Source organism: Rosa chinensis, chromosome 4, assembly GCF_002994745.2.
Source record: "Rosa chinensis cultivar Old Blush chromosome 4, RchiOBHm-V2, whole genome shotgun sequence".
Classification (NCBI taxonomy): Eukaryota; Viridiplantae; Streptophyta; class Magnoliopsida; order Rosales; family Rosaceae; genus Rosa; species Rosa chinensis.
The window spans coordinates 26,672,402-26,744,490 of NC_037091.1; the positions used below are offsets into that span (position 1 = coordinate 26,672,402).

General features: G+C 37.0%; 2 protein-coding genes, 1 long non-coding RNA gene and 1 other non-coding gene across 5 annotated transcripts; 3 read left to right on the forward strand and 1 right to left on the reverse strand.

Moving 5' to 3' along the window:
- The first annotated feature begins 1,419 nt into the window (after nt 1-1,419).
- Nucleotides 1,420-1,544, forward strand: LOC112201215. Its single transcript, XR_002936671.1, has one exon. It is a non-coding gene; the product is annotated as a small nucleolar RNA snoR86 (small nucleolar RNA).
- Nucleotides 1,545-16,308: 14,764 nt separating this feature from the next.
- LOC112199049 lies at nt 16,309-17,535 on the forward strand. Its single transcript, XM_024340114.1, has 2 exons — nt 16,309-16,888; nt 17,000-17,535. The coding sequence occupies exons 1-2, from the start codon at nt 16,309-16,311 to the stop codon at nt 17,533-17,535; spliced, it is 1,116 nt and encodes a 371-aa protein (XP_024195882.1).
- A 10,515-nt stretch (nt 17,536-28,050) lies between these two features.
- Nucleotides 28,051-32,512, reverse strand: LOC112197825 (stearoyl-[acyl-carrier-protein] 9-desaturase, chloroplastic). The gene is made up of 3 exons (XM_024338708.2): nt 32,238-32,512; nt 29,370-29,874; nt 28,051-28,959 (listed from the first exon to the last, which is right to left on the reverse strand). The coding sequence occupies exons 1-3, from the start codon at nt 32,351-32,353 to the stop codon at nt 28,399-28,401; spliced, it is 1,182 nt and encodes a 393-aa protein (XP_024194476.1). The 5' UTR covers nt 32,354-32,512; the 3' UTR covers nt 28,051-28,398.
- Nucleotides 32,513-37,972: 5,460 nt separating this feature from the next.
- On the forward strand, nt 37,973-39,720 carry LOC121052518. 2 transcript variants are annotated; one of them, XR_005809308.1, is made up of 5 exons: nt 37,973-38,217; nt 38,402-38,465; nt 38,572-38,763; nt 38,875-38,923; nt 39,528-39,720. It is a non-coding gene; the product is annotated as an uncharacterized LOC121052518 (long non-coding RNA). The 2 variants fall into 2 exon arrangements; XR_005809307.1 differs by having other exon boundaries at nt 38,572-38,923.
- Nucleotides 39,721-72,089: the final 32,369 nt, after the last annotated feature.

Genomic DNA, 72,089 nt, shown 5'->3' on the forward strand with positions numbered 1-72,089 from the left:
GTAACCTCTATCAATTCAAATAAAATGGAAAAACCGACCGTTGGATGAGATTATTATAACAAATTATATGTGTGGTAAGAAATTTAGCTAATTTCACCATATTTTCGAATATGATCAAATCGGTCAACCGTAGTCATGACATGTAAAATACATATGCACATATTCTATATAGAAGTATGAGAACGTCCAATTTCACCATAAGCCAAATTACAACAAATTCATACTCACACAAAGACACACACACACACACAGAGATATAATGATGATGTGGCACACTGAATATTTCCAAATATATGTGCTGGGCCTTCTAGATTCCCGTCAAAGCTGAACTGCCTTCACTTAAATTGCCATAACTCCTTCTAGAAAAGTCGACATCGCAAATCGTAAAATTTTTTAGAAACTAGACACATGGGGCTTTCAGTGCATATAGGGTACAACTTCTAATTCTATTAGAGCAGCTCCCAATAATTCAGCGAAGTTCGGTTCTAGACATGAACTTGTAAAAGATGTTGCAGATTCCCATCAAAGAAGAATTGCCTTCACTTAAATTGTCATAACTCCTTCTAGAAAAGTCAGAATAGCAAACCGTAAAATTTCTCAGAAATTAGAAACATGGGGCTTTCCGTGCATATAGGGCACAACTCTTAGTTCCATCCGAGCAGTTCCCAGTAATTCAGCGAATTTAGGTGTTCTGCACAACAGTTTCCATGTTGCAGATTCTCGTTCAAGCTGAACTTTCTTCACTTAAATTGCCATAACTCCTTCTAGAAAAGTCGGAATTGCAAACTGTAAAATTCCTCAGAAACTAGACACATGGGGCTTTCCGTGTATATAGGGTACAACTCCTAATTCTGTTTAAGCAATTTCCAGTAATTCAGCGAAGTTAGGTATTTTGCACAACAGTTTCTGTGTTATTTATATAATATTTTTTGTTTGCGGGCTTTTACGGGTCTGGCCTAGCTGGCTTTTGGCGGGCAGGATTTTTGAGGGTTTTTGAGGGGCCAGGCTTTTGGCCTTCAAGGTCGGCAGGCCTCCATCGGCCCACTTGATCCGCGGATTTTTTGATGAGGCCTAAATTAGAGTAAAATCAGTAAATGGTCAAAATCTCATGATATTATATAGATTCAAAGGATGGCCAGATTCGGAGATTCCCAAATATTCGGTGGACAGCTTCGTCATTTCACTGAGTCATCGATTAGGGTTTCAGCCTTGTGGGCCTATAAATACCAAGTCTAAAAGCTTCAGATTTCAAGCGGAGATTCCATGGTTCTCTTTTCTCATCAGTCTCCTTCTCTAGGTCTTTTTGGTTCTCGTATCCTATAGTCGTTTTGGTTTGTATCCGTTTTCAAAATGTTCTTGTTGTTGTGTTGGTTTTGAGAACTTGTTAGATTTGATTTGATAGAGAAAAGCCAATTTGCAGAGCAAAGGCGTCTAATTAATGGCGCAAATTGCATTGAAGGTTGGCAATAACTAACCATGAAGCGATTCTCCGTGCCTTCCAAATCTCTTAATTTTGAGTTTGGCCTCGAACAAGTCGCTATATTTCTTCCTTCCCATCTCTCTCCCTCTTTTTCTTTTTGTTGTAGTTTCAGGATCTGTCAAAACCTCTGTTCTTCAGATCTAAAATTCCTCTGAACTCTGATGTTGCGGGGAAATGACTGTTTTCTCATGTATAAATTTGTTGGGTTTTCGTTTTTCTGGTTGTTGTTCTCTTTAACTATAGAGTAAGATGGAAAAGGATTAGATCAACACGAAAATAACCATGTAACATTAGTTTGTTCATTCTTGTGGTTATGAGAACTTACGGAACTCCACATTTCCTGTTAAAAAAGAAAAAGGTCACTCTAGATTAGATTAATTTATTTTCAAATTTGATTGGTGATTTTAATGAAGATGCGATCGATGATGGGGCTGGAAAGAATAGGACTTAAAAAAATTGCTGATTTAGCTGGAACTATCAGAAAGAAACAATGCATGTCTGAAGAAACAATGGAAGTAATAATAAAAATTATTCTGGGTGGAAGTTTGATGAGATAGTGAACGACATTACTAGTCAATTTGATGGATTATGGCATGGGTGTCGAACAAAAAAAAAAAAAACCGAAAGTTCGAATCCGCTGTAGAGTTTAAAGGTATGATTTGGGGAAGAGGAGATATTATTTTATCATTTGGGTAGAGTATACAATGAGAACCTAGGCATTAGAAATTGCGAGTGAATACAAATGAACTCATGATACAGAGGATTGATATTCCTCAAAATTTTTAGAGGGCAGTTTATCAGAAATAGGAGTAAAAACAGAGATTAGATAGGGGTACTTTCATCCTTGCTCTCACACAACCGCTTTAAAACAAAGTTTTGGCTTAAAATCCAATCAATCCTTTGTGTATATGACTCAAGGAGATGACCATGGTCGTTATCTAGCACGTAGACAGCTCTGGCTTCCCATTCGTACCGCCTTACATGGTGGTTTTTGTTGAAGTAATTTTTGCAATGGTCATTCGTCGGTGGTTGTTGACGTTGGGTAGGCCGTAGGCCATCTCTTGGAGGTCCTCTGGTCTACATTCTTAGGTACTAGGTAGGACTCAGCTCAGCGCCAGTATTGCTGGGTTCCATTGTTGGTGCTGGGATTGCTAAAAGCCTACAAGTTGGTATTGGGCCAAGGATTTTGTAACTGGCCTTCGGCTTTTATCTTTGATTTTTATACTTAAATGGATGGAGGGCATGTGGAATCTTCTTCTCAATGGAGATGTCATAGGTTAGCATGTAGATCTTAAGCCCTTCAGTATTTTCTTGGGATGTTTTTGTGCTTGTATATTTTGAGCTTTACAGATAGAAAGATGATGCTATTTTTTGACAGCTTCACAAAGGTGAGTTGCTATGTGTATGCTCATTGAATTATTAATAAATTGACATTTCTTTATATAAAAAAAAAAAAAATTAGAGGTCAAAATTTTACTATTGAAGAATAGTTTCTAATCCTACTTTCTTTGTAGTGGGACTGTGGGAGCATTTCTCTAATACTAGACCCCTCTGATTCTCGTCGAACTATTAATGAATTAACATTTCTTCTAAAAAAATAAAGACCAAATTTATATCTTTTAACCACTTTTTATGAATTGTCTGTAATACTTATCAAAGCAAGTGTGGAGCATTTCTTTGATATTATGATCCCCTTTATCTTGGGATGCTTCCTTTCTATGACATAAAGTTGTTTGCATATATGATGGTATAGAAATAAATTTATAGTGCAGCTCTATGTTGCCTTCAAAGTGTTGTTTGCAGTTGCTACTAGAACCATATAATTTTGGCATGCAAACCCCCCTAGTGCCTCTATGTCATGTTTCAAGAAATTAACAAGCATATCCAAATTTTATCAAGCAGTACATTTTAATAGTATTAATGGTTCTATTCAAACTCTGTAGATGATCATGACCTCTATCGTTTAACAACAAGGTCTTGTTTCCAATCTAATTTAATCACATTTGAAAGGAATTTAATTTCGTTGCGGATGTTGCACACTCATGTAGTTGTTTTAGTTTGGGACAAGTGTTTGGTCCATAATTACTTAGCAATTATTCCCCTAATCTTGTACTTTTGTTTAACATTTGTGTTTATTTATATATATTTATTATGTTTTCCTTATCATGTTAGGAAATGATGGAGAAGCATGGAAAAACACTAAAAAGTCAACATTAGCACATTTTCCTACTCTGGTTAGGAGAAAGTGAGCTAGACAAGGAAGGAGGGGCGACAGCCTAACTAAACGAACTCCAAATAAGTTGAAACTTTCCAGATCCATTCTTAATATCCTAAGGGTCATTTCATATGAAGAGTTCAAGAGATATTTTGGAGTGGAAGACCTTCAAACAATCAGTTCAAGTTTCTGACTAAAGACGAAACTTCAAAACCGGACCTGTACAGATTCCGACAGCATTTCAGAACAAACCACGAAGAACTAAGCTCTGAAATTTTATCAAAATGATCTACACTCATGGTGGAAAATTTGGTATGAAGAAGTCAAAGGCTAATTCGGAAGTCTTGGCAGAGATCTAAGTGAAGAAAGAAAGGAGAAGAAAGTGCTCAAACGGATGAAAAAGAAGTCAACGGAGGTCAACGACGAATTCCAGACATTTCCGGCCAAGTTGGCGACCAAAAATATGTGTGGAAGACAAGGAAGAACTGACTAGGGTTACAAAATTTTGGTGGAAAGACTTTAGGTCTAGGTTATTTTGAAATTCAAAATGTGAATGATGACAAGTGATCCCATTCTTACACCTTACATCTTTGTCTCCCATTTATTACCTTGTTCCCTTACACAAAGACCCTTCCACCCTTATTTTTTCTCTTCTACCAAAATATCTATGGGCTTTCTAGGTCATTTCTATGTAGAGTTAAAAACTAGATCCACATTTTGTGCTTACACATTTGTCTATCATATCTAGCCCTTCATTTCATTCGATCTCCACCCTCCATTCATCACTTTTGGCCTATAAAAACACCCTCCCCTCATTTGGACGTTTTTCATATTCTCTTCTCACATCTCTTCACACAATTATCTTAGTTTCCTTGCTTTAGCTCATAGTTTCTCATAGTTTCTTAGCTTTGTGTAGAGATAGGTGTATAGCTTCTTGGGTTCTTGGTTTTTCCTTACCAAAACCAAAGTATCTATACACTTTTGATCAATCACAACTCCAGTTTCATATATCCAAGCCTTGTTCATCATAGTTCTAAGAGACTTGTGAAATTGTATGGTGTTTTTGGTTTCCTTCTCTTATTAGAAACTAAAAATACCATACTAGGAAGCATTTCTCACTTTGTTTTGTATCTTGGAGGGTAGAAAGTGTTCTTAGAGGTACGGTTTGGTTCTTTTTGGAACCAAACCCATGGGTATTCCTTTCTTTCTATACTCTTTTCTCTCTTTACTTGATGCTTTACAAGTTTATGGCTTTAATTTATGTAACTATGGGTTGTGAGTAGAATAAATTTGGGGCTAGGGTTTAGCTCTAGTCAAACTCATGTATAAAACAATATTTATCTCATTGATCAAAGTCTTTATTTTTTATTAGCTTAGTTTATTTTATTTTTGAGCAACCTAGTTTACTTTATAAATAACTAAAACCAACCAAGCCGTTCACTACCATAATTGTTAATACTATCCTTGCAATCTTTAGCTTCCAAAGGGCTAAGGTTGTGAACTTATAAAAAGTTAGATTGCATGTTTTTCTAGGCTTTCTTGCGGAAACTAGCTAGGTTTGAGTTTCCCCCAACCCTTTGGGTACGATTCTCCGCACTTCCCTATATTAAAACTTGGCCTCCAATGCTTGGGAGTAAGTAACATCACACACAACTTTGCACATATTTTCATACTCGTGATGCACGCAACAAGTTTTTGGCGCCGTTGCCGGGGATTGAGGTAAAATTTAATCGCTATCTAATAGGTTACCGTGGGACTAGAGAATCCGTGCAGTTTATCTTTACTTTGTTTTGCTAGTTTTTGTGGTAGTTTTCATATTTTTGAATTTGTTTAAGTACTTTGGGTAAGTAATTGGTAAATTATGGTAAGAGAGACTAAATTGAGCATGTCAAATTAAAATAAATAAATAAATAAATAAATATATAGTCTTGCCTATTTACTATTTGCTTATTACTTATTGCAAGTTCACCTTTTTGTATGTTGAAATTGGTTGTTAAAAGTAAAAAGTTGTAATTGCGGTAAAATTGGACTAATTGGAGCATATTGTACTTCTGAAAGTAAGTCTTAACTACTCATTCTTTTTACTTAAAACTTGTGCCAATTTTGCTTTTTGCTTGTAAGTTTAAGATTTCTTTGAATTTGTCAAGGTATTTTAATTTCACTTCTTTAAGGTTTGAATTTAATTAGAACTTGTGGAGTAGGATTTTATCTTTGTACCGTCGAGTTTATTCACTCTCCACAACTAGACTCATCCTATTGAATTAATTCATGAGGAGCTACTGAAATGTTAAGTGTTAGACAACACCCAAAGATAAATTCCTGTTCCCCTTTTAAGTAAATTGGATCGGGATTTCACCTTTATTAGTTCATCACTTTTCACAAGTAGGCTCACCTTAAGAGGGCGATGTCTAGGTAAGAGGCTAGGGATTTATCTCAGGTGTTGTGCCGTGTACTAAGTGAGCCTCGCTCTACCAAAGCCACATCTACTCTTACCTGGTCGTACTTCGAAAAGAGTTACCGTAAGTTTAAGTGTTGAAATTTGCGCTTAAGTTTGGAACTACACCAAGCGTTGTGCTTAGCTTAGAATTACGCCAAGCATAGTTTGGAATTACATCAAATTTGTTACACCTAATTTGGAACCACGCCAAATTTGAAATCCTTCTCCATTTACTTTTATACTTACAACTTCTAGTTAAATTCTTATCCTCTTAGAAGAGCAATTAAAGTTCTTTTGATAAAGGAATGGAGGTTGAAAATAAACAAGTTTTTGAGTAAATTGCACATATTTGGGCAAAAAGCGTAAATAGTTAAGCAAGCTCTAACAATTGCAATTTGCAAAAGTTAGAAAGATTTATGCGATCACTCATTTTGAGTGTGCTGATTTGTATTGTTTCTTGTATTCTTACTTATTAATACTTTTGACTTGTGTGATTCATAGGTGTATATGTCTTTGTCCCCTCAATTTGCAAGTGGTTTACATACCGTTTTAGAGCCTAACGATTAAGAGACACAGCAAGGGCAATCACTTAAGCTCACGGCCCCTTCTTCATCTACTATCTATTCTAATCTGTTGATTCAATCATCTGAGGAAGATTCAAGTAGTTCAAGTCACAATTAGGAGAAAGGGAGTTCGGTTCTAGTTGTTAACAATCTAGCCACGTTGGAGAGATTATTCAAGCTAGACCAAGAAGCAAGGGTTGCAAATCTAAGCCTTGGACAGAGAAAGTACAATATTGTGATAGCCAACGAAGAGGAAAGAGAGGAAAGGGGAGAACAAAGGCCAATAAGGAATTGTGCCTTACCATCATTGCCCACACATTCAAGATGCATTATCTTGCCACCGTGTGCCTCTTCATTTGAGATAAAGCCAAGCTTCTTGCAAACACTTCCAACCTTTTATGGATTGCCAAACAATGACCCATATCACCATCTACTAGAGTTTGAGGAGGCTTTTGCAAACATTGAGCTCAATGGAATGACGGAGGATGTTTTGAAGCTTAGGTTGTTTCCATGTTCCTTGAAGGAGAAAGCAAAGATGTGGCTCAACAAGTTGTCTTCTAATAGTATCCACTCTTGGGAAGATATGCAAAGGAAGTTTATCACTAAGTACTTTCCACCCGAAAAAGTAAATGAGAGGAGGACCGCTTTGATGACTTTTAGAGAAGATCAAGATGAGTTATTTCACGAAGCATGGGAGAGGTTCAAGAAGTTTGAGCTTGGTTGCCCTAACTATGGTCAAAGTCAAGACATGTTGATGAGCCTTTTCTATCAAGGGTTGTCTTCATAAACTAGAAGGCTTGCGACCTTGTGGGTTATTATTCCATAATTGAGATCTCTTAGCTAGTTTCTCCAACACTTGATGTGCTTCTCTTGAGGTCATATCCATGAAGTCACCGCCACTTGCATTATCAACATTCCTTCTAGTTTTTGAAGACAACCCTTGAAAGAAAAGACTCATCAACATGTCTTGACTTTGACCATGGTTAGGGAAACCAAGCTCAAGGTCTTTGAACATCTCCCACGCTTCGTGAAATAACTCATCTTGATCTTCTCTAGAAGTCATCAAAGCGGTCCTCCTCTCATTTGCTTTTCCGGGTGGAAAGTAATTAGTGATAAAATCCCTTATTGGCCTTTGCTCTCCCTTTTCCTCTCTTTCCTCTTTGTTGGCCATCACAATATGGTACTTTCTCGGTCCAAGGCTTGGATTTGCAACCCTTGCTTCTTAGTCTAGCTTGAATAATCTCTCCAAGGTGGCTAGATTGTTAACAAATAGAACCGGACTCCCTTTCTCTGAATTGTCACTTGAACTACTTGAATCTTCCTCAGATAATTGAATCAACGGATTAGAATAGATAGTAGAAGAAGGAGCCATGAGCTTAAGTGATTACCCTTGCGGTGTCTCTTGATTGTTAGGCTAAAAAACGGCATGTAAACCACTTGCAAATTGAGGGGACAAAGACATATACACCTATGATTCACACAAGTCAAAAGTGTTAGTAAATAAGAATACAAGAAACCATACAAATCAGCTCACTTAAAAAGAGTAATCGTAGAAATCTTTCTAACTTTTGCAAATTGCAATTGTTAGACCTTGTTTAACTATTTACGCTTTTTACCCAAATGTGCAATTTGCTCAAAGATGTTTATTTTCAACCTCCCTTCCTTTATCGAAAGAACTTTAATTGCGCTTCTAAGAGGATAAGAATTTAGCTAGAACTTGTAAGTCGAAAAGCAAATGGGAGAAGGATTTCAAATTTGGTGTAGTTCCAAACTAAGTTTAACAAATTTGGCGTAATTCCAAACCATGCTTGGCATAGTTCCAAGTAAGCGCAACGTTTGGCGTAGTAACAAATTTAAGCGCAAAGTTCAACACTTCAACTTTCGACAACTCTTTTTCCAGTACGACCAGGTAAGAATAGGTACGACTTTGGTAGAGCAAGGCTCACTTAGTACATGGCACAACAGCCGGGATAAACCCCTAGCCTCTTACCTAGACATCACCTTCTTAAGGTGAGCATACTTGTGAAAAGTGATGAACTAATAGGTTACAAATGTGAAATCCCGATCCAGTTTACTTAAAAGGGGAATAGGAATTGATCTTTGGGTGTTGTCTAACACTCAACATTTTGGTAACTCCTCATGAATTAATTCAATCGGATGAGCCTAGTTGTGGAGAGTGAATAAACTCGACGGTACAAAGATAAAATCGTACTCCACAAGTTCTAATTAAATTCAGACCTTAAAGAAGTGAAATTAAAATACCTTGACAAATTCAAAGAAATTTTTAACTTACAAGCCAAAAGCAAAATTGGCACAAGTTTTAAGTAAAAATAATGAGTAGTTAAGACTAACTTTCACAAGTATAATATGCTCCCATTAGTCCAATTTTACCGCAATTACAACTTTTTACTTTCAACATACTAAAAGGTGAACTTGCAATAAGTAATAAGCAAATAGTAAATAGGCAAGACAATATATTTATTTATTTTTTATTTTTTTAATTTGACATGCTCAATTTAGCATCTCTTACCATAATTTACCAATTACTTACCCAAATTACTTAAACAAATTCAAAAATAAGAAAACTACCACAAAAACTAGCAAAATAAAGTAAAGATAAACTGCACGGATTCTCTAGTGCCACGGTAACTTATTAGTTAGGGATTGAGTTTTACCTCCATCCCCCACAACGGCGCCAAAAACTTGTTGGGTGCATCACGAGTATGAAAATATGTGCGAAGTTGTGTGTGATGTTACCTCCTCCCAAGTATAGGAGGCCAAGTTTTAATATCAGGAAGTGAAAAGTATCGTACCCAAAGGATTGGGAGAAACTCAAACCTAGCTAGATTTCGGCAAGAAAGCCTAGAAAAACATGAAATCTAACTTTTTATAAGTTCACAACCTTAGCCCTTTGGAAGCAAAATATTGCAAGGATGGTATTGACAATTATGGTAGTGAACGGCTTGGTTAGTTTTAGTTTTTTATAAAGTAAACTAAGTTGCACAAAAATAAACTAAGCTAATAAAAAAATAAAGACTTTGATCAATGAGATAAATAGGAGCATAGGTTTTTGCACCTAGCCTCCCTCATGCATATAATGTAACTCATTTTCAAATACCAACATCTTTGATAAATTCCCCCTCGGTTTTCACTAGAGAAACCAAGCTACCAACTAATTATGCAACCTGACCATGTCGCTAAAGCAAAGCTAGATTACATAACCTTACTCACATCTACATTCTTTAAAACATAAGAGGGCATTGATGCCACAAGCGTAAGGCCTCTCGACTCTTAAACTCATGGAACCAAGCATTAATTTTAAGGTGAGAAACCCAAGCAATCTAGTTCTTCCCGTAAGAATAAGCTAAACCACCATCCTATTAGCTACACATGCTTCTCGGTTACAAAAGATTGTCAAGTTTAAGTTTCCGATTTCAGTAATTCCTACAACATGCTTCTAGGTGACAAATCCAAAAACACATGTAAGATAACATTAAAATAAAATAGCTAAAGAATTCAAAATATGCATATTCATCAAAAACATGGTATCACATTGTTTTATACATGAATTTTGGCTAGGGCTAAACCCTAGCCCCAAATTTATTCTACTCATAACCCATAGTTACATAAATTAAACCCATAAACTTGTAAAGAATCAAGTAAAGAGATAGAAGAGTAGAAAAAGAGAGGAATACCCAAGGGTTTGGTTCCAAAAAGAACCAAACCATACCTCTAAGAACACTTTCTACCCTCCGAGATACAAAACAAAGTGAGAAATGCTTCCTAGTATGGTATTTTTAGTTTCTAATAAGAGAAGGAAACCAAAAACACCATACCATTCCATAAGTCTCTTAGAACTATGATGAACAAGGCTTGGATATATGAAACTAGAGTTGTGATTGATCAAAAGTGTATGGATACTTTGGTTTTGGTAAGGAAAAACCAAGAACCCACGAAGCTATACACCTATCTCTACACAAAGCTAAGAAACTATGAACTAAAGCAAAGAAACTAAGAGAATTGTGTGAAGAGATGTGAGAAGAGAAGATGAAAAAAATCCAAATAAGGGGAGGGTTTTTTATAGGTCAAAAGTGATGGATGGAGGGTGGAGATCTAAGGAAATGATATGATAGACAAATGTGTAAGCACAAAATGTGAATCTAGTCTTTAAATCCACATAGAAATGACCTAAAAAGCTCATAGATATTTTTGTAGAGGAGAAAAAGTAAGGGTAGAAGGGTCATTGTGTAAAGGAATAAGGTAATAAATAGGAGACAAATATGTAAGGTGTAATAATGAGACCATTTGTCATCTTTCACAGTTTGAATTTCAAAATAACCTAGACCTAAAGTCTTCCCACCTAAAGTCTCTAACCCCAGTCAGCTCTTCCTTGTCCTCCACACATGTTCTTGGTTGGCCAACTTGGGCGGAAATGTCTGGAATCTGGTGTTGACCTCCGTTGACTTCTTTTTCGTCAGTTTGAACACTTTCTTGTCCTTTCTTTCTTCACTTACATCTCCGCCAAGACTTCCGAATTGGCCTTTGACTTCTTCATACCAAATTTTTTCCCATGAGTGTAGATCATTATGATAAAATTTCAGAGCTTAGTTCATCGTGGTTTGGCCGAAAATGCTGCCAGAATCTGTACAGGTCCGGTTTTACAGTTTTCCTCTTTTAGTCAGAAACTTGGACAGATCGTTTCATGGCTTTTCACTCCAAAATAGCTCTTGAACTCTTCATAAAAAATGATCCTTAGGATGTTAAGAATGGATCTAAAAAGTTTAAACTCATTTGGAGTTCGTTTGGTCAGGTTGCCGCCCCTCCTTCTTTGTCTACCTCACTTTCTCCTAACCAGAGTAGGAAAATGTGCTAAGTTTGACTTTTTAGTGTTTTTCCATGCTTTTCCATCATTTCCTAGCATGATAAGGAAAACATAATAAATATATATAAATAAACACAAAGGTTAAGCAAAAGTATAAAATTAGGGGAATAATGACTAGGTAATTATGGATATAACAAAATACCTCACACTTACACTTTGCTTGTCCTCAAGCAAAAACATAAACGAAACTAGCATGAACAAACTAACAGGCTCACTTGCATCCTTGATGAGTTTAATCATTTTCTCTCAGAGAACCATGACTTAGTAAATTGACTTTCCATTAAGCAAGCTTAGAAACTAGATTTTCGAAATGCAAAGCTAATAATTGGATTTGGAAAGTCATGCTCAACAAATTCTGTGCATATGTCATGTGTGCCACCATAAATGATTAATGTGGGATTAACTTGAACCACACTTGTCTATCCATCAACTCACATGGATATCACTCATTTTCACTCAAGTTTTTAATGATTAGTATTTGCATTCAAAAGCAATTCAATTGACATGATTTCCATATGCTTGCTCTTCCATCTTTTCTCCACATGATCATTGCATGAGTTCTCTTGGATCACAAGGTCTTTTAGTTAGGTTATAATGGGGCTTAAGGCGGGGGTTTAAGAAATGAAGGGAAAGGAAATTACAAATTCTAAGCCTCCTAGTAAGCAATTTTCTTGTTGAGTTCCTTTTTCTCTAAGACTCTAGGTGCTTTGTAAAACCTTTTTTTTTCTTTTCACAAACCTAGAAACTAAAGGACTACTAAAAATTATTATTCACCCTTTTGTACAACCCACATTGTTTTTGTAATTTTTTTTTTCACACGATTTTTGCACAACACATTTTTTTTTTCATTTTCTATTTTCTTTTCTTTGGTGACCCTTGTGCATATTGACTTTGAAAAATTCTTTTGATATTTTGAACATGTTTCTAGGGTCACCCTTTTTCTTTTCTTGGCTACACACACAAATATTCTACCCCACCTCACACTTATTCTTTTGTAATATCCTCAAACCCATTTACAAGCACCAAATTAATAAGAGGACTCACTTTGCTTACCACTTTGATTTGAAAGGGTAGGAAGAGTGTTTAAGTTTTAAAAAAGTAGACATTTGTGGTGGTGAAGAAATGAAAGGCTAACACTTTTTTTTTAAAGGCTCAAATTGGCTTACTAATGGATTTTCATTTTAAGGACAAAAGTTATTTGGCCATGGTGGATTCATAATGTCTTAATCTTCACCAATAACAACTTATGTTTTGATATAAAGTTTCGAAAGATTTGGAGCAAGTTCTAAATTACATGCACAATGAAAGAATTAGTGCATTTGAAACTTGTATGCACTCTCTTAGGCTCAAAAGCTTACATAATTAGGCATAGATAGTTTCAACAAATTTAGTCCTTATCTTTTCCACATGAATGCATCTAAATGACATAGGCAATATGAGTTTAAATGCATGTGAGCACAAAATGCCAAATATTTTTATTAAATAAGCATTGATCTTCAATCGCTAAACATGCTCAAAGTCAATCAAACCAATTAGACATAAGTTCAATTTCATCATCGGGGTTTATTTCATATTTGGACCAAGCAATCAAACAAACACATATATTTTTGAATTTTTATGTTTTTTTTTTCAATAAGAAAAAGAAAATAAATGAAGGGATAAGGAATTTAATTACTTAGCCTTACCACCTCACACTTAAATCACACGTTGTCCTCAATGTGCCATTATGAACAATTGTGAAATATGTGCAAAGCTTAGGACTAAATAAAAAACTTCTTAATGCTAATCAGCACAATTTATTAACAATTAACAATGGCCAAACAAGCACTTCACACTTAAAACATCATATAATCCTTAATGTATAATAAAGCTATTAAGATCCTATCAATGTTTTGGGGAGCATGCATCATTAAATGCCAAGACTAGCATCAAAACAATTAAACTAATTACAAGGCAAGAAAGAAAAGGTAGCCATCTAACACTTAAACTTTGGACAAAGTTTTCAATAAAAGCTAAATCTTTTGTGTTTTATCCTTTGATTAAGTGTAAAATGACTATCCAAAACTCCCAAAACCACAACATACTAACACTTAAACAATTAAACAAAAAAAATAATGCTAGGAAAGACAAAAGTGAGAGATTAGAAAACAAAAACTCTTTGAAGATCCTCCATTTAGCTCCATAATGCAAATAGGTGATAACCACACAAGGCCAAGTGAGGCACTTGCCATCCATTAAACTCCATGCACATAGAACCAAAGGAATCTCACAGTTAGGCTTTGACACATTTTGCTAGATCTTGGCTTCATTGCTCTTCCACAAACTCTCAAGCTCTTCCTCTTTTCTTCATTCTTTTGGAATCCGCCAAATTGGGTTTAAGTTTAAGGACATTAACAAGGTCTTAGTGCTTCCTCAAATAGATGGAGGGTCTTTAAAGCAATTGACTTCCTCGTATGCATCCTTACATGCACTCCTTAAGTAAGGCTTGACTCTATGACCATTCACCTTAAAGGTCGTTCCATCAGCCAAGTTTTTCAAAGTTACAGCCCCATGAGTAAATACCTCCACAAGCTCAAATGGTCCACTCCATCTTGACCTCAACTTGCCCAGAAACTGTTTCAACTTAGAGTTGAAGAGTAGCACAAGTTGCCCCTCTTCTATGTGCTTTATCTTGAGTCTTTGATCATGGAAGGCTTGGTTAGATCAATGTGTTAATAAATTGAGTTGACTAGCATTAAGAAGTTTTTTATTTGGTCATAAGCTTTGCACATATTTCACATTTTTTCATAACGGCGCATTGAGGACAATGTCTGATTTAAGTGTGAGTTGGTAAGGCTAAGTAATTAAATTCCTTATCATTTCATTTATTTTTTTTTTCTTATTGAAAAAAAAAACATAAAAATTGAAAATTTTGAAAAATTGAAAAATCTGTGTGTTTGTTTGCTTGCGTGGTCTAAGTATGAAACAAACCCAAATGATGAAACCGAACTTATGTCTAATTGGTTTGATTGATTTTGAGCATGTTTAGCGATTGAAGATCAATGCTTATTTAATAACTGGATTTGGCGTTTTGTGCTCACATGTATTTAAACTCGTATTGCCTATGTCATTTAGATGCATTCATGTGGGAAAAATAAGGACTAAATTTGTTGAAACTTGTATGCACTCTCTCAGGCTCAAAAGCTCACATAATTAGGCATAGATAGTTTCAACAAATTTAGTTTTTCCCACATGGATGCATATGAAACAAATCCCGATGATGAAACCGAACTTATGTCTAATTGGTTTGATTGATTTTGAGATGTTTAGCGATTCAAGATCAATGCTTATTTAATAAATGGATTTGACATTTTGTGCTCACATGCATTTAAACTCATATTGCCTATGTCAACAAGTCTCTTTAAATGCTACCCATATTTTCTCCTACACCAATTACTTTATGTACTTTTTGTTTTTTGTTTTTTTATTTTATTGAAAATGGTTGCTATTGGCTGCCCTCAAGTCTTGATTACTGAAACCATAGAATACAAGAGGGGACATACAACATAAACCTCAAATTACAATAAGCAGAGGTAGAGCCAGGATTTGATGTCAAGTGGGGCACTCACAAAATATTAAAACTCCATAAAAGAAAAGAAAATTTTCATTGACAAATAAAAGAAAGAAAAAAACACCCAAAATGATATCTTGTATTCTCTGAAACAATTTGTAAATAACTATATTAAAAGCAATTTCAAAACTAGTGTAAATGTCCAAAACATAATATATATTAATAATATTATACACAAAACATAAATGTTGAGGCCAGAAAGGCAAAACAAAAAAACAGAAATGCTATTCGTGCATGGTAGCTCGAACCCCTGACCCAAATGTTGCCAATTAATCAAGCTTCCACTATGCCAGACTAATCACATTGCATATGCAAAACAAAAAAACAGAAATGCTATTCGTGCATGGTGGCTCGAACCCCTGACCCAAATGTTGCCAATTAATCAAGCTTCCACTATGCCAGACTAATCACATTGCATATGAACAAACTAGAAAATATATAAATTTTGTTGGGTCACGAGATCCAGTAGGCCCCAACGTGGCTCTGCCACTGACAATAAGAGCAAATGCACCCATGAACCAAGGGCAATTGCTGATTTGCCAATAAAATTGGTACTACCAATCCACTATTCATCTCAAATTAGCAATTGCCTCCAGTTTATACAATGCACTAGTAAAAGGCAATTTGCCTGCCAATCCACTATTCACACTTCAAATTTGAATAATTCATTAAATTAATAATTTAATTAACTAATTAATTAATAATTAAATTAATCATCCAATGTTAATGTAATAAAAAATTAATGAATAAATTTAAAAACAAATAAAATTGTATATCTAGTATAAATATCTATGACAATTGATAAGATTACCGACCAATCTTCATTTGCCATGTGTCGACTTTAGATACATTTATCTTACAAAAAATTATATAATTTCTGATAAGATAATCGCCCAATCATCATTGGACACGTGTCAACGTTATCTTCTGAAAATATATTTAGGATATGTGATAAGATTTTCAACCTATATATACGTGACACGTGTACTTATCCTAACTTTTTATCTTTCAATATTGTTAATAAATAAGCTTTAGACTCCATTCTCTGCTCACACATTCCTCTCATTCTACACCTACATCTCTTTCCAAATCTATCATACATCTCTTTTCTTCTCTTTCCGATGGAAGAATTGAACAAATGGTTGTTAGAAAGGGAACGTGAAAATATGGAAGAGCTCGAGCGGATTCAAGCAACAAACTCTCAAGCGGCTGCGATGGTGGCGCAATATCAATTGCAGGATGCACCTAGAGGGCGTGGTTCACGACCTGGCCGTGCCCCAAATGTCGAAAGATATAGAGAAGTTCGAGGTCATTTTCTCCTGGATGATTACTTTGTCAAACGTCCAGTGTACGACGAAGCAGATTTTCGAAGGCGGTACAGAATGCAAAAACATGTCTTCCAACGGATAATGGAGGACCTATGCAACTTCGATAGTTTTTGGGGGCAAAAAGCAGATGCCACTGGAAAAATGGGATTGCTTCCGGAACAAAAAATGACAGGTGCCCTGAGAATGCTTGCGTCCGGTGCAGTTGCAGATCAATGTGATGAGATCACTAGGATGGGGGCTTCTACAGCGCTGGAATGTCTCAAGAAATTTTGTAGACAAGTCGAGTTTCTTTATGGTGGGTGGTTTCTTCGTCCTCCAAAGCCCGCTGATCTATATAGGCTTCTCAACAGAGGACAACGCCGTGGGTTTCCAGGCATGATTGGGAGCATCGACTGCATGCATTGGGAGTGGAAGAATTGCCCAACTAGTTAGGCTGGAGCTTTCTCGGGTCGAAAAGGTAAACCAACTATTATTCTTGAAGCAGTGGCGTCTTACGACACGCGTATATGGCACGCCTTCTTTGGAACTCCTGGTGCTCAAAATGACCTAAATGTTCTGGGTGCGTCTAATGTGTTCGAGCGTGTCATAGGTGGAACTGCTCCTCTGGTTGAGTTTGAAGTCAATAACAAAAGGTACACCAATGGTTACTATCTTGCTGATGGAATATATCCCAGGTGGTCCACTTTTGTCAAAACATTATCAAACCCTAGAACAGATGAGGAGAAACACTTTTGTAAAAAACAAGAGGCTTATCGCAAAGATGTGGAGAGGTGCTTTGGTATCCTTCAATCTCGATGGGCCATACTGCGTCACGGTGCTAGGTTGTTTAAACTGGAGGATCTTCGAGCCATCATGATAAGTTGTATCATTCTTCATAACATGATTGTGGATGATGAGTTTGTTGAGGAAGAATTTATGGAGTCTCAAGAAGCTGATCTAATGAATCCAGCAATGGCAACCGTCTATGACCGGCCTGTGCATCCCGATACTGGAGCACCTATTCCATTTAGATTTGAATAAATGGTGGTTTGTAATTTTAATCAATGTTTTCTATGTTTGTGTGCTTTCCTGATATGTTTGGTTTTATTTGTATTTTTAATCGATGTTTATGTATGTTTGAGAATAAAATTTGTTTAACATTAATAAAACTATTGTCATTTGGAGTTACATACTTCTTATTATTGTTATGTTCATTCATCAATTTATTCAAAGCATAAAAATTTTATTTCATAAAATTAAAATTACATAAGTGAAAATAAGATTACATAAAAAAAATTATAAAATAAAACTTGATTTCCTAGACAACATTTTTGTATCGAATAATAAAATGTTGCTTACATAATAAAATTAATCGAATTGAGGTATGTAGCAACCGCTGCTACCACCATCGGACATTGTTTTCGCTACGATATCACCCTTTTACTTTTTCCACCAAGCCTTTGATTGTGGTGTCATGGAATTAGTATACATGGCCATAATTCTTGCTTCTTCTTTCGCCTCTTCAAATTCAAATACCTTCTTTGTGTGAGCAGCCATTTCTTCGTTTCTTTTCTTCACTAGCTCAACAGAAGCTTGAGTTGATTCTGCCATGGCTTATATAGCAAGAGCCATACTTTCTGCTACATCTTGCGCCTTCTTTCCCTTCTTCTTTGCTTCCTTGGCTCTCTTTTGTCCCATTGGTCTCGGCATAGAGGTTGATGGTGTCTCCAAAACTATTTCATCATCCAAGTCAATTGGTGACTCGCTTTCGGAGACACTAGTTGTCGAATATGATGCCGGTGGTTAAGAATTAGATGGTGGATCCACAAAATAAGGGTGATACTTAACTTTCTCCCAACATTCAAATTTATCAAACTTCTTGGGATGTTTTTTCATGAAGATATCGTGAGTTTGATTTTCCTAAACAAGAAGAATGAAGCAATAAAAATCAACCAAAAAATCAATATAACATTTGTATGGGGAAAATTTAACTTAAAAACATAAATAATAATAATAATAATAATAATAATAATAATAATAATAATATAACAAAATAGGATCGGGAGAAAAATGAATACCTCATCCATTTTATTGGTTCCGCTCATTATACGATTACGAGAAGTCATTTGTGCATTGTGCCAATCTTTGAGAATTCTTTTCAATGTTCGAAACTGAGATTGGAGAGCTTGAGGAGTTCGGCTTGTTGGTGGACCTTGCCAATTTTGCACATAATCAGCATGAACATTTTCCCATAACTTTGAGGAAGTTATGTGTTTGCCCGTGATCGGACATACCGTCTTACGCGCCCATGAATCGCACAATTGAATTTGCTCCTCGACTTGCCAATTAGTACCCGAATCTCCCATTGTTGGATGGTAATTGAAGAAAATGAAGAGAAGATTGATGGAGAAAGAAGATAGAGAGGTATAAGTTTTGAAAATTTTGGTGTGAGAAATTAAGGTGAGGGAGTAGGTATTTATAGAATTAAAAAAAAAAAAAACATTTATGATTTTTTTTTACCTTCCAGATTATTTTTAAAAGTGAAAAAATAAGTTACCGTTGTCAATTAATTGCAGCCATTGGATCGAATGATCCAACAGCTGCAATTAATTGACCGTTGCAAAAGAGGATCAGTTAAAAAAAAAAAAGATAGAGCCGTTGGCAGCAGGCCATGTCAGTGGGGAGCCCACCACCAACGGTCGGGCGATTCGCTTGCTGAGAATCAGTCACCCAATTGCCTGGGCAGCTGGGGCCCTCCAATTGCCTGGGCAGCTGGGGCCCTCCAATTGCCCGAGCAATCCACTCCCGCTGCATCACCTCATTTCACGTTTCTATCCAATTGGTCAACCAATTGGTACTTGGCTGCATGTGCTCTAAGCATCAAGAGAACATCCTGAAATAATATCAGGAGTCTCCATGCATTCTAACATGCACAAATTAGCAAATAGTACTATACTTGCTACTCCATTTGTTTTAACATAGCGGTGACATACCGGAAAGATAACTCTATTATAAAGAAGCATCATTACAAATAACACAGTTGTCCTACTATGTTTTTGCAAGGAACCAATTTTAACGACACTCTATTACATGCTGCCATTAGAAGGTTGCATCCACTTGATCTTGCAAATGGTTCGCCACCTCGCAGGCTAGATAAAGCACTTAGAATGCATACACAGGGACATGTCTTGACTAACCCTATAGTATATATATGCATGAACTTATTACTCACTTAACGGGCAACTAAAGTAAAATATAAAAATAAAGAAAAATGTTTAAATAGACCCCAGCCCAGGCATGGCCCAAGAAATCAGCCCAAGCTCAACCCCTTGCTAAGATACCCATGAGATCATAGCCTACTAACATGATCCGGCCAAATTCCTACACAACCACTACCAACCTAGCACTACTTCTGCGACACCACTAGTAATGTCAGGTTGCCCTCATCTTCTCGCCATCACCTCCTCCAAACCTAGCAAAGACATCACCCACCACAATTGTCTCGACCTCCTTCGCCGACCCATCATCACTAGGTGACCAAAGAGACTTGTCTAGACCCGGGCCACTTATTCATGTCGGTCCAGCCATCGCTACAACCCACTTTGATCCAAACTACTAGTATCAGTCAATACAATACGCAAACTCGGCTAGCAAGAATGCAACCATCACCCACCATCCGCCTTGATCTCCTCTTCCATCTTCCTCTGATCCCCTTGTCCTAGATGATACGGCTAAAATAGCCTCACAATTTAACCCTGCAAAATGTAGTTGTCAGTATATGATAAGCAGGGATCGTTCAGTTCGGGGATTGTAGGGTACACCTACACAAAAAGATCAATTAACAAATAAAAGAATAAAATGGGGGTTTTAAAATTTGGATCCTAATCTACTTAAAATAAAAACAAAACAAATAAAACTATATACAATGATCAACTTCCTTAACCTAGACCAATACCACTCGGAAATTACTAAGCGTAAAAACAGAAAATCCATTTCAACATGCTACAAAAATGTTCCCATCTTAAATGCCTAGATAAGAGCCCAAATGAAAAGCCTTAGCAGATCAATCCATTTATCTGATTCGTTCTAATATAGGCTTGGATCGGAAAAGTCCTTACCAAGCCTAATACTACTAATTTTTGAAAACACTCAGCGTAGTAGTATTATCTAACCTTCTAATCAACTCACACGTGCAAATTAACCATTACACATAGAATTTAACCCGTAATTTCCAGAATCGTTTAATCATTAAAGCATGATTTTTACTACTCGTTAGAACTAATTACTACTTGTTTAACTCAGCGTCTTAACAAATAACAATTACTCCTGACAAATTAAGAAAACACACAAGAACTCTCACCGTTATTCTAGCATGCAAACTTATGAACCTAACTCTGAAAATTACCTAAACACGTAAAAGGGCACAAGATTGTGACATGCATCATAAAAGAATTCTCGAAATTAACTCAATAATAAACTGAAAATCTCAAAAATATTAATAAAAATATTCTGAAAATTTCATGTCTCCAATTACACAACTCGCAAATCCAAACACACAAAACCTAAACAAAAATTGTAAGTAGAGTCATAGTGACACGTTGAAGCTTTCCTCAGCGGCTTAGCAACGAGGTGATAAACTCGTCTCTGCTATGGTGGTGGAGCGTCCTTGACTCAGCGCCTAAGAGCTTCGTAGATTGATGAATGGATGGTAGTCACGGTCTTGTAGGTGATGGAGGTTTGAGAAGTGAATTGGGCAGAGTCTTGAAATAATTTTTGGCCAGGAAGTGATAGGCAAGGAAGTGATCGCCCAAGAAGCGATCAGCCAGGAAGTGATCGGCTGGGAAACTATATTAGCTGGGAAGTGATGCAAATTCTATTCTGGACATTGCCTATTTATAGGGGAGCATTGGTTGACTTTTTTCGAACGTACCATTCATCATTGGACAGATGGGATTGCATCATAATTCCTTTAATTTTCCAACTGAAACGTCTCCTTTATGGCCTTAATTCCTCTCATAATTGGGCAATTCATTTAATTTCCAAACTGAAACGTCTTTCTCTTATTTATTCCCCAACTGAAAACGTCTTTCTCTTTATTTCCCTTCTTCATTGCTTGGTCAACCTGATTTAATAAAGGGCACAAAATTAAATTCTTTTAGAGAAAATAAAAAGAACTAAAACAATTTAATTTCAGAAAAATACTCCCATAAATTCTCTCTTAAGGCCCACAGATTAGCATGACGGTGAGGAATCTTGATCCAGCTAGGATTCTTCATGAATTTTGTGTTTTTTGCCTATTTCACGCCAAACACTCTACAAGACTCTTAAAATGATTCGATGACTCAAAACACGAAACTTAAGGGAGAAACAAGGCTAAAATGGGGCATATACTCATTAATATCGTCGCACATTGTGCTCCTATCACTAGATCAAACACGTCCAGTTTGAATGACAGAACCCACGTCGGATTTCACCTTGAAATTCAAATGGGCCTGTGTTAGGTCCATAATTACCTAGTAATTATTCCCTTAATCTTGTATTTTTTTTCTTAACCTTTGTGTTTATTTATTTATATTTATTATGTTTTCCTTATCATGTTAGAAAATGATGGAGAAGGTTGGAAATGCATTGAAAAGTCAATTTTAGGACATTTTCCTACTCCTGCTAGGAGAAACCAAGCTAGGCAAGGAAGGAGGAGCGGCAGACTAATCAAATGAACTCCAAATGAATTGAAACTTTCCAGATCCATTTTAACATCCTAAGGATCATTTTTTTATGAAGAGTGCAAGAGCTAGTTCGGAATGGAAGGCCTTCAAAAGATTGGTCCAAGTTTCTGCACTGGAAGACGAAAACTGCAAAACCAGACCTGTACTGATTCCGACAGTATTTTCAGCCACACCACGATGAACTAAGCTCTGAAATTTTTCCAGGATGATCTACAATTATGGAGGAACATTTAGTATGAAGAAGTCAAAGGCCAATTCGGAAGTCATTGTGGAGATCTAAGTGAAGGAAGAAAAGGGAAGAAAGTGCTCAAAGGGACAAAAAAGAAGTCAACGAAGGTCAACGCAGGATTCCGGACATTTTCGGTCAAGTTGGATGGCCAAGACCATGTGTGGAGGACAAGGAAGAGCTGACTAGGGTTAGAGACTTTAGGTGTAAATACTTTAGGTCTAGGTTATTTTAAAATTCAAAATTTGAAAGATGACAAGTTGTCCCATTCTTACACCTTTGTCTCCCATTTATTACCTTGTTCCCTTACACAATGACTCTTCTACCTTACTTTTTCTCCTTCACGAAAATATCTAGGTCATTTTTATGTGGAGTTAAAGAATAGATCCACATTTTGTGCTTACACATTTGTCAATCACATCTAGCCCTTCATTTCCTTTGATCTCCATCCTCTATTCATCACTTTTGGCCTATAGACACACCCTACCCTCATTTGGACGTTTTTCATACTTTCCTTCATCCATTTTATCTTCTTTCTCTCTCCGTTTCCTCTCCATTCTTCTTAGTTCTTCATCTTTTAGGTAGTTTTGTTTAGCCTTTGTGTAGAGAGAGAGGTATAGCATCTTTGGTTGATAATCAAAACCGGAGATTCTATACCTTTTGATCAATCACACTCTAGTTTTCATAGATTCAAGTCTTGTTCTTCATAGTTTTTAAGAGTTTTGTGGAGTTATGTGGTGATTTGGGTTTGTAGAAACCGAAATTACCATACTTTGAAGCATTTCTCACCTTGTGTTGCATCTAGGAGGCTAGATTGAGCTTTTGTGCTTTTGGTTTGGTACCAAAAACACCAACCCCATGGGTAACATCCAATTTCTCCACTCTACCCCTTATATATTTAGATGTTTCACATGTTTGTGGCTTAGATTTGTGTAATTATGAGTTGTCATGAGTAGAATAAATTTGGGGATAAAGTTTAGCCGTAGCCTAATTTGTGTACAAACTATGTAGTTAGATTTAATATGGATCATGCCATGAATTCCTACTTTGCTAGTTTCATTGTTCATCATTTATGCATCTTAGATATGTCACCTAAGGTTGGTAAGTGTTGATGATTTCATGGAACTATGCTAGGCTTGACAAACTTAGTAAACTAAAGCATGTTGCAAATGTAGAAATGGTAATCTTGTGATAATCAAATAAGCTTGTTTGGGTCCTTACAATTGGGCTAATCAAGGGACTTAGCTTGCATCTACATAAGTCTACTTGTATCCGATAATCAAGGAATGGGTAGAAACTTAAAGGTTTGTAGGAGAATTATTTCCAATAATCAAAGGGTAGCCTAAATACATTCTCTAGTATAATTGTTTCTTGGTTACTCGATAATCAAGCTAACCGAGGGGGAGTCCATCTTGGCATGAGCATATTAGGTTTGGTTACTTAGACTTTGCACAAAGAAAGTTAGGTGTGATGCCTTACAACCCCCATTTTCATCTCATTTGATCAAATCTCTTACACTTTGTTAGTTTAGTTTACTTTATTTGCAATTTATATTAGTTTTAATTTAGTTTAAATCAATTCAAAAGCCAATTCACTACTATCCATTGTTGATATTATTATTTGGTAGTTAGGCTTCCAAAGGGCCAAAACTATTAAACTTGTAAAAAGGTAGACTTTGCATATATTTTCTAAGTTTATTTTAGAGTTACTCAATCTCTTGGGTACGATACTCTTACTTTTTCCCTTTACTAAAACTTGACCTCCTAATCTTAGGAGCAGGTAACATCACACAAATTTGCACATATTTTCATACTCATGATGCAACCAGCAGCCTGCGGGGCCCACCTTAAAGGAAACCTAACTAGAAATTTGGCAGGATTTACCGTAAAAGTGGACTGCCCAAGACTTTAAAAACATTTACTTATTTCTAAGATTTCCAACAACGGGTTCTAACTCCAACAAACCTACATACTCTCCTCAAGATTCAATCCCACAATTAAAGGAAATCTTAAACACATTTCTCGAATCTCAATTTATCAATACTATAGAAATTTGGCAATCAGAGCCATTTAGATCAGGAACTGAAATAAAATACAAGTAGGTTAAACATGTAACCTACAATAGAGATGAAGGTGGTGGGCACTATGCCTGAATTCTTATGCACACCAGACCTCAATTAATCTGCAGACTGGGCACTAAAAATCAAAAAGCCCAGGCAAAAGCATTCAAGAAAACCGTTAGAGTGAGTGGATGAAAAATTAATAATATCAAGGAAATAAAATCAAATTTAATGCCTTCCCAAATTTGTTTTCAAATAAAAGCAAAACATGCAATATGAATACTTTGAAATATTTTTGGTACTGAAATCTCAAATCATGCTATAAACTCGTCTCAACAAAACCTCACATAATGAAATATCTCAAATCATACTGTTAGCTCATCTCAAAGTCATTCCAGAAATCTCAAATATACTGCAAATCATCTCAAAACATGCTGATATCTCAGACTCCATTTCAAATCATCTGTAAATATTATCACATGACAAAATATGTGATGACTAGAGGGCGCTGCGGACTAGTTATCTCATGCCACCTGGAGGGTATTGCCGATTGGAATACGAGGAGGCAATGACTAGAGGGTATTGCCGACTAACCATCTCATGTCACTTGGAAAGTATTAACGACCGGGAATACTATGAGGCGATGGCTAAAGAGTACAGCCAACTAACCATCTCATGCCATTTGGAGGGTACTGCCGACCAGATGACGTATCAGAGGGTGTTGCCGACCTGAATATATAATCTAGAAGGTACTGCAGACTAAACTATTACCTAGAGGGTATTGCTGACTAGGTAATGCATGACATCACTATCTTTCATAATTTACCTCCGTGAATACATAATTCTGAACTCAAACTCATTATCTTTCCCAAAGCAAATCTCAATATCAATTTCTAAATCATTAATAAATCGTCGAAAGCATAATTCATAAATTCTCAATAATTTGTAATTTGACCATAAATCAAAACTCATTAACTCTCATAAGATTTAAATTATCAACTTTCTGAAAAAAAAAAAAAAAATCCTCAAATTTCAAGTATCAACAAAAGCTCCAAGAATGCTCATAACTCAAGGCCAATAATAACATCCGGACAAGAAAATCAATGTTAGACTTCAAGCAACGTCGGAATTTATCTCCATGTCGTCGAAAACATAATATTAAGAATTCTGATAAATGATAAATGAATCATAAAATAAAGATAAAGTCTTAAACAATATCAACTTAAATCAATATGAAAATTTAATAATCGAAAATATAATACTGCTTGTAAATTTTATTTAAAAAGAAAATGTCCAATCACGGAATTGCTATGACGGCCGTTTGACAAATTTCTCCTAAATAAGATGATGATCATGAATAATTGCTTTCGAGAATCAAAAATAAATTGACGATAATAAGAATCGAAAACCTAAAACAATACTTCATCGAAAGCTCAAAATGATATCAGAACAAGCTCAAATTTTATAGGTTATGTTGACTTGATTACTATAACAACCAATCGAAAAATGGCATTGATCCAACAGTTGGATCTTCCCGAATCGAAACACGAATTTCTGAAACTTCAGAAATTTCTATCGATCCCAAAGTTCATCGTATGGCTACCAAACTATATCCACATGCTCACAGAAAACCTGAAGTGGCTGGACGCGACCCCACACATTGTCACAAATGGCTGCGCTTGGGCCTCACGCGCCGCCATCTCTTACCCTTAAATTGGGTCGCAATACCTATGCCAAAAGATTCACAAAACCAAACCCAACAACAATATCAGCTATGACAAAGTCAAATTTGGAACCATATGATCAGAAAATACCACAATAGATTTTGGGGTTCGATTTCTTCAATGCTTCGATTCTCCTTCCTTATTTTGATTCGTGCTATGCTATTTGGAGGGATTGCTAAATGTTGGAAGAGTTTCAAAGCTCAACCAATCTCGTCGCCAGAGGTGGCTGGAAATAGGAGTTCCGGACGGGTCGGCCCTTGCGAGCTGTCGAGTTGATTTTTACTTCGATTTGCCGTAGTGATCGACTCTCGGTGAGTTGTGGCCTGTTGGTTAACTAGCTTAGCTAACACTATAGAGGTCATGAGTACAAATTTCACTAACATCAGGGGTGAGGTGTTAAATTGTCATCTAGAATTTAAAAAAAAAAAAAAAAATTTAAAAAAAGGCCCAAAAATTGAATGGGCATTCCAAGGTGAGCCGAACTACGTTAGAGCGGATGCTTGGGATGGCCAGACTCCAAAGAACCTGTCGGGTCTCCGCGTTTGAGTCAGATTTGAACCAGGTTGTGCTGAGAGAGTCTTCTGTTAGGGATATCCGACAAAAAGTCTCCCCTTTATCACTTGCTATTTATAGTAATTTTCGCTCTTCATACGAGATCCGATTCTTGCGTGTTGCATGTTCACGAATTTGGTTTTACGTCCTCCACAACTTTCATAGAGGAAGTTTTCTCAAAAACTGAGCCGAACAAAAAGTCAACTTTTGGTCCCCTAAATGATTGAAAAGAAGGTAAAAAATAAGATTCATAATTATTTACCGTCTGAATGATCAGTAAATGGGTAATTCTAGGTACAGGGTGTAACATCGAAGGTACGACACACACGTCAGACCCAAACACCAACAAGTCCCATCAAACAAAGGCGTCACCATACGCGTCGCCAGACAGAGAGATTTTTTTTTTTTTTGAACCCCTAGCGCTCCCTTTTCGTTTTTAGGAAGCAGTTGTTTTAGGAGTACCTCTTTGTTTTTCATCGAAAAAGAAAATAAGGAAAGAGTTCACTAACAATGTCATCAGGTTGAAATAAAAACATTTTTTTATTTATTATTCCTTCTTTTTTTTAGACCAAGTAAGAAAAAGGTTGAAGGAAAGCCATATCAAGTTCAGAAAAATGATGGTTTATTAGTATAGGGGGTGAAACTAGGGTCGAATGCCGTCCTGTCTTATTTATCAGTAAAGGGGCAACAAAGATTGCTGTGATTAACAATATCGATGGTTTTTTTTAGCTGTACGACAAGTGGGTAGACTAAAGCCAAGAGCAACAGAAGCACTTGCTTTGTTCCACGGGTTAAAGTTTGCAGTTCATGTCGGATTCAATAAGTTGGAAATTGAGGGAGATGCCCTTATTGTTATTAATACTCTTCATGAAAGTTCAGAGGATTTGAGTGAGGAAGGGAATGTGCTAGAAGAAGCTAAAGAGGTTATGAGGCAGCTAAATCAATATAGCTGGGTTCATGTTCGGCGGGATTGCAATAGGGTGGCGCACAAGATTGCAATCTTGGTGAACCTATGCTCTGTCTACAATCTGGGCCTTCATGGCTTCATAGTTGTGTTGAAATGGATGTATCTCATAATTAGTAGTTGTGGATGTGGTACCCTATCCTAGTCCCTTTGGGATAGGTTTTAATGAGACCACTAGATATCCATTATCGTTGTAAGTTCGTTGTTTTAATGAATTGCATCTTTGATAAAAAAAAAAAAAAAAAAATGTATTCAATTGCTGGTAAATCAAAAAGAAGAGAACATATATGGTAAATGCTCCTAGCAACCAAAAGAAACGTTATTTATAACTAGAGATTGATAACATCGAGATCATCAAAATTGCCATAATGATTATTCTATTACACCACACCAGACATGCTACGGAAGAACAAAGTAGACTCGTACAAGATACCATTCAGAAGAACAAAACACCGAAACACCAGCTACTCCTACCTTCTTATCTAATGACATACGCCACCAACACAAGAAACGACTGTATCTACAACCAACCAAAGTTCACTCATTACACAGAAGGTCTAATCAACTGGATGTTTTAAACAAGATGCAAGTACAAAAAATACTATCCCCATTGATTGTGCGAGAAGAGACTTGCTAGAATTGTGAGTCTGCACTCACAGTCCCACATTTCTATCAAAGATCCAACTGAAGGGTATGGCAGGTCCTTGCTTAGCCCTTGCTTGAGCTCTGTCCTCTAGTCTTCTAATTCTTGGGGCTAACCCACACAGATACTCTTGAGCCTTGCGACCCTCACCTGAAAGTCCAGTCAGGTCCTGCACCTTCCACCTGCCCACCAAGAACTCCAATATATCTGCATAGTCCTTGGCCGTATAGACACCAAGACGCTGTGCAACAGCTGAGAAGTGCTCAAAAAGTTTGTCATCACGGCCATCATACATCAAGTGAGCTGGCATAGCGATCTTCTTCTTCATCATGTCAGCAAAAGATGTGACAGTTCCATCAGGATCAATCTCAAAGAGCTTTTCCACAATCTTAGTATATGCAGTCTCATGGCGCTTTTCATCTGAGGCTATTGTGCCACATATTTGAGCCAACTTCAAATCCCCATACTCCTTGGCATGCCTGGCAGTATTTCCATGAGAAATGAAGGTAGCCCTCTCCTGGAATGATGTATAAATGAACCCAAGGTAAGGACTGTTCTCCGTACGCGGATCCTACATAAACGAAAGAGATCGAAGTTCAAACAGCAGTTTATCATGGTATGTTGAAGCAGTAAACAGACTACATATCAACCAATCACCAAATTTCAGGCAATATTTAAAATTCCTTTTGCTACAACTGTTCAAACACTCCATTTCTCTTTCTTCCTTTTATAAGTATCTAATGATGATTTTGAAACAGGGAAAAGGTAGAATACCGAATCAGTAAAGAAAGACACGAAATGATGAGCACAAATGTAAAAGATTTTCAGTCCATCCCTCAATCAGTGTTTGTGCATCTGTATCTATAAAAGTTTTGCGTGCGCATGTGTAAAGAAGAGCCCAATATATACAATTTGTTCAGATTCTGCAAACTTAAAAGAAGATCATAAACAAGAAGACTTGATATATGAAAAGTATCTCACCATTCCAGACCCAATCAAATACTGAATCGTCTTTTCAATTTGCCTCATGTCTACTCGGCCAGAGAGGTAGAGATACTTATTGAGAAGGTCACCGTGCCTGTTCTCTTCAGCTGTCCATGCCCTTGTCCAAACTGCCCAAGGAGTTGGGCTTGCACCTGTTTCATCCCGAACTCCATCCAACGTATTAAGCATTGTTTGATAAGTTGGAAGGGCTTCTTCAGTAATCATATCTCCGACCAAAACAACAAAGTATTCATCTGGAATCTCCTTTGCCCTCTCCCGTAGTTCCTTAACTTGTTCCTCAAATCCATCAGATGCAGGATCTGGCAAAAAATCCTGGGGTTGCCAGCACTTTTCAACTGGCTTTAGGTGAACTAAGATGTTCTCCTCAGCCCAACCCTCAATGGATTTGAAGATCTCAATCTTTTGAGGTGGCATGGAATGGGTTACTTGAACATGCACCTCCCGAGGAGGCGTAAAAGGCTTCTTCAGATTCTCAACCTCCCTGCATTGAACAGAACATTAACAAATTTAGCACTTGTGTTCATATAAATAGGCCAGCAGTAACACTTATACACAGCTTAAGATGAAATTATATAATCTTGATGTGAATCTGATTACTACAATCCATTTATATTGAAAGCAAAAGGACCATGGAGAAGGGACTAAAGGGTTGTATTGTAACTTGAAGCTGTTGATCTGACAATACAGTTCACATGTAAATCTAAATGCCAATTAATTTGTCCCCTGACTGAGATTCATTAGGAATCAGTTATACAGTTATACTATACCTTCACTTAAAAGGGTAGAAATATAATGATAATTTGCTGAGGGTTGTAGGTCTTACAAGATCACCAGAAGAAAAAGGGCCATTTATTTCAAAAACTCCAGAAAGAAAGGAATATGCATGCCCTAAACTGAACTAAGCGATTCCTCTGGTGAGAATTTTAGAACTAATGATAAAATTTGGGTTAACTTGTCAGAGGGACATCGACAATGGCACATATGCATACTTAACTTTGTGAAAAGCTGAAAAACAAAAGGTAGCATGTATAAGGCATCCCAACACCTGGCAAACAGCCAGACATGTATTCAATGACTCATGAAATATCCCAAACAGACTATATCCAACTAATCTCCTAACATATTGTCATATACTCATGCCAAGTCTCCACATGTAATGGCCAAATTAACAAAAAATCAAAGATATTTAAACAAACTTCGTATGTTAAGCAATCAATGGCAAATACTATTAAGCCACAGAGATAAACATTCTACATTTCATTTTCCTCAAAAGTTAATGCATGTACGACAAACAGGATGGAAAATCCATTAACAACCAAAAGACAAAAAACTTAGTAGTAGACTGCTAGTATACTTCTTTGAGTGTTGATGGTTTATCATCACCCAAATCAAAATGAGCAGAAAACAAAAGTATATTCTTCCTAGTTGGCATGCTGAGTATTGTTGTCTCCGTCTCTTCAATGTTGCATTATTTTCTCTGAATAGATATAGATATTCTCAACATATTCTCACATACATAGGTGGAAAATACTAGCACAATCCCAAACAAAAAGATACAGCTAGCAAACTGCAGTCTCTCACAAGATACTTTCATTAAAGGCATACATTTTTCAAAAGCCGACTCAACAACTTTGCCCATGGACATTTGTACAGAATTTAAAAATGACACCGAAGAGGTTAACTGAACTGGAATATACTTGTAAGGCAAATACAGTCTCCATGTTACAATCAAAATAAAGAATACAACTCATACAATCCATAAAGCTTAGACAAATCACTTGAGTACTTGAGAAATTTTAAACCCCAGCCCAGAAATCAAAAGATAAAATTCAGAGGACAAACTTGTTCAGTATACTACATAAGACAGCGAACCAATAACACATTTGGACAATCCATGAATCAAACATTAACCGGAAAATACAAAGATTAAAAAATAAATAAGATAAATAACATGAAAAAGCCAAAACTGGCCTCCTTAAACAGCCGGAGATGAGCCAATGACATCATCCAGTTACATTTGAAATCATGTCATGACAGAAAGAGGAGAACAAATAGCAAACAATTTTTTAATGAGTAAAAAGTTATAAAACTAAATAACTCCAAGCTTGGGCATTTATGTACACAGCCATCTATCAAGTATCTTCGATAATGCAGACAACAACATTAACCGACAGTCATAAAAACCCAACAGATGGACACTCATGCAGCCATTCAATAAAGCATGTAACAACAAAATGCCAGCCACGAACAAATTCAACCAATTTGAAAAGAATAATATAGCTATACCAATGCAGAACGACAATAAATTTCGTTTGAGGATGCAGAGTTTATAAAATCCACAAATACAGTAGAACATTAAATTTGAAGAGAGACAAATAGGAACAAAGCAGAAATTTGATGCATAAAATGGAAAACCATTGAAGAAACATATGTTCATAACATTAAACCGACCACATGCAATCCTGGAATCGAAATTGAATTAACCGAACAAGAAGACATAAGTAGCGATCTTGGGTTGCAGTTCCACGAGTGAAAACAGCTATACACGACTTAAATTTCAAACGCGTTGTAATCAGATTAGAAGCATGAGAAAACCAGCACATTAAGACCAACCTTGAAAATCAAGAAACACATAGAGATAGAAGAACACAAAGTACAGTAAAAAATAGAGGATACCCACATTTTCTCCATGAAAAATAGCACGAGGGAACAAGTAAGAGATGAGAAATGAAGCAAGTTTAAGGCGGAGATTACAAGAAATGAGAAGGACCCAGATCCAAAAGCAGCTCAAGATCCATATATGAGTGTGAGAAGAAATGAAGAATTGAAAGGAAAAAGACTAACTTGGAGCCAGAGCGGAGAGTGGAGGCCATCGAGAACTTGGGAGATCTGAGGCTGGCCATCTGGGGAAGAGCAAACCTGGGGGATTGAATAGTGAAGGCGTTGAGTTTGAGAGCCATTGTTTCCTTCCTTGCTTCCTTGGTCTCTTCTCAGGAGGGTTCCGATGTTTTGAGTCAGTTGAGCCTCCTCCCCTTCAGTTTCCTCCACACAACAAAAGAAGAGAGACAACTGTACCAAAATATTTTGTAACAGAGACACACAGAACGGGGGAGATGGTGAAGTATTTATGAGGCTAATATTACGTGGTATAAATATGTCTACCGGCAGATCCAACTACCCTTATTATTCTCCTAAATCACATGATTACCCTTATATATATATATATATATTATATATACGTATCGTATCTAGAACGAGGCCTCGCTCTGAAATTAAAGTGCGAGGTTGGAGTTTAGAGTCACTTTTCGGTCTCATATCCACATCTCGACAGTCTAATTTTTAGGTACTAATATATAGATCGTCTTTGCAAAATTTTAGCCAAATTAATGATCTTTAAGGTATCTAACTCACTTAAACCAATGGACGAACTGAATCTGTCTAACCTGAACAGTACTAGCTTTAAGGCAGTTATCAATGTCTTAACGACCATCAATTTGGCTGAAATTTTACAGAGACGATCTATACATTAGTATCTAAAAGCTGAACGGTCAAGATGTGGATATGAGACCGAAAAGTTATCTTAAACTCCAACCTCACACTTTAATTTCAGACGCATCGCTCTAGATAGGATCTGTATATATATATATATATATATATATATATATATATTTATATATAGCCCCTCTAGTGAGCGATTTTTTTTTTCTTTTGTCATTTTAAGGGATTGCTTATTAGACTAATTTTTTGGTCATGTATTAGAATCTCGACCATTTAGTTTTTAAGTCTCTATGAGTATATCACTTATGAAAAATTTCAGCCAAATTGATGATCGTTAAGGTATTGAATTAGATCAAATCAATAAACGAACTGAATCTGGCCAATATCATTTGGTTTAGTGGCACTAGTCTCCTCTTTGTAAGTGGGAGGTTGTGAGCTCGACTCACGAAAGACAAATTGTTGTAATTTGATTTTGTTGATATAATAAAAAAAAATTAATGAACAGTTATTTCCTACTGGATCACCACAATCGGGATACCAAGCCTTTGGCTAGGTGATTGGTTACGATTTTGTTAGAGCTCTAGTCTATCTGTCGTTGTATGTCAAAGGGGTAACACGTGGGTGTAGAAACAAGAAATTTATTGTAAATAAAATTCATTAAATAAATCTGTAAATCTTTGAAAAGGTACACATGGCTCATTTGTAAATAAGCTTAGTTGGCACATGGGTCCTATGAAAGGTACACGTGGCTCATACGTCACCAAAATTATGTGAGTTTCGAGGATGACATATGTCAAAACACGAGTGATCCATCGATTGAATGATGCGGAAGCATCAATTGTGGAAGCATCAATTTATCGCTCATTGATTATTGCTTGAGTTAAGCATTTAAAGCAGATCAACCGTATTAAACTGATTGATCTTGATAAAAATCAAGCATCAAATACAAATATCTATAAGATTTTCAAGTTTAATTCTGATTGAAATCAAGTATTAAATCAAATCATATTTGATTGACATATTCCTTAAATAAAAAGTAATTAAATCAATGAATTAAAACTGATTGATTTAATTACATATTTACGGAATGTGATTAATGTTATGTCATCAATGCATTCCAAATTGAGGGAGACGTCGACATTATAAATACCCCTTCTCAAATCAAGAGAAGGGAGGATGACAGACAGACGCAAGCAGATGGAAGAAACCTCTTCAAAGCTCAGAAGTCTCCCAAACTCGAGAAGAACCATCAAGCTGCCAAATAGTCGGTCTCTTTACCTCACCGACTTCAGACAAACAAAGGAAATCACCTGCAACCTCAAAAGTTGTCAAACTTGCGGAAAATCAACAAGCATCAAGCAAATGTGCTGATACATCCGCCATCAAAGCCATATGCACCACGTGACACCTCTCGTAGTTCAGGTCTGATCAAGATCAAGCCTCTTCAGCCCTTGATCATCCGTCATCTTCAAGTCGTCAACAAAGCAAAGCTTTTGCCAAATTCTTCATCAAGCTCGTGGAGAATCAACAAGCACTAAGCACACTTGCCGATTCATCCACCATCAAAGCTAAAGAACACTCACCACGTGACATCGCTCGTGGTTCAAATCCGATCAAGAGCAAGCCTCTGCATCCCTTGATCAACCGTCTCCTACAAGTCGTCAACAAAGTAAATCCTCTACAAGTTCTTCATCAAGCTCGTAGAGAATCAACAAGCACCAAACACGCGTGCCAGTTCATCCCCTACCAAAGCCAAAGAACGCTCACCATGTGACACCACTTATGGCCTAAATTCGATTAAGTTCAAGCCTCTACAGCTCTTGGTCAATCGTCTTCCTCAAATAGTCAACATAACAAGAAGTTTACACTATAACTGTTCGATTCAAGATCAAGTGCTCACCACCCTTGGATCAAATCAACGTCAAAGATCGAATCAGAGGAGATTCTTGTGAAAGAGCATCTACAGAGATTGTAACCCTCAAATTCATTAATAAAAATATATTATATTGTAAAAAAAAAAAAAAAAAGTCCGTTGAGTTGAAAACCTTATACCAAGCGGCTAGATAATTTGAGGATACCAACTGAGTACCGACCCCCCAAGTTTCAACAATTCTATGGCAAAGGTAATTCCAAGCAACACATTGCGCATTTCATCGAGACATGCAATAGTGCTGGCAAAGATGACAACTATCTTGTGAAACAATTCATTCGCTCACTCCGAGGGACAGCATTTGAATGGTTTACAGAATTGGAGCCTGAATCCATTGACAGCTGGGAGCAACTGGAAAAAAAGTTCTTGAATCGCTTCTTCAGTACACATCGCATTGTGAGCATGTTAGAGCTCACCAACACCAAACGATGAAAGAATGAGCTAGCCATAAAATTCATCAACCGTTGGCTTGCATTAAGCCTCGACTGCAAGGATCGACTCTCAGAGTTGTCAGCAGTAGAAATGTGCATTCAAGGCATGCATTAGGACTTACTGTACATCCTTCAGGGGATAAAGCCTAGGGGTGGGCTCGTGAAACTGAAAACCGAAAAAAACAGCACCGAAACCCGAACCGAAGCTTAAGAAAACCGCACCGACAAAAAATCGAACAGAAAAGAAAAAACCGCATCGAACCGAACCGCACAGTGTTTGGTTCGGTTTTCAGTTTCGACCCAATAGAAACTAAACCGAACCGAAAACCGAATTACTGTTCACATATGTAAAACGGCGTCGTTTTGTTTGACTTTTGACTCACAAACCCTAATGTTTCCATGATATTTTTTCATTCTGGCCTCTCTTTCTACTCTGACCTCTCTTCTCGCCCTCTCTTCATTTTCTGCCTCATCGAGAATTCGAGATCGCCCTAAGGAGACCACCAAGGACCAAGATCCTCATCGAGAATTGGAGATCACTTCAGCCATTCTCAATACCCTTTATTCTCTTATTTAGTACATGAAATAATAGATCTGAAACTAGGTATGCTTAACCATGGCGTCAAAGCTGTTGTTGATCACAATCTTCATCATGAAATTAATAAGTTGGGTTCACTCTTGATAGGAGCATTTTAATACGACGTTTTAAGTGTTATTTCCTCATATGTACTTAGTTATTTCCTTAAATAATTCCTTTTGGTTTGGGAAAGTTTTTATTTCCTATTTTTAGAAAATTTCCATTTTTTATTTGTAGAAAGTTTCTATTTTCCATTTTTAGGAAGTTTCTATTTTTTGTAATAGTTTCTATTTTCAGGTTCTTGCAGCAAACAAGCTTAAATGAGCTCAAGAAAGGAAAGAGGAGCTAGTCAACGTTGGACAGAGCTAAAACAAGACATAAAGGGCTGCATAAATGAGCTAAAATGAAGAAATGAAGTTTTCCTGTTTCAACCAGGAAGTCCTGTTCAGAAGAAGAAACTTTGTCAAGCAAGACTCCTGAGCCAACCAGAAAGCATGATCGAAATAATAAAGGGAAATGACGTTGAGAGAAGATTCCTGGAGGCACTAGGAGACTATAAGGCTTGAAGATGACGCAAGAAGGCCCAAAATCCTTTTAGACTATTGTGGATTTTGGCAAATGGATAAAACCCCATTGGAATTAGGGTTTGTGACGCATGAGAGATATTCTTGGAGGATTTATATGTTTTGCCGTGAAATACAAAGAGAAAATGGGTGGAGACAACGTGAAAATCAAAGATTATGTTGGAGATTTTCTAGGGAGAGTTTTAAGGAAAGATGAAGTGTGTGCAACAAGAAAAAGGTCCAAAACAAGTCTAGATTTGTTCCCTACTTTCTCTCAAGATATTTTGGCAGAAAATAAGATAGAAAATCAGAATATATTCATGAAAATTTGGCAACAATATATTAAAGACTTATTTTGAAGACTTTTGATTGGTTAGACCACACAATAAGGCTTACATGGAAATTTGTGATTGGTCGGAGTTATGTGGCATTTTCAGATAATTCATTGGGAAAATAATAGAAGATTCATGAAGCTTGGAGAGCACTTTGCTGTCCCCTATATATACTTCCCTATAGCTTGACGTTAGATACACTTATTCATTCAGAAAAATCTCACAAAAAACGTCAAAGTTCTCTCTCCATTCTCTAGTTCAAGTCTGCGTTTTCAAGCAAGGGAGGAAGAAGGAAGAAGAAGCCGTGAGCATCCCTCCATAATCCACCTTGAAGCCGTGAGTTTTGAAGCTTGCTTCCAAGATTCAATAGTTCAACGTTCAAGTTCTTCATCACCATCTCCATTCATGGTGTAATTCAACCTTTTTCCTTGTAACCTCTTTCGGTTTTCCTTGTTTGAATTCGTACGAACATGTTCTAGTTAACAAATAACGTTTAGAGCAAAGTTTAAGCCCAATTTCTATGATTAAATAAAATTTTTGATTCCTATACTTGTGATTCGAAGTTGCTTTTGTGAGATTGTTCAATTGAATTTACTTGATTGATATCTTTTATATGTTTATTCTAATTGGTTCGAAACTTTTAGGGTTTATGTATAATTGGTGCTAGATTTAAGTTAATGATTCACCTAATAGTTTTGTGAACTTAAATCAAAAGTAGTAAAAGTTTTGGACAAAAATCGAATTCAATTGAAAAGGATTGCAGATAGATGAACTTATTCATACTAGGTCGTGCACTTAAGTTGATAACCTTTCTCTATACCTTTCTCTATGTGTATTGCATTGAACATGTTTTGATTAGCTAGCTTTCTAGACTTTGATTGCATGTTTAATAGGATTGATCTAGGTGCTTTCACTTAGGTTAATTAGTAAAGGAAAGTAAAATATGGAAAATCATTTGCTTCAAATGTTTTACATGATCAACTTCTTTCTCATGACTTAGATGATCAATTATAGGGTTTGAATCGAATTTGATGATATGAAATTGGTTTTGATCTTTGTTTCTTATGTTCCACTTTTGTATATGTGTTTTTATATTTTGTTCGTTTTGTTTATTTTAGTTTTCGAAAACCTAAGCCTAAACCCCCTTAATTTCGTTACTTGTATATATTCTTGTAAATATTATACTTTGTTTTTATTTTAATTCTTTATTTGTTTTACAATGACATGTGTACCCTCAATCCCCGAATTTGAACGATCCCTATTTACTATGTACTAACGATGATATTTTCAAGGTTAAATTATGCGCTTACTTTTAGCGCAGTCAGCTCCTTTCCTTCTTGGTTGTGTGTTTGTTTGGCTAGCATGCATTTCAATTTTACTACTTCTACCTGTTAACTTTTTCATGTTGGATTGCTAGGGCCGAACTCTGTAGGTTCAGTGGGGCGAAGATCTACCATGGCAAAGGCATCAGATTTATCTTGTTCAACTCTCAGGTAATAGAAAAGATTTGATTTAAAAGATCCGAGCTTTGTTGCCAAGGTATGTTTAAAAAATGAAGGAATAGAAAGGATCTATGTTTACAAGATGAGAGCTCTGTGTATTTGTATATATCTATAGATCTCTCTCTCTCTATTTGATTCTAGTTGATATTAACAGTTTTATATTTCATGAAAACAGAGATAAAGGTGATCGCTGCATATTTGCTCGCTGTGTTGGGTGCCAAGACCAACTCACTTACTGGGTACACCAACTTTTCAATTTTTATGTCTTTTGTTCTCGTCAGCTAGTAGTTTATGCCTTTATGGTGTAGATTGTTCATTATTTTGGTTTTTATGGTTTGGGTGCAGGGGTTAATTGAATGGAGCAGAGATTGGTTTTTGCAGTCCAGATAAAACGAAACCCACTACATCATCACCTCTAGATCTCTCTATTTAGTTTTCTAGTCAATTCGTTTATGGACTGTACTAACATAAGATAATGACCACCCAAGAATTTCCTAAACAATCTCATCAAAACCTTCGGGTTCAGCTTAAGCAAAGGTAAAGAGCCAAACCCAGATTCCAGTTTCTTCAATTTCAACTTCAAGATATGATCTTTTAAGATTTTGCTCTGTTTTCTTTTTTTTGATTGATGATATGGCAATAACGAAGAGGACTTTGAGAGAATTGCTCAACAGGAACAGGTTCTCCAGTTTACAAGGTTAGATCCGATTGAGTTTTTTTTTGGGTACATTTAGATCCGATTGAGTTTTGAGAACTGATGTAGACTTGTTCTGCTCTCTCTATTTTATATGTAATTTAGAATTTTTTCTCTATGTTATAAAGTTCCTACTTTCTCTATGTTCATATTTAATTTTATTAAATAGGTTTAGTTGGTGAAGAACTGGAATCAATTATAGACAAGGTGGTTTTGTTGGCAACATCACCATTAATTGATTGCATTCATTAAGGATTTAGCATATTTATGATTTGTTCATGATTCGGTGTGCAAATACAGATACATGGATTCTCAATTGTCATGTCAAGATCAGCTACCTTTATTCTAGGGTTTGTTTCTTCTGATTGTTTTCAGGCAATTGTTGATTTTGGTTGTTACTGTATGATTGGTATGTGGATATTCTGGACTGAGTATCTGGATTTCTTTCTCGAAGCAAATTATTATCTTTAGCTGTTATTCTCTCTTAAAACATTCATGGTTTGAAAACATTCTTTGTGAATGAGGTAAACTTTTATGCATATGAAAGCTCCAGATCAATTTCTTATTATAAATCAATCTGTTAAAAGTTCATAACAAACTTGTGCAGGAGGTTTTATCAACATATGCAGGGAGGTTAAAGAAGATTATCAAGCAAGAAAGGAGAAGATCCCTGATCAAGTACTCGGGCTATATTTTGACTTAGTGTTGATGACATGATGGACTATAAACTTTGGACTTTATATTTTTTTAACCATTTCATATGTTGATGGACTTTTATAAATGTTCGACTTTATATTTTTTGACAATTTCATATGTTGAAGTTTTGAATTATGGATTATGAACTATGGAATTTAGATTATAGTGTCTTGAAGTAGAAAGTCTTACTAAAAAGAAAAAAACCGAACTACACCGAACCGAACAGTTCGGTTCAGTTTTCGGTGTCAACTTCTGAAAAACTCCGAACCGAACCGAAGTTCAAGTTCGGTGCAGTTCTCGGTTTTGGCTCAAAACTGAACCCACCCCTAATAAAGCCTCACAGTTTTGAAGAACTTGCCACTTGAGCTCATGACATGGAACTCACCATCGCTAGTCATGGTCGAAGAAAAGGTGAAATTGTTGAACCACATAATCAAAAATATGTCATGGAGTCTTTGGCGATCAGCACAACTCCTGTCAAGATCACAGCAAAAATCAAATCAATTGATCGAAACAGGTTTGAACCGATTCAAGGTCAAGCAAGGCGCTGCACTCTAAAAGTGCTAGAAGCTAAATGTTACCCTTTTCCAGATTCCGATGTTGCTAATATGTTGGAAGATTTTCTTCAAAAGAAAGTAATCAAATTGCCAGACTACAAGCGTCCGGAAGAGATGCATCACATCAATGAACCAAAGTATTACAAATACCACCGTATCATCGGTCATCAACAGAGAGGGACGTAAGCAGACGGAAGAAACCTCTTCAAAACACAGGAGTCTCCCACGCTCATGAAGAACCATCAAGCTACCAAATAGCCGGTCTCTTCACCTCACCGACTTTAGACAAACAAGGGAAATCACCTGCAAGCTCAGAAGTCGTCAAACTCGCGGAGAATCAACAAGCACCAAGAAAACATGCCAATTCATCCGCCATCAAAGCCATACTTGCCACGTGACACCTCTCGTGATTCAGGTCTGATCAAGAACAAGCCTACCTCTTCGGCCCTTGATCATCCGTCGTCTTCAAGTTATCAATAAAGAAAAGCTTCTACCAAGTTATTCATCAAGCTCGTGGAGAATCAACAAGCACTAAGCACATGTGCCGATTCATCCACCATTAAAGCTAAAGAACACTCACCGCGTGACATCGGTTGTGGTTTAAATCCGATCAAGAGCAAGCCTTTGCATCCCATTGATCAACCACCTCCTACAAGTCATCAACAAAGTAAATCTTCTACAAGTTCTTCATCAAGCTCGTAGAGAATCAACAAGCACCAAACACACGTGCCGGTTCATCCCCCACCAAAGCCGAAGAACGCTCACCGCGTGACACGACTAGTGGCCTAAATCCGATCAAGATCAAGCCTCTATAGCCCTTGGTCAATCGTCTTCCTCAAATCGTTAACATAACAAGAAGTTCACACTACAACTGTTTCATTCAAGATCAAGTGCTCACCACCCTTGGATCAAATCAACGTCGGAGATCGAATCAGAGGAGATTCTTGTGAAAGAGCATCTACAGAGATTGTAACCTTCAAATTCATTAGTAAAAAAATATATATTATTTTGTACACGTGTCCTTTCATTTGTTGCAGGATTTTCGTGTTTAAAAATTTGGCACGCCTAGTGGGACCATCTCTGCCTCTCATCTCTTTCTCTGACAAGCTTAAGTCGCCATCCTCAGCATATGGCTTCCAAGATGGTTAAACTCAAATCAACAAACAAGATCAATAAGGTAGCTACTAAAAAAATGAGTAGAAACCTTAACAATTGTATCATTCAGAAAGAGTCATCTCAACTGGCGAGATTCACAATTCATCCATCCAAGTCGTGTAAAACAATCACCACTTCACAACAGTGGGGGCAAACATCAGTAAGCAAGGGTGTTCGGCATGTTTAAGCAACTCAACAGAACATTCTCCTTCGCCCACTACCCGTGTTGATCTGCAAACACACCTATGCCCCAAATCATCTCCTGATAACCAAAAGGAAGAGATTTTGGAAGACGCATTTTTCGTTATGCAAGTCATGGTAATAGAGATCACCACCGTGGAAGAACAGGTGACCCAAATAGCCCAATTAGCTGAAGCAGTTGAGAAGCTACATAAAACTATTGAAGAAAAGGATATGGAAATTGCAGCGTTCATGGAGAAATTAGAAACTCAATGCGGCGATGACTTAGAAAAAGGTCCACATGGTCATAAAAAGACTCATCTAACGGATCATTTGCTGAACAAAAAGAAGAATCAAAATCCATCCTAGCTTCATGGTCAATTCAACAACTTCAAGACATGATTGCCAACACAATCAGAGCTCAATATGGTGGTCCCTCTCAAGATACGCTAACATACTCCAAACCTTATACCAAGTGGCTAGATAATTTGAGGATACCAATTGGGTAGCAACCCCCCAAGTTTCAACAATTCTATGGCAAAGGTAATCCCAAGCAACACATTGGTCATTTCATCGAGACATGCAATAGCGCTGGCACAAATGACAACTATCTTGAGATACAATTCGTTCGCTCACTCCGAGGGCAGCATTTGAATGGTTTACAGAATTGGAGCCTGAATCCATTGACAGCTAGGAGCAAATGGAAAAAAGAGTTCTTGAATTGCTTCTTTAGTACACGTTGCATTGTGAGCATGTTAGAGCTCACTAACACCAAGCAACGAAAGGATGAGCCAGCCATAGAATTCATCAACCGTTGGCGTGCATTAAGCCTCGACTGCAAGGACCAACTCTCAGAGTTGTCAACAGTAGAAGTGTGCATTCAAGGCATGCATTGGGACTTACTGTGAATCCTTCAAGGGATAAAGCCTACCACTTTTGAAGAACTTGTCACTTGAGCTCATAACATGGAACTTAGCATCGCTAGTCATGATAAAAGAAAAAGTGAAATTGTTGAACCACATAATCAAAAACGTGTAATGGAGTCTTTGGAAATCAACACTACTCCTGTAAAGATCACATAAAAAATCAAATCAATTGATCGAAACAGGTTTGATTCGACTCAAGGTCAAGCAAGGCGTTACATGAAAGAACATCAAAGCCATACTGGCTACGTGACACCTCTCATGATTCAGGTCTGATCAAGATCAAGCCTCTTCAGCCCTTGATCATCCGTCGTCTTCAAGTCATCAACAAAGCAAAGATTCTGCCAAGTTCTTCACCAAGCTCGTGGAGAATCAACAAGCACTAAGCACACATACCGATTCATCCACCATCAAAGCTAAAGAACACTCACCACGTGACACCGGTCGTGGTTCAAATCCGATCAAGAGTAAACCACTACATCCCTTGGTCAAACGCCTTCTACAAATCGTCAACAAAGTAAATCTTCTACAAGTTCTTCATCAAGCTCGTGGAGAATCAACAAGCACCAAACACACGTGCCGGTTCATCCCCTACCAAAGATAAAAAAATGCTCACCACGTGACACCACTCGTGGCCTAATCCAATCAAGATCGAGCCTCTGCAGCCCTTGATCAATCGTGGAAATTTGTAAACACGAAATCCTGCAATGAATGAAAGGACACGTGTACAAAATAATATAATTTTTTATTAAGGAATTTGAGGGTTACAATCTCTGTAGATGTTCTTTCACAAGAATCTCCTCTGATTCGATCTCCGACGTTGATTTGATCCAAGGGTGGTGAGCACTTGATCTTGAATGAAACAGTTGTAGTGTGAACTTCTTGTTATGTTAACGATTTGAGGAAGACGATTGACCAAGGGCTATAGAGGTTTGATCTTGATCGGATTTAGGCCACTAGTCGTGTCACGCGGTGAGCGTTCTTCGGCTTTGGTGGGGGATGAACCGGCACGTGGGTTTGGTGCTTGTTGATTCTCCACGAGCTTGATGAAGAACTTGTAGAAGATTTACTTTGTTGACGACTTGTAGGAGGCGGTTGATCAAAGGGATGCAAAGGCTTGCTCTTGATCGGATTTAAACCACGACCGATGTCACATGGTGAGTGTTCTTTAGCTTTGATGGTGGATGAATCGGCACGTGTGCTTAGTGCTTGTTGATTCTCCACAAGCTTGATGAAGAACTTGGAAAATGCTTTGCTTTGTTGACGACTGATGATCAAGGGCTGAAGAGGCTTGATCTTGATCAAACCTGAACCACGAGGGGTGTCACATGGTGAGTATGGCTTTGATGGAGGATGAATCGGCCAGCAGCATGCCCCCAGGAAAGGCGTGGACAACATTGCTTCATGTTGTTCAAAGATGATGGCAGCGTGATTTGACTGAGCCACGTCATCTTCAATGTCTAGATAGATTTTTCCTTGTTGTACGAGCTTCATGATGAGGTCTTTCAACACGAAGCACTTCTCCATCTGGTGACCGATGACGTGATGGTACATGCAGTATTTTGGGTCATTGATGCGAGGCATCTCTTCTGGATGTTTGCAGTGTGGCAATTTGATTATTTTCTTTTGAAGCAAATCTTCCAACATGTCAGCAACATCGGAATCTGGAAAAGGGTAACTTTTAGCTTCTAGCTCTCTAAGAGTGCACCGCCTTGTATGATCATGAGTCGGCTCCAACTTATTTTTTTTTATTTGACTTGATTCGTGCTGTGATCTTGACAGGAGTTGTGATCGCCAAAGTTTCCAGGACACGTTTCTGATTATGTGGTTCAATGATTTCACCTTTTCTTCGACTATGACTAGCGATGCTAAGTTCCATGTCATGAGCTCGAGTGGCAAGCTCTTCAAAGGTGAGAGGCTTTATCCCTTGAAGGATGTACAGTAAGTCCCAATGCATGCCTTGAATACACATTTCTGCTGCTGACAACTCTAAGAGTCGGTCCTTGCAATCGAGGCTTAATGCATGCCAACGGTTGATGAATTGTATGGCTGGTTCGTCATTCTGTTGTTTGGTGTTGCTAAGTTCTAACATGCTCACAATGCGACGTGTACTGAAGAAGCCATTCAAGACCTCTTTTTCCATTTACTCCCAGCTGTCAATGGATTCCGACTCCAATTCTGTAAACCATTCGAATGTTATCCCTTGGAGTGAGCGAACGAATTGTTTCACAAGATAGTCGCCATCTGTGCCAGCGCTATTGCATGTCTCGATGAAATGCGCAATGTGTTGCTTGGGGTTACCTTTGCCATCGAATTGTTGAAACTTGGGAGGTTGGTACCCAGTTGGCATCCTCAAATTGTCGAGCCGTTTCATATAAGGTTTGGAGTACGTTAGCGTATCTGGAGAGGGACCACCATATTGAGCTCTGATTGTGTTGGCAATCATGTCTTGAAGTTATTGAATTGACCGTGAAGCTAGGATGGAATCTGATTCTCCTTTTTGTTAAAAAAATGATATGCTAGATGAGTCTTTCTTATGACCATGCTGACCTTTTTCTGAGTCATCGCCACGTTGAGTTTCCAACTTCTCCATGAGCGCAGCAATTTCCATATCCTTCTCTTCAATATTTTTCTGTAGCTTCTCAACTGCTTTAGCCAATTAGGTTATTTGGGTCACCAGTTCTTCCATGGTGGTGACCCCTATCACCATGACTTGCATAGCAAAAGAGGAATCTTCCAAAATCCCTTCCGTTTGGTTATTAGAAGACTAACTGGGGCCTAGTTATGTATGCAGATCAACACTGGCAGTGCGTGAAGGATAATATTCTCCTGAGTCACTTAAGTATGCTGAACTTCCTTACTTAGTGATGTTTGCCCCCAATGTTGTGAAAGTAGTAGTCTTACACGACTTGGATGGATGAATTGTGAACGTTGCAAGTTGAGACAACTCAATTCGACCGGCATGATTGTTAAGGTTTCTACTCATTTTTTGAGTAGCTACTTTATTGGTCTTGTTTGTTGATTTGAGTTGAATCATCTTTGAAGCCATATGCTGAGGATGACGACTTGAGATTGTCAAAGAAAGAGATGAGAGGCAGAGATGATCCCACCGAGCGTGCCAAATTTGTAAATACGAAATCCTGCAATAAATGAAAGAAGGACACGTGTACAAAATAATATAATTTTTTATTAATGAATTTGAGGGTTACAATCTCTGTAGATGTTCTTTCACAAGAATCTTCTATGATTCGATCTCCGACGTTAATTTGATCCAAGGATGGCAAGCACTTGATCTTGAATCGAATGATTGTAGTGTGAACTTCTTGTTATGTTGACGATTTGAGCAAGACGATTGACCAAGGGCTGTAGAGGCATGATCTTAATCCGATTTAGGCCACGAGTGGTGTCACGTGGTGGGTGTTCGTCTGTTTTGGTAGGGGATGAACTGGCACGTGTGTTCGGTGCTTGTTGATTTTCCACGAGCTTGATGAAGAACTTGTAGAGGATTTACTTTGTTGATGACTTGTCGGAGGTGATTGATCAAAGGGATGCAGAGGCTTGCTCTTGATCGGATTTGAACCACAAGAGATGTCATGTGGTGAGTGTTCTTTAGCTTTGATGGTGGATGAATCGGCATGTGTGCTTAGTGCTTATTGATTCTCCACTAGCTTGATGAAGAACTTGGCAAAAGCTTTACTTTGTTGACGACTTGAAGATGACCGATGATCAAGGGCTGAAGAGGCTTGATCTTGATCATACCTGAACCACGAGAGGTGTCACGTGGCGAGTATGGCTTTGATGGCGGATGAATCGGTACGTTTGCTTGATGCTTGTTGATTTTCCGCGAGTTTGACAACTTCTGAGCTTGCAGATGATTTCCTTTGTTCGTTTGAAGTCAATGAGGTAAAGAGACTGGCTATTTGGCAGCTTGATGGTTCTTCAATGAGGTTGCTTCCATCTGCTTGCGTCTGTCTGTCGTCCTCCCTTCTCTTGATTTGAGAAGGGGTATTCATAATATCGATGTCTCCCTCAATTTGGAATGCATTGATGACATAGCATTAATCACATTCCGTAAATATGTAATTAAATCAATCAGTTTTAATTCGTTGATTTAATTACCTTTTATTTAAGAAATATGCCAATCAAATATGATTTGATTTAATACTTGATTTCAATCAGAATTAAACAATTTAATTTGATCGATATTTGTATTTGATTTGCTTGATTTTCATCGAGATCAATCAGTTTAATACGATTGATCCGCTTTAAATGCTTAACTCGAGCAACAATCAATCAGCAATAAATTAACGCTTCCACAATTGATGCTTCCAAGTCACTCAATCGATGGATCACTCGTGTTTTGACATGTGTAATCCTCAAAGCTCACATAATTTTGGTGACGTATGAGCCACGTGTACCTTTTGTAGGACCCATGTGCCAACTAAGCTTGTTTAGTCAAAATTTCAAAGATTGACCATTTTATTTAATGAATTTTATTTTCATTAAATTTATTATGTCTAAAACCCAAGTCCCTCATGGCTGGGTGACGGGTTACGATTCAGTTAGACCTCTAGTCTGTCTGCCATTGTATGTCATGGGGTAACACGTGGTTACTTGAGATTCATGAGTACACATTTTTAAAAGAGAGTTTCAGGTGGTTTCTTTCTTTTATTGTCCATGAGGGACTTGGGTTCTTACTAATTTGTGGTTTTCACTTTAGTTAAAAGGGTGATTTCTTGGCTTTAGCATGAGTAGTTTGATTTCCTTATTTATTTTTCTTTTTCTCTTTTATTATTTGATTTTAATGTAATCTCCTGAACTAAACTATATGCAGGGATTATTATGATTTCTATTGTTTGATTTTAATATAATCTCCTGAACTAAATTATATGCAGGGTAATACTATGGTTTTGGATTGTGTGCTTTTTGGTGATCTCCTGAACTAATTTTCTATGCAGGGATTATATTGGTTTTATTTAGTTTAATTGTGAGTGCAGTTGTGGTTGAGACTCATAGTGAGTTGAGAAATGCTTTTATCATGTCATTGTGGTGATAAATGCTTCCTGTCGAGAGAAAAGAAAAGTGATTTCTTGGATTTGTTGATGAGTTTTCAAATGATTTGGTTTGTCACGGTGGCGACTTGTGTTTTCCTTAAAAAGAAAAGGATTTGATTTTGAAATAATCATTGAGTTGATTTGTAGTCCATGAGTCGGAAAGGTGTTTTGTAGTTATTTGTATTTACTCACACGAGCTTGCAAAAGCTTACCGGGTTTGTTGTTTCAACTCGATGCACTATTTCATGGTGTATGGGTTATTCTGCAATCCAGAGTAACGAGCAGCCTTCGCTGAAACTGAGGCTTTGTTGCTGTCGTAGCTTGGATGTCGAAGTACTGATACGCTAAAAACAAGCGCTCAACTTAACCCTGCAAAATGTAGTTGTTTGTATAAAATAAGTAGGGATCGTTCAAGCCGGGGATTGAGGGTACACAAGTAATTACAGAATAAATAAAGATAAAAGTATGAATATAAGTATGTACAAAAATAATGAAAGAATATATGAACATGAAATCGTAAAAATGGGGGTTTTAGGTTATGTAACATAGAAAATTAAAGTAAAATATATAAACAATGTGGGATATACAATGATATGAATGAAGATGTTAGAGTCTCAAAAATCCACCACCAAAACATGCTCAAGACAAGTGTATTATCGTAGATTCAATTACCAAGTCATGAAACGGTTTCAATCAAGAACAAACCGTGAACGCACTGCATAAGTTCTTATTACTTCCCTAGATTACTTAAGCAATATGAACGCACCATTACTAAGCCTTTAGAACAAACAATCAAGGTATAGAATGCTATCCTATCAACAATTTATACTAAGCATTAAGCATATGTGGAAGTTTGATCGAAACAAGAATGCAAAACTAGTGTGGAACGCCTACCTAGTATGCAATCATTTTTATTTGGTTTCACCTATTGTCCTATAGGTTTTACTACCATTGAAATAAGCATTATTAACTGTTTAGGAAATTAAAACACATATTTCTAGCCTCACTCACAAGTTCATAATGTTCTATGCACGGGTTCATGAATATAAACAAGTAAGAGATATCCATAAACCAAAACCAAATAGACAATTTCATAATAAAGTAGTTTTGAAACTAAGAATTAAAACAATGTCAAAAACATGTCTTAGGGCTTCGAACTTTGCCCCTAACAAAAATAATTTAGTTATACATTGTCATATTATAATAAAAATAGAGAAAAAGAAACAGATGGCGGCGGAGGAGAAAGAAAGAGAGATAGAAGAGAATGTGAAGGGTGCGGTCCTTTTCATTGTGTTGCAGAGACTCTTTATATAGGGGATATACAGCTCTACTTTCGTTCTTCAACTCTGCTTGTAATTTTCTTAAGGTTTCCTTTGATTGGTGCACAATTTAATTACTTTCAAGCCAATAAAATAATTCCATGTCAACAAGATTGAAGTCGTTATCTCCAATTCGTATCCAAGTATGATTGGAGAAGCCTTTGGATGTCATAAACTCTAGAATCTTCATTTAAATATAAATTCCCATCAAAAACCAGATTCACGCGTAGCTTGACCTTTTTATACTAAATCGTCATAACTTCTTCTGAAAAAATGATATCAATGAACCGTAAAAATCTGTGGAAACTATACGTTCGAGGCTTTCCAACAATACAAAGATTATTATCTGGTTCGTTTTGAGCTACTCTCAGTTCTCTATCGAAGTTGACTGATCTGCACAGGGAGATTTCCTGATTTCGCCTTTTATGCGTCTTTTCTCCTTTACTCCATATGAATCTTAAAACAATAAAACAAACATTAATACTTTCTATTAAGAGTAATAGTGTGACAAAATGCAAGGAAATATTAATATAAATGTCGCACATTATGCTCCTATTAAGTACTTTTAGTTTTAGTCTTCTGTTGTGTAGTGAGTGTGGTGGATGTGTTTATTCATTGAATTGTTATTCAGTTTAATTTGTAAACTCTTTTGTAAGGTAATATATGACTCTAAAAACGAGTTGGTGTTGACATTGTGAGCTCAGTTTGTTTTGTTGCTTAGTTTAAATGAAAATTTTTCTGAGTGTTCTTTTGGGCTTTTTATTTTATCGCATTTCAGATTCAAATTTCTTTATTTGAAATTCGGGGCATGACAAAAATAGTCATTTGTGTCGTGCTTGTGACTAATTTTCAGGGCTATTTTGGTAACTCTAGTTCCAACCTTTCAAAATCAGATTTTTTTTTATACTATTATCTATGAATTCACTGATTTTCCCTCCAAAACATGGATTTTCCCTCCTCTTTAGCCCTACACGACACTATCTATCTAAAATCAGAGAAGTAGAAAATAGATTTGAACACAATGCGATGATATGCAACTGGAAAGTAATTCCACATTCAACTCAAGTAGCAACCAATTTGATAATGAAACAAAGATGTAAAATAGCACAAGATAAGAATGACATAAGGATTATGCATTCCGATATACAATAATAGTTGGATACGTCTCAAAGTACTCCTAAAATAATACCAAATAATTCATAAACAACCTAGATAAGAATGACATAAGGATTATGCATTCTGCTATACAATAATAATTGGATACGTCTCAAAGTACTCCTAAAATAATACCAAATAATTCAAAAACAACCTAATGCATGGAACAATACTTCCAAAAGGCCAGTTCCAACATGGCACAAATCAAACTGACAACCATAATCCAACATGCCTAGCTAGAATAATTTCATTACTTAACAAAATAGATTGACTGATATGTCAATACTTTCAAATCTACCCACCCTAAGTAGTCCCATGCATCTTTAACATATGACACTTTCCTCTTACCAATAAGCTTACTTGAGGATGCGTGGTTAAGTTGGAAAATAGTTGTTGGAATTGATGGCTAAGATGATGTACTTTGGGAAGATATTGTTTTTGATCCGGATGCTTCACCAACCTTAATTATGTTTCTCCTAACCTGTAACCACAAAGTAACTCAATGACAAATCACATTAACTGATAACTAAAAGAGTTGCATCAATTACCATTGCACTAGTACTAAGTAATTGACTAATTAATAAATAATCTACAATGATGCAGAGAGCTTTGAAAATGATATTTGAGCCCACCCCCTCTTTTTTTTTTTTGACGCTTTGGATAACTCCCAAAAGCATTAGTATTTGCTAAACTACTATTTGACATATGTTACTCTTCAAAGATGAGAATCAATAATGTCATTCTAGAATTTGAACTTGAGAATAAAACCTAAACCCAGACTTTGATCGAGTTTTACATCCTACAATACATTCTTTTATTAATGAACACTTCCTAAATTTCCAGATTTGTAATCAACCTCCAGATGATGTGAATACTTGACTTAATTTGGTCTAACTATTTAAAACTCGTTAATAAAGCAAAGAAACAACAGAGGCATTTTCATGTATAGATTAACCTTCAGTCATAAGAACCAAATCATCAACTACTGGGACATACCAAAATAGGTCTCATTCAGAATACAAAGACAACATCATTCACATGCAAATGCTAAAACAAGACAGATATTAAAGTGAAGCTACTATCTTCTCAAGCTATAACAACATAGAGAAAGAAATACTGTAGACTTTAGCAATAAACATTAGGATTAATACATGTTTCTTTGCAACAGCAGCAGCTTACTTGGATTTGACATTAATACTTACATCATTATTGCCTTGATTTTGAACACATTGACAATGTTATTTCCTTTAGTGCTCACATTTACGCTTACACTTTCTCGCTCTGCATTTGTCTTCTTTACATAAAGTGGTAATAGTTAGAAACTTCTGAAGCATTGTAGACCCTGTGAAATTCCGAACATCAGTTTTTGACGAAATAATTTTTCGTGACCTTTGTTTGGTCAAAGAGTTTTGGAAATAGTTTGGGCTTGGGCCTTGAGTCCAAGAATAGCATAAGGTTAGAGTCCAAAATTTACTTTGGACACCCAACAGACGGATATGCTAGTGAACATAGCCCAATAAGTTAGTTGATCTTTGACCGGAACATCTCTCTTGATCTAATAAGGTTCTTGTAGCTCATAATAACATCATCGCATAATTTTGAAATATACTTGTGATTGCGTTTACGATTTCTTGTTTTACTTTATTTCTTAACCATTAGTTGAATTCCTACCTACCTTACCCGACACTTGCTCATCAACCATCCCTCCGACTTTATAAAAATACTATTTATTTACTCCCTATGTTTTTCAAACTCAAGCAAATTCCGACAAAATCTACTTTGCTATTTTTCTACCCAAATATAAGCTTGGTGAGGCCCAATCCTTATTTGGTCTTGCCAACACCTTAATTTGAGTTTACTTGCATTTACTTATTTTACTTTTATTTTTCCCCATCACTTTGGTTTTTACCACTTCTTATTTTTACCCAAATTTATCTGCCCAAGCTGAGCCTTCTCTTTCACACGCAAAGAGCTTTTCCTCTTTTATTGTTCACATCAGAATTGGGCTGAGAGAAAGGAACCTCGTTCAGCTCCACCCTTCCACGTTGCCAGCATGCATATGGCAACTCCTCCAAGAACATCATCTCAGACCTTCAAAAGGGAGAACCCAGGCCATAAATCGTCATTCACCCTTCTCTTCTCACCTTTCCTCTCGTCCCTGGACACATCAGTGTGTTTTCGTGCCTCGAAACTCCTAATTAGGCACCTCCGATCAAAAATATTTCTTCACCAAACTTGTTCGTCTATGTCTCCTCTATCTAGCCTCAAAATTTCAACTCCATTGGAGTCGATTTGAGTCCTGTACACCCCTCGAAGAGGAAGCTATTCTGAAACGAGCCTGCTCCGAATTTCTGCTTGAATTTCCTCTCTTGCTCTATCCGAATTCCTCACATCTTACTTGAGACTGATATAAACACTTGGTAAGATTTTGGAACCATCAAGTTCCCCTTTCTTTTTTCAATTTTTAGGCTTCATGCGTTCAAAACATCTATTCCACATATTGAGAAGTTTATGTTGCACTTTGCATGTTCGAGATTGAGCGAACTTTTTGGCCTGCGACTGGACTCGATCCAATCAGCTCCCTCAGCTCTCTTTCCTGTTGAAATCCTCAAGATAAACTCACCTTTTTTATTAGTCTTTGGTGAGTATCATCTTTTCCATAAAACTCTATATATTTTTGGTTGTTATTACGAATCCTTGAAGATTATGAACTTGTCACTGCTGTTGTTGGTATCTTGCTGCCTTAATTTTGATTTGTCATCCATTCTAATGTCTAGGGATTCTGCTAGGTCATGGCTACACCTTGAGTATTAGAATTGTATTTGGTTCAAAGGTTATTTGTTGTTTGTAACTGTCCAAATATCATGTTTCAATGCATTATGTCATTGAGCTACAACACCTGCCCATATACTATTAGAAAGTAACCTGAGCTATAGATCATTAGGAGCATTAGACATGCCTATTAAGTGTGTTGGATTTGTGCTAGAACATGGTTATTTTGAACATTGAAATCATGCTTGATCAAAGAGTTTATTTGTGTTACTGTTGTCCAAACACCATGTCTTCAAAACATCATGTTAGTGAGCTACAAAACCTTTCCCTTATAGTATTGAAGAGTGACTGAGACTTTAAGCTTTTAGAAGCTTTAGATACTTTCTAATAGGTGTCTTAGAGTCTACTTAACCAGCCATTTTGGGTACCAAACGAGCTTTACACAAAAGAACCAATTTCTGCAGTTTTCAATTTCCAGTATAATCTGACCCTGCTTCATTCCTTTCAAAACTGGAGCTGAACCGTTGAGAATTTGGGATCAGTTCCTTTCTGGAAAAAGATAGTCAACACATATATGAACATTCCAGAATTTGAATCACCCTAAAAACATTTTTCTAGAATTAGTTATGCAATTTTGAAATAGGTGGACAGAAGCTGTTATTTCTGGAGAAAAACTGCACATTGTTTTACTTTAGCTTCTGAAACCTTTACTCTTCACATGGCTTCACTCAAAATTCTATAACCATTTCATTCTTACTGTGTTGGTGGTTAAACCATCTTCTTTCCAAAATTTTCCAAGAATCACCTCAAGTATTTTGGACACTCTTCCTTGGCCCTTAACAGTTCCTACTTAAACTCTGTTTCCAGCTTTTGACAACTTATCTTCTAAAGGTGTTTTTGCCACTTTTTCCTGAAAAACCAACTCTCCCTTAGAGCCCTAATGGTCTGGTTATTAGTTAGTAATTAGGTTAAAGGAAAGGTTTTCTTCGGAGAGTAATGTGAGTGAATAGCTAGCCTAGTTTATCATTATTAACGTCGCTTATTGGTCTAGGCACGATACTGTGGTGGAATCTTGTGAAGTTGGTGGTTGCTACAAGGTTGCATTGAGGCCAAGTGCTGCAAGAGAAAGCTCGAGTTCCTGGTAGGGGATGCCTTTAACTCTATCTATGCTTTTCTTGCATATACTATGTTTTATATGAGGCCTCTTGCATGTTTTGGAAATTATATGTTTTTACAACTTGAAATGGTTTGCGTGGATTGGATTGGTGTGTTGGCAATTGATGGGGATGTAAGGAGAGGTCAGTTCCTCCTTGAGCCACCGGTGGTGGGCAGTGTGCACCATGCCCTTGTTATCTCCCCTTTGTCTCTAGCCTTGTGATTATTGAATTCCGAAAAGTGATTGGCTAGATGGACAGTTGTGATGGAAGGGTGAAAGATGATCAATTGCTGTGGGATTGTAGTTACGTGGTGACGATCACGTGGAAGCGCAAACCAGTTTTTATCTACTTCTTTTATTCAAAACGATAACTCTTGTTTTTTAAACTTAGATATGGGGGTGGACATGGGCAGTGACTGGATGTAGGAGCCTAACCCCTACTTTAGTTTGTTTTGTAGGCTGTTGTTGTCGAAGCTTGGGTACGGAGGATAATCCTTGGAGGCCAAAATTTGTTTTGTTTAAAGTTTATTTTATTTGGCTTGTTTGATTTCGTTAAATTTTTGTAACGTTATGTATGGTTGATGATGTGTGTGATTGCTTACCACCAAAGTGGAACCCTAGGGTTAGAACCTCCATTTGAGTTTAGGTCCTAGTGGGCTAGAACTAGAAGACTCACTTAACTTACCAATCAATGAACTTAATGCAAACTTGGGCTAAGAACTAAAAATTGACATAGGTTCTAAAACTCAACACAACACCACCTTCCTTTCCTCTTCCTCGCCTAGTTCGTAATCTTATGATTACGAGCCAAGCCCACTATACAAGCCCAAAAATTTCGGGCTTATAGATATCTTGTTTTCCAACCTAAAGGCCTTGTCTCTTTGAGGAATTCTAGGCCCAAAACACTTACTCCAAGTGTTGCGGGTGTAGGGTTCCTTGGGGTGGCAGCGCTGTGGTAATCCGGTCTCCGGGTCACCACAAGCATCCCTTTAAAAATATTTTAAAAAATAATAAAACTTGTAGAACAAATCTGTCAGCAGTGTCATATGAATTTACCTTATGAGTGGGGCAAGTTCTCATGTTATGCTTTAGATTCCCACAACTAGTGCACTTTCCACTAACATATACAATCTTGCGTAGTTTATTTGATGTTGATATTGTTGGATTAGTAGTTGCTGCAGTGGTTGTCCCTTCACTTTGATACGGCTAAAATAGCCTCACAATTTAACCCTGCCAAATGTAGTTGTTAGTATAGGATAAGCAGGGATCGTTCAGTCAGGGGATTGTAGGGTAAACCTAAACAAAAAGGTCAAGTTAAATTAGTAATTAATAAAACAAGTATTTATCTACAAATTTACACAAGAAACAACCATAAAAAGGAGGGATTCAACTTTTGGTTTCTAAGTTCCTACGAAATAAAACAAAAAGATAAATATATACATGTGATCGACTTCTTCACACTCAAATCAGAATTTCCAAACCATATCAACATGCAATGAATTATTTCAATCTAAACAATCTAAAATCGTTCCAACACTAAATATCATAAATGAATTCGAAGTACAAGTCTGAACAGATCGAGTACCACTTTAATTCTTCTTTAATTGTGATGCCCCGGAAATTCGTAATTATTTTCCGAGGAATTTCCGGAATCTAATTTATGGTTGTTGGACGGTTTCGTGGCTCGTGGATGGAGCGGAAGTGTTTCGGACGAATTTCTATTTGAAAGGTATGACTTTAGGGGGGGGGCTCAAGGTTGACTTTTTCTTCGTTGGGATTCTCCAAAAACTTCCTTCACGAAAGTTGTAGAGCGCGTCGATACGAGTTCGTGGACATGTGGAACGCGAGAATCGGAGTTCGTATGAGGAAGTTATGGTCATTGCAAGGAATTTCCATTTTGGTATAAATAGAAGTTTCCCAAGTTGGAAACTTACTATTTTCATTATTTCCGTTTCCGGAAATCCTTTCTCTCTCTCTTCTCTCTCGTTCGCACCTTCAGATTCGAAATTATCCGGCTGACCCGACCCGGACCCGGTCGATCCGACCCGACTTTTCCGGCGAACTGCGGCGGTCTCCGGCGACGAAACTTTCCAGATAGGATCGTCTCCTCCGTCTGGTCGTCCCTCTGGTGTCCTGTAGCTCCGATTCTCCTCCACGGCGGCGCTGCAAGGCAGTTCAGTTTGTGGATTTCGGACCCGGTCGGAATTCCTTGTTCAGACGTCGGCAAGGCTTCAAGTCTTCTTGGTTGAACTCAGAGCGGCCTCGTCGATCGATCCTTGGTGGTTGTTTGGATCGATTCACGTGAAACTTCGATCAACTCGGATTGGATTATTGTTCACGGCTTGTGAGGTAGTTTTCGACCCCTTATGCTTGTTTTCTGACTTCGATCCAGTTATGAAAGTTCACAAGCATGCTTAGATGAAGCTTTTTGATGTTGGGAGTTTTGTGAAATAATGTGTTTTTGGCCGGCGGCGGTGCACCACCGTCTGTGGTGGCGTTCCGGCGGTGTTCCGGCCACTTAAGGAACTGTTTCTGTTATCATATAATATGCAAGTTTTGGAGTTCGTTTGGAATTGTTATGATTTTTGCAGTTTCATACCGATCGATTTATGCTATCCGTGAGGATTTGAGCGTCCGATCGACTTGTGGTTTGGTCACATCGATCGTGGACGTATTCCAGAGACTTTGGGAGGTCTCGGATGTGGTTTCGCCTCGATTGGCACCACTTTGGGGGATTTTAGTTCAAAACAGGGGTTTCGAACTTAAATCAAATATAAATCGTTACTAAGTTGGAACCGTATGTGATTAGGTACTTGACGAAGTATTTGAACGAGTTGTTGGTGATAGTTTGGTTCGGTTCTGTATTGAAGACGCAGCAGGAGTTCGAGGTGAGTAATCTCACGAAGTTCATTTCACGAACGGGAATACCCTTATTGTTTTGAGAGTTATTTAGTTAACTGCAAACTATAGATGGTATTAGTGACATTTCTGAGTAGATGACTATGTGTGTATATATATATTATGGGATGTATATATATACATACGTATTCATGTATTAGTTGTGGATTTGTGAAACAATATGCATGAAGCGATGCTTTTTATTGTTTTGGGTTGTGGCTTTTGGAAAACAATTGGTGGGAAATGGTATTTCTATTGTTTTGAAAAGTGTTTGAGGATTTGAGAGTCACAGGTTGTGATTTCTCCTTTTGAATTGATTTAACGTTTTGATCTGACGACCGGTGGTCTGAGGATTGAGAGTCACAGGTTGTGATTTCTCCTTTTGATTTGATTTGACGTTTTGATCTGAGGGTCAGGTTGGCCTAAGGATCCGGGGTTGCAGGTTGCATCCTCATGGCAATATTATATCGTAAGATTGAACCTTGGCCGGGTGACAGGTTACGATTCAGTTAGAGCTCTAGTCTGTCTGCCATCGTACTTTAGGGATCTAAGTAGGTTACTTAAGACTCCTGGGTACATGTATTGTCCAGGTTGGACCGATTTGTTGTTTTGTCCAGGTTGGACCGATTTGTTGTTTTATCCAGGTTGGATCGATTTATCATATTCTACTTGTTAGGTTAACAATAGGTTAACAATAGGTATGATTTATTTGTGTTGATGTTTTGTCCAAGTTGGACCGATTTGTTGTTTTGTCCAGGTTGGACCGATTTGTTGTTTTATCCAGGTTGGATCGATTTATCATATTCTACTTGTTAGGTTAACAATAGGTATGATTTATTTGTGTTGATGTTTTGTCCAGGTTGGACCGATTTGTTGTTTTGTCCAGGTTGGACCTATTTGCTGTTTTGTCCAGGTTGGACCTAATTATTGTTTTATCCAGGTTGGATCGATTTATCATATTTGAATTGTTAGGTTAACGATTTATATGATTTTGTCACGGTGTGACTTTCGTTGTTTCTTTTGGGAAAAGAGTATTGATTTTGGAGGCATGGTATGTTTTCTTTATTCGCGAGTTGAAAGGTTTTCCTCGTTTTTGGCGTGAGTTGTGCATGTGTGTTTTGAGTTACTCATACGGGCTTGCAAAAGCTTACCGGGTTTGTTGTGTGGCAACCCGGTGCACCATTCCAACGGTGTAGGGGTTAATCCTGCAGGTTAGGATAATCGAGGTTGAGGCAGCGAGCTTGCAGCTTTACGGTAGGAAGCCATCTTTGTGACTTTACCTTTGATAAGGACTTCTGTTGTATAGTTACTCTGAGCAGCCTTTACGTTTTATTTTGTTGTTGACAATTTAATTCGTAAGCTTGTGTAATATATAACTCTTTGGATGCGAGTGTATATTAACTTTGAGGGTTCAGGACATCAATATGTGTGTAAGTTTAAGGGAAAAAGATTTCAGGTATTTCGTATTGATGACTGGACGTTCACGCATATATAATTATGGGGTTATATATATCGATTTTCATGTGTGTAAAATCAGGGGCGTGACATTAATCTCCTAAGTTAGGAAAAGTCCATAACTTAAAATATTTCATATAAAACATCACGTTAATACTGAAGAGCATCCGTCAACATTAAATATGAATCATTAAGTGCAGTTAGACCTGAATTCAAACATGTATGCATCCATAAGAAGTTACAAACGCATAAACATGTAGCATATAATTTCGACCATTGTACATAGCCTTTACCACTTCAATTTATGCCCCAAAATGATTAGGTGAATCAGAACACAAATTTGGCTTTATTAACCTACAGATTAACATCATTATTTAACCAAAATCATATGCTTAAAGATATAAAAGATGGCACAAAATCAGATTGTAAAGATATCATAAACAAATCAAGAACATAAAGAAACAAATCTGAAAATTACTAACATAAACTCGTTCTTAACAAAAATCCAACTGCAATAATAAAGCTCATAAATGAAATTCAATACTAAAGAATACGAAAACAGAAATAAGGGTCATGAATTACACTTTTTGATCTTCAAGGAAGCTTGGAGAATGTCAAGAGAACACAAGGCTTGGCCTTCAAGAACACGAACAGCCTTGTAGAAGTCTTAAAGCTCTTCACGACAAGAGGCTTTTTCTGAATATTTGGAGATTGGAGAGAAGAGAGCTAAGCTAATGAACTGAATTTTGTATGAAGAAGTGATGATTTTGGAGTAGAGAATGGCTGCTATTTATAGTGGAATTCTCCTCTCTTGTGATGCAATCATGGCCAATCATCTAGAGGTGATTTCTCCTCCAAATTCGCTTGATTTTCTCATGACAAAGTCTTGATTTTTCTGATCTCTTTTCGCCTTAATGACTCATTGTATATTCCTTGAATAGTGACCAGATACATCCCTTATTCCTCTCTTTTAAATTGCACTAATATCTTCTTCCAATTGTGCACATAATGAACTCCTACAATCAAGAAAAATCAGAATTTAATTAGTGTTATAATCAATAGTAAATAAGATAATTAGGAAAAAATATTGATTATAAACACTCTCTTTTATCTACTTGAATTCTTCCTGATTTATGCAAGTTTTGTTCTCTTTTAAGTTTTCCTTCATTTCATCAGTCAAGAGTTCTTAATGTGATGGACTCTCTTTATAACAAGAAAATCAGAAATAGGAAAATTCAAAGAAAGTTCCGTAAAACAAAATAAGAAATATTTCCTAAAATGAAAGAGGAAAGTTTCTAAAATGACTTGTCCTTAATTTATGCTCATTTAAGCTCTTTTTCGCTTGTTTTCTCCATTTTCGTCCTTGAAGTACCTAAAAACAGAAACTATGTTATAATTATTAATTTTAAGAGAATAACTTAACCAAATGAGGGAAAATACATATTTAAAACGTCACATTTTGTGCTCCTATCACACTTGCTGGTATGGCCTCTCCCACTTCCTTTCTCCTAACGTTTTTTGGCCTCCCCAACATTCTTTTAAATGGTGGAGGTTGAATGGGATGATATACCATTTTCCACAAGTCTATTCCAAGAATATGATTGATAGGATATGCATTTTCTTGCAAATAGAACTGCTTGCTATAGTAAGGATGAACATATTGAGCTGGATCATGCCTTTTCACAAAGATACAAGCTATTGCATGAGGACATGAGATACCTGATAAAGTTCATCTTCTACAAGTATAAGTCACCATAGCCAAGTCAACTGAGTATTGTGATTCAAAAATAGTGCCGCTTGTTCCATTTACATCAAATACTAAATCAGATGATCTATTTGCCCTGTATGCATAACTTCTCAATGCATTTTTGTTCAAAATCTTTTGAATTTTTGGTCCCAATTTGTGATGCCCCGGAAATTCGTAATTATTTTCCGAGGATTTTCCAGAATTAATTTTATAACTATTGGACGGTTTCGTGGCTCGTGGATGGAGCGGAAATGTTTCGGGCGAATAATTAATTGAAGAATATGGTTTTAGGGGGGGTTGCCAAAGGTTGACTTTTTATTCATTGGGATTCTCCAAAAACTTCCTTCACGAAAGTTGTAGAGCGCGTCGATACGAGTTCGTGGACATGTGGAACGCGGAAATTGGAGTTCGTATGAGAAAGTTATGGCCATTGGAAAGAATTTCCATTTTGGTATAAATAGAAGTTTCCCAAGTTGGAAACTTACTATTTTCATTACTTCCATTTTCGGAAGTTTACTTTCTCTCTCTCTTCTCTCTCGGCTGCACCTTCTGAATCGAAATAATCCGACTGACCCAACCAGGACCTGGTCGATCCGACCCGACTTTTCAGGCGAACTGCGGCGGTCTCCGGTGACGAAACTTTCCAGCTGGATCGTCTCCTTCGTCTGGTCGTCCCTCTGGTGTCCTGTAGCTCCGATTCTCCTCCACGGCGGCGCTGCAAGGCAGTTCAGTTTGTGGATTTCGGACCCGGTCGGAATTCCTTGTTCAGACGTCGGCAAGGCTTCAAGTCTTCTTGGTTGAACTCAGAGCGGCCTCGTCGATCGATCCTTGGTGGTTGTTTGGATCGATTCACGTGAAACTTCGATCAACTCGGATTGGATTATTGTTCACGGCTTGTGAGGTAGTTTTCGACCCCTTATGCTTGTTTTCTGACTTCGAGCTAGTTATGAGAATTCACAAGCATGCTTAGATGAAGAACTTTGATGTTGGGAGTTTTGTGAAATAATGAGTTTTTGGCTGGCGGCGGTGCACCACCGTCTGTGGTGGCGTTCCGGCCACTTAAGGAACTGTTTTTGGTATTCTATATGTTCTACTCGTTGATACGAGAGTTTCGATATATAATATGTAAATTTTGGAGTTCGTATGGAATGGTTATGATTTTTGCAGTTTCATACCGATCGATTTATTCGATCCTTGAGGATTCGAGCGTCCGATCGACTTGTGGTTTGGTCACATCGATCGTGGACGTATTCCGGGGACTTTGGGAGGTCTCGGATGTGGTTTCGCCTCATTTGGCATCACCTTGGGAATTTTGGTTCGATTTAGGGTTTCGAACGTTATCCCTTATGATTCGTTGACTGAATGAGAGCTGTAATTCCTTAGGTACGTGACGTAGTACTCCTCAGACGGCTATTTTGTGGATTGGTTGCCTTGTTCTGTATTGAAGACCCAGCGGGAGATTCAAGGTGAGTAATCTCACAAGGTTCATTAGTGAACGAATTTCCGTTATCGTTTGTTGAGTATGATCGATATGTGTTATGAGCAGGATCGATATTTGTTATGAGTATGATCGATATGTGTTATGAGCAGGATCGATATTTGTTATGAGTATGATCGATATGTGTTATGAGTAGGATCGATATTGTTATGAGCAGGATCAATATTTGTTATGAATATGGTCGATATTTGTTATGAGCATGACTACCCTATTGTCTTGGAGTTATTAGGTTAACTACGACTATAGTTGCTATTGTGGCATTTTGAGTGGATGATTATGTGTGTGTATATATATATATTATGGGATGTATATATATACATATGTATTCATGTATTGGTGGGTTCGTGATGAATCTATCTGATGATCGCTATCTATGTGATGACTGGCGATATTTGCGTGAATCTATGTGATGACCAGCGAAATCTATGTGATGATCGCTATCTGTGTGATGATTGGCGAGATCTGCGTGAATCTATGTGATGATCCTTGAAATCTAGGTGATGATCAGTGTCATGATTGCTCGGTAGCGGAGCTGAGTTGTTATTAAGTTAACAAAGATCGAGAGGACTGCTGTGATAGTTGGGGTTACCTATAGACGTCAGAGTGTAGGATTACTACGATTTGAATTGCTTGACTTAATGTGACCTCCTGAACTAAATTATATGCAGGGGTTACTATGATTTGTTTGGCTTGTTTTGATATGTGATTGCCTTGTTTCTTCTTGATTGTATTGATTGATGGTTTGATTTATCTTAAGAGCATAGTGGTGACGAATTGTACTCTATGTTGAGGATAGGAAGGTGACTCTTTGATTTTCACCTTTGATGTCATGTTGATGACAAAAGCTCCTAGGGGGGGAAATGGGAAATGAGTGTGATTATTAAATTCGCCGTAGTGCGTTAGGATGGCGTCAAACATTGCTTGAAGAAGTCTTGTTTGACCTAAATTTGTGTAATTGGATGCTAGGATTGAAGTTATGAGCAGGAGGCTTTTGTGAAATTTGTGTAATTGGTTTTGAGTTACTCATACGAGCTTCATAAGCTTACCGGGTTTTGTTGTGTGGAAACCCGGTGCACTATTCAATGGAATGGTGTAGGGGTTAATCCTGCAGGTCAGGGAAATCATGGCTGAAGCTGAGCTGGCGCTTTTGCAGCTTTACGGTAGGAAGCCATCTTTGTGACTTTACTGTTGTTAAGGACTTCCGTTGTACAGTTACTCTGAGTTGCATTTACGTTTTATTTTGTTGTTGACAATTTAATTCATAAGCATTGTAATATATACTCTATGGAGCGAGTGTATGTTAACTTTGAGGGTTCAGGGCATCAGTATGTACTTGGTTAAAAGGAAAAAGATTCCAGGTATTTTGTATTGATGACTAAACGTTCACGCATGTATAATTATGTGATTATATATATCGATTTTCTTGTGTGTAAAATCAGGGGCGTGACACAATTGTCCCTTCCACTTAAGACCAGCACATCTCCTATTGGCTAACCTTGCCATTGTATTAACCCTCATATACTCCATCATACTTAGAATTGGCTTATCTCTTGCTTCAATAATACAGGCATTATAGGACTCACATAAGTTATTCAACAACAAATCACACTTTGTTTTAGTCCTAAATGTTGATCTTGTCTAGTGACATGGCTTTTCATTTTTCTCAAACCACCTCCATGCATCAAGGATCTGATGAAAATGTTTGATGAACCAAGTTTCAGTCATATCCCTTGCTGCAACCTAGGGGTTATCATTTGGCCCACAGACCCAAAAGTCTATGGGGGCCCACTTGACCCAGTGGACTAAAGCCCGATCTGGCCTACAGCAAAGCCCATCTCATCCTTGCCCGTTGGGCATGAGGTAGGGCTAAGGCGGAGGTTCAAAGCCCAAGCCAAGCTCGTGGCCCGACCCATGTAAGCCCGAAACAAGCCTGCCCAGCCCCAAAAAAGCCCAGTTCCTTTTTTTATATTCTAATTTGTATATATCATTATCAGGTTATGAATTAAGACATTAAGCCCAAGGTCCAGTATTTTCTATTACCTAGTGTATAAACATTTATTGACGTTAGACACTTACATTGTAGAGCCTCTTTTTATCCTTTGTATAAAACAAGATTAACGTTAGACCGCTTGAAATAAATCCCAAATCAAAGACCACTACTCCACCACACAAACTTCTCTATCTTCTCTGGTAGTCTGATACCAAACTTGCGAAACAAATACTCCGATCTCTCAGACCTCGTGTTCTTGTTTAAGAAAACGAAATTCTCAGTCTCTTTGTTTGGTTAATATTGCTGATTTTTTGCTCTTTGTTTCCCAAACCTCTCAATTTCTCTAAGTTCTTTTCCTAGATCCCTATTTCTTGTTCTTGTGAGTTTGAGATTTGGAGGCCATTAGATGATGTTAAAGCCACTGCAATGTGTTTCATGAGCTTCTCTTTTTTTCTTCTCAAAATCTGTGAGTTGGGTACCCATTTTGCTATTCATTCTTATTGTTTATATTGTCTTCAATTAATCCTAATTACAGAGAATAATGGCTTGGCTTTTGATGGGTTTTGGCTTTTGATGAACCTGGGCTATTCTATTTCTCTCAATAGTTAATTATACTCTTTGCATAATTGTGTAAACAAGGAGGAGCAATCTGACGCCCTAGGTGAAAAACTATAGATAAGGTCTTGCGGGTAAGCAGGAAGTGCAATTACGAAAAGCCATAAGGTAATACTGCAAAGATTCTATTAGATACGAGAGTGTTAAATTACATTAGGATTATTAGTCGTTGTTGAGAACTTTAGAAAACAAAAAAAATTGAAATAAAACTTAGTTTTCAATTTTAATTTGTCATTTTTAGCTCGATCACTTTGATTCATTTGGCATGCAGCTTTAACCCCTCTTGGTATTTAATTTACACCCCTTAGCTTTAACCCCTCTTTATTTTTTTGTTTGTAACATGCACAATCTAAGATAGATGGTGAGTTTCTTTGGGCTGTTGTTGCTTGCATTTAAGTAACTCTAACTCTTGACCTTTTATTATATTCGTCGATTGTTATATTGTTAGCTCTCGTAGTTGCATTTACTTCTTGGTTGCACAAGTCAAATGGATGCAATTAATGAGCAAACTGAGGATGTGTCCTTGGTTCCCCCAAATACTTGTAGACAATAGAGTGATGTTTGGAATATTTTTGAGAAAGTTGAAGTAGTGATTGGTAGAAAGAAAGTACCGAAATCTAAGTGTGGTATTTGTGGTCAATTTCTTTCTCGTGGTCCTACTAGTGCTACCAATCATCTGTCCCAACATATTAAAAGGCATGCTAGTGCGTATGGTCATAGTGAAGACATTAGAGGGCAAATGCAGATAGGTATAAATGTTGCTGGAAATATATCAAATTTTCAGTATGATAAAAAAGTTGTGGATTATATCATTAGAGCTAAACAACCTTTTACAATATTTGTTGAAAAACATAATTTTAAAGGCATGATCCAAAGAGGATTTACTCCTCAATATACTGGATTCTCACCCTCTACATGTAAAAGAGATATGATGAAACAGTTTCGTAAAGGAAAAGATGAGCTAATCAATTTTTTTTTAAATTATGAAGGAAAAGTTTGTCTCACTTCCAATGTTTGGTCATCACGTCAAAAAATGGGTTATATGTCACTCATTGCACATTTCATAGATAAGGATTGATCTTTGAACAAAAGGATTATTTGTTTTAAAATGATTGAGTACCCACATACCGGAGAATCACTTGCACATCATTTTTGTGAAAAAATTGATTTCTTGGCATGTTTATGACAAGATTTTTTCTATATCATTAGACAAGGCTACAAATAATGATGTAGTTATACAATAACTTCCAGATTATCTTTTGATTGAATCAATGCCTAGGCAATTGTTTCATGTGCGTTGCTATGCTCATGTTTTAAATTTGATTGTGCAAGATGGGCTAAGTATTTCATCTCCATCAATAGGTAAAATAACCACCATCGTGCGTAGCATGAATTCCTCTATTAAGAGGCACGAATTATGGGTGCAATGTTGTACTGATTTAGGTTTCTGAAACAAAAATATAGACAATGATATTCACATAGGTGGAATTCCACATATGATCTTTTACTGTTAGCTCTAAAGCATAAAGTTACTTTGCATAGATATGTACAAAAAGTAAATGAATCTCATAAGTATATCCTACTAGAATACATTTTACAAGTCATTGTCAAATTAGGAATCCATACTAGACAAGGAATACTAGTCATACACTAATTAGGAATACAAATACAAGTAGGAAACAAACTCTAATTAAAATCCCTAAAAAACACCAACAAAAATCCCTAAAACACACAATTCCTAAAAAACACCAAAACAATTCCTACAAAATACCAGGCATATAATTCGGCCACTATTAATTCCTAAACTATTATTTACAAAATTACAGGTATATTTTCAGATTATATTATGTATTATTTACGTTTACATGCATCCTAAAAACCCTAAATTGATTTACACATCTACAAGAACGTAAAACAATGGGGGTTTTAAAGATTGAAATCGTAAATTTCAAAAAACAATAAAAAAAACTTAAAACGTTGTTATATACATAGGTGGGAAAAGAAGAATATTTGGAAAATAATTCATCAAGAACAATTCAAGATCAATCCATTCATGCATCCTTTAATCCTTTATTGGTTACCATGGAGCGTTATCAACCAAGAAACAAGATCAAAGTAATCAATGTCCCTTTTTAATTTCTTCTTTAATCAATTGAATTAGCAAAGCAACAAACCAATTTATTTTGAAAACATGCATCACACAATCAAAGCAATTGCATTAAAAATCAATTTTCAAATCATTAAGTTCATGAAAGAGTTTATAAACATGCAAATCCACGCACTCAAAGCAAGTCAATTCTATGCATGTATAATCTGATTTCGACTCAAAGCAAGCCTTTATTACTTATTCGAATTGGGATTTATAAAGCATAAACCTAATTAGTAGCTCAATTACATACAAGTATTCTTATGTTTGCAACCAAGAGAACAATCGCATGCGAAAATCACACAAAATTAGATTATCATTCCATTAATTCGACAACTAATAAGAGAACATATAAACGAATCAAACATTGAAAAGAACATCAAAATTGAATCCAAAAATCAGATTGCATACTCAAAATAATCTGTTTACACTTCAAAAATCCAAAGCAGAAATTCCATCAAACATTACACAAAACCGTGAATAAGATGAATGGAAAAGCATATGAACAACCCTTGATTATGTCCCAAAGATCTAAAGCGGCTCCTTAGCACGGAAACAAGTGAATTTCACAACAAGGAAGGTGGATGGCATGGCAAAGCTCCTTGAAGATTATGAAAACCTGAAACTAGAGAGAAAACAAGTGAGAAACCGAAATTGTGGAGAAAGAATTGTGTGTTTCCAACGTCACATACATAAGGTATTTATATTGTGACGCCAAAAAGATTCTCCCAATTCGTTCCTATTTAATTCTCCTAGTTTGTGTTGATTCGGGTTTTCTTTCTAATTTTTTGATTGGTTGACACATCCTCGGACCAATAAATTAATTCCACATCATCAAAGCTATATCACCATTTCTAAACTGTGTCCTTCTTGCCTTGGTTGAAGTCTAGACATCAAGAATCCTCTAGATCCTTCATGTATATCACGGCATAAAATAATTCAAATCCAATTCGAATTCCATCTCCATACTTATTCCAAATCCAAGTCCCTTGGTGTTTTGCACAACACACACTTTGCACATGACTTTCACGCCACTTCTAGATGCTTCATGAATCTTCCAAGACGTCTCCTAGCTTCCATAGGTCTTCTAGTATGATAAAACTTTTCCTAGTCAAATACGAACTTCTTTTCCGAGATGTTTCTACACTCTTCCAGAACCTTCTTGAGCAATCCTTATCCAACAGGGATTCCCTGTCACACTAGGTTTCCTTATTTGAGTAGAATTGGGTTTCCTTGTCCAAGTAGAACACCTAGTCAAACTAGGAGAACTTCCATTTCCTTATTTTTCTTCATTTTTGAGTCATTTGTGCCTTCCTTGGTCATTTTTTAGACTTTGAGACTCCATTTTACCTATAAAACACAAACTAAGTTAAATAAATCAAGCTAAAGGAAATAACTTAGCAAAATATAGGGAGTTAAACATTATAAACGTCGCATTTTATGCTCCTATCAGATAAGTTTCCAATGGTCTTTTGCTTTGCTACTATCATGGATTGGATTCAACTTATTTGCCATTGAAGAGTGGATGAAGTGTATTGGTGTTGAGCAATCAGAAATAGATGCAAGAATATCATCTATTAAGACTCTATTGCATTAGTATTATGATATGTATAAGAGCAGTGTAGTTCCTAGTGTTGCATCAAGTTGTTTCTGCTCCAACTAATACATACAAGCTCAAAGAAGTACCAAAACAGAAAGGAGATGATAACATCTCAACACCAAAATGGGATTCTGCCAGACTCATGACGTTGTGGTGTAGAAGAAATACAAATGGGTGGACGTTTTGGTTATTTTAATTACCAGCACATAAACTATAATTAAGCATTGGAGGATTACATTAATTAAGGAAGGTGATAACAAAATACTTTTGAAGCTGTGGAACACAATAAAGAACAATTGAACTTTTGCTTTGTGTTCTTGAAGCGGTGGCGATAATCAAGACAAAATTGGTGGCACATTTAATTAAGTGATCATCTATTTTTGAAGCGGTGATCTGATTAGTAAAAGATATGGAGGCAAAGCTTAATTGTCTAATCTAAACAAGCATTGAAACTTGAACATGCTGAACTAGAAGACAAAATGAAAGGTGGCACATTTAATTAACACGAATCCAAGTTTGCTTGATGTGGTGCTTTATGTGTTGAGCAAGAACGCAAAGGCAAGTTTATTTGATTTGGTTAGTGAACAAAAGAGTTTCGAATGAGTGAGCTACACATTCAAAGAATGGGTCGTGCTAGCTCTGTACACCAATTGCTCATCAAATTACCGCCATGAAAGCTGAATCCAACACCAAAAACGCAATCAAGAATTCTAATTAATCAAGACCCCCCTCAAGAAGAGATGACAAAATTCAAGAAAGGTGGAGTGCCAGACTCTATGCTGAAGACAGTGATGCAGAACTCAATGTCAAAGCAGAATTAATTGGTAGATTCCTCCATTTTATGGAGAGTACAGGGACGTGTTCCCTTCTTCAAATTGGACCAAGGATGTCGATCCCGATCTTCTACTTTGCTCTCTAGTTCCAGCTGAGCCTCTGATGAGCTCAAGAAATATGTCCGTGGTTAATTTAAACCTGAAGAAGAAACATGGGTGTACAGACCACTTTCACAATCAGGCCTGCAGAAACTAAAGCCCGAGTATAATTGTTACAATCTAAATCATTCGGGCCTGACACAACATAGAGCTAAAGGCCTAGAAATACAAAAGAAATACAGACCACCTTTTAAGCCAGTTCATTTTGAAATTCGGGTCCGGCCAAATTTGTTCGTTGGCAAGTAAGAGAGACAACATAAAAGCCCATTCACATGGCCCAATATGAGATTCAATACATCGGGTGCCCAATTTAGATTCGGATGTCCCCTAAAGAAATACATTTGATGGATTCAAGAAATATATACATCCATCAAACACAAAAGTTGGTACAAAACCAGAAATACAGATTCATCTGAACTACAATGGTTTAATCCCCTTACAGGGTATGTAGTTAATCTAGCACCCCACTAGATGCAACCACAATTTCAAATCGAATCCTTGACTCCACCAGTCAAATTCACATACAAATCCAAACAGAATCCCAGACTCTACTAGTCAAATTCAGCCAGTCCTAAATTGTATCACCGACTCCAGTCAAATTCTCCCAATACCAGAAATACAAACACATATGAACTACGGTCGGTTTGATCCCACAATGGGTACGTAGGCAATCTAGTGACCTACTAGGTGCAGCCGTAAGTCCATACAGAATCCCTGACTCCACTAGTCAAATTCATCCAATTCGAATCCCTGACCTTACCAGTCAAATCATTCCCAAAATGACCTCAAAGACAAATCGAATCCCTGGTTCACTCACACCAAATTCGTCCAAACAAACTTCTCATTCCAAAAAACAATACCTTCCAATGGGTCACTCACCCATTGGAATTCTTGAACTATGAGTGGTTTGATCCCTCTCCAAGGGTACGTAGGCAACCATTCAGATAACCGTGTGCAGCTGCAAAAAAAACAAACACACACATCCCTACAACTGATTTCTTCATAAATGAAATCAAAGGGTGTTTCCTTGTAAGGAGGCTTGTAATTAAGAGACACATTCTGTCTTGAATAGGTCGAACCCAAACTAATTAAAACTCTATTCTTTTCATGAATACGAATGAAATTATGTTGGGTGATATTTTCGCTCATTGTGTGCATATTTTTACTTAACACCCAGATGCTATTGAAATTAGGATCTTTGTTCTTGCCACAACACTGATGTAGGATTGCATAGCTTCTGCATTTTTCCCCACCGGAGAGCCATTCTTGTCAAACTGGACTCTAAGTCTCTTCTTTAGAACCCTACCCTTAGTCATCTTTACATTGTAACAGGGTGACGCTTGAGCAGCTTTTGCCTTCTTGTGCTTCCTTCATCCTTCTCTATCTTTTTTCCACGATTCTTTCTTTTACTCATGCTTGCAGCAGAATTATTTGATATAGATACCTTCTTGGACTTTGAAGACTTGGGATTCCTTACTTTGAGCGACTTTGGAGTATCTTAGTTGATGTTAAGATGGCCTTGGAATGTGCCATTATCTGCACATATAGATAAAATAAGTCAATACTGTCCATGAACATTATTGAAATACAATACAAGTCAACGCATTAAGAGTAATTGATTTTCAGTACATTCATTGTAAGTCAATACACCGAAAACAACTACAACATTGAAGATGAACAACTTGTTTTTAAGAACAGCAATATGAATTACATTAAACACCAAAAACCAACAATTCATGAATAGTAACATTACAATAACACTTTCTCATAAAAAATGAGCAGTTTTGCTATTCATTAATCAAAATCTCCTCATTGTCTGCTGTTATGTAACCTATTTCCCCTTCTCACTCTCAACACATGACATTCTATCAGTAAGAGGCTGGTGATCAATTATAGTGTTTCCAAACTCATCATCATGAGCCAAGTCCAAGAATTCCCTTTGTGGGACTCGTAGAACTATTGACCACTTAGGATCTACTAGGTATTGCACATAAAAAATTTGATAGATGATAGGAGGATTATATGCGATGCTTTAAATGTTTTTCTTCTCACATTTTGCTAAGTTATTCTCTTGACATTATCATATCTAACTTAGTTTAATGTCTTTAGGTATATTTGAGCTTCAAATGAAGGAAATGAGCTATAGAAAGAAAGAAATGAAGGCAATGAGGAAATAAGGCATAGAAATGGTCAAGAAATGAAGAAATTGAGTATTCTCAATCCTATTAGGAAAAAGAATCCCAGTTGAAGTAGGAATCTTAGATCAACTAGGAATCCGGTTGCACAAGGAGTCCTGATGGTACTAGGAAACCTAAGAGCACTAGGAGACCATGTGGCTTCATAATGACTCTAGAAGATAAAAAATAATTTGGCAAAATATCTCTAGAAGATAACAGATATTTTGGGAGGAGTCCTAATTCAATTTGCCTTCTATAACCTAAAAGAGATATTTTGGGAGGAGTTCTAATTCAATTTGGTGGCTACAAAAGAGATATTTTGGGAAAAGGAAGAATCCTAATTCAATTTGTTTTATACTTGCTTTTGGAGGATTTCTATTGATTGAATAATGGAGAAGAAGTAGAGAAGGACTGCAACTCAAGACTTTGCCGTCCCCTATATATTGATGCATATGTGAGACATAATGGGGGATTCTTTCATTTTTTCACTTAAAATTTTAGATTTCCATTCACTAGTCTTCATAGTTTGTGTTATCAACCAAGAAGAAGAAGAAGCCGTGCGATACATCTACATCCTAGCCACCATCACCTTTGTTGTCGTCCCTTGGAAGTGCTTGCTTTCAATATCTTTAAGTGTTCAATGTCTTCAAAGTCTTGTCTTCTATCACTACAACAAAAGTCCTCATTTCCTATGAAAATTCTAACAGCACAGAATTGCCCTCGCAAAAAAACTCCTTTTTCAACCACAAAAAATGGTCGTCGGAAATGTTATGTCAAAATATATTTTATTTCCGAGGGACAATATGCTGTAGGAAAAGAGTTCCAATTTTTTCGGAAAAACAAAAAAATTGGCGCGATCTTTTGGCGCCAGTATTATTTTCGACAAGATTTTGTGTCGTCGTTAATGATAGACCTATTTCCGAGAGGCAGTTCACTTTGTCGGAAATGATTTCTTAATTTCGAGGGCAAAAAAGTACCCTCGGTAATGAACAAAATATTTCCGACGGCTAGTGACCCTTGGAAATATTTCTCTAAATTGTATTATTTTTATAAAAATATTATTTCAAAGAGGAGAATTGAGCATAGGATCTCTAACTTTTCAAAATTAATTTTACCATTGTTCCACAGGTCACTTGATGACATA

Coding starts and splice junctions, on each gene's coding strand:
- LOC112199049 (XM_024340114.1), top strand. CDS start 16,309: ATGGAAGAATTGAACAAATGGTTGTTAGAAAGGGAACGTGAAAATATG. Junction 16,889..16,999: donor ACAACGCCGTGGGTTTCCAG/GCATGATTGGGA, acceptor TTCTTGAAGCAG/TGGCGTCTTACGACACGCGT.
- LOC112197825 (XM_024338708.2), bottom strand. CDS start 32,353: ATGGCTCTCAAACTCAACGCCTTCACTATTCAATCCCCCAGGTTTGCT. Junction 29,875..32,237: donor ACTCTCCGCTCTGGCTCCAA/GTTAGTCTTTTT, acceptor TGTTCAATGCAG/GGAGGTTGAGAATCTGAAGA. Junction 28,960..29,369: donor ATTTGATTGGGTCTGGAATG/GTGAGATACTTT, acceptor TCGTTTATGTAG/GATCCGCGTACGGAGAACAG.